The following is a 72,089-nucleotide window of genomic DNA, read 5'->3' as shown; positions in this document are numbered from 1 at the left end:
GTGGACTGAGCTCCCCACAACAGTTAGAACAGCCGATTCGCTATCCATCTTCTGCCACAGACTGAAAACTTGTCTGTTCATATGCATCTAGGTTCAACTACGCCCAAATTATGAATATGCTGAACATATCACCAAGTATATTTCTTAAATGAAAGCACTATAACCTCAAACTTCTACAGTTAGTTGCAATACTGATGATTTGGTATTGTCTCTGTTCCATCTGCTACATGACTAAATGTAAATATATGGATGTCAATGTATGGATGAATGGTACATAAATTAGTACATGTGGATGACTGCCTGATCTGCTCTGGAAGAAACTTTACTTTTCATTTTATTTGTTTGTGTAATTCTACTTGTGGGAATTTGTCTAAATTCATGCTTCGAGTCAACGTAAATATTCAGCTCAAATGCAAACATGTATTTTATGTAGTTCATTGTGGAACTCAATATCAAATACTTTGATCAGAAGTAAATTGTCACAAGTCAATTTCCACATACAGTATGGCATAATATCAATCACTGGAATGTAGGGTAACACTAGCTCACCTGGTGTAAATAGTAGTGACCAGGACATCTAGAAAACTGGTGGAATCAATTTTGTCAATGTCATTGGTACTACATATTTGCAGTATATCCCACCGATTTTCATTTAACTGACTACATATTCCTGGATCACTGGAACCTGGCCTACTCCAGTCAATTTCATAATGTTCTATGAATTAAAGTCATCAAAATATCTTCTTATACTGTATGTTGTGATATTGGTGGTATTAAATGTAGTTGCAGTAATGTGGTCTGTGATATGAAGGAGGGCTTATACCCCAAAGGTTTCTCATTTGATTCTTATATGCCCTTTGGCAAAATACATAACCTGAATTATGCCAGTACATATTCAACTGTATGATGTAATATATATATATTTTTTTGTTAATTATATATTTTAAGCTATGTACCTTACTCTGGATAGTCAAAACATAATGTATTTATTTGGAATTCCAGCATTTACCCTGTTGTGGGAATTATAATATTGAAATGCACAAAATTAATGTCATGTTGTGATCATGTGATGGCTGGAATATAGTGATTCTAACAAAGCAAGCACAATAAATGGCACCAATGTGCTCTCACAGAGTGGCTACGTTGGGCACAGCGGAAAAAGTCCTGGAAAAAGTCCTTGGCTTAGAGAAAGCATAGAGCACATTTTGTATGAATACTTAAGGTTTAAATTAAATTAAGGAACACTGCCTGGACTGAAAGGAGCGTTGTAATGGAGCTGCCAAATATACTTATTAAATGTCAATGCCGAAGTTGTCAAAATGTGTCTCTCTTAATCTGTATCCTGATTAAACCTATTTGAATAAAAATACAGCGGTAAGGGGAGATATAATTATGAAATACAGAAAAAAATCTCAGAGGAAAAGGCTTCTTACCATGCTGCCTTCAAATTGAGTTAGCAGTGTTTACACTGAGGCAGCTGGGTGTCTGTACCGCTCGTGGCGGTCTCCGTACATTCCGCGAACGGGACGGGTGTCCATGAGGGGGCACTGGTTGGCAAAAAGTGGTTGGCGCCCCACGAAAACTCTGCACCCTCCACATTAACCTTCAGACACAGCTACCTGGATGTCATCTTCTGTCCAATCTGTCTTTGGACAACCAGCCATCATTGATGCTCTGCATTTCATTCCCGGCATCTTAACTTCAAATACAATACATTCCTAAAGGACAATGTTGAGTGCTGTAAGAACTGGAGAATATAAATTTACATTTACATTTACATTTATTCATTTAGCAGACGCTTTTATCCAAAGCGACTTACATAGGTTACAGTTCTTTACAATGCTATCCATTTATACAGCTGGATATTTACTAAATATGCAATGATTACGAACAGGAATTGTAGGAGACAAGAATTAAGAGAATTAAGCTTCTGAATGTACAACCAACTAATTATAAATTAATGCTATTATTTATAAGTATAATTATATTTACATTATAGTGTACTTACAGTCTTTCAGTGGACACCCTTTTTCAGAGCGACTTACAAAAGTGCCTAATTCCAATATTAATGCAGTCAATTAGGGACAGCCACTTCATGACTCATGACTCCCTTTTCTATAATTTGCATTATTCAGCCTTAGAATACCAATATGCTTTATTAAATAAAAAAACAAAAATTAGTCAGAATCACATACATCGGGTGCTAATACTGCAATGTTATGTTACTCTAAATTCATTTGTTGATGACCTCCCACACACCCAAGTACTCTGACTCCTACTGGTGTTCACAAGCTTTTCAGCTTCTAGCCATGGAGACATATTAAACAAGTAACCTGCACTTCTGTGGCACAGAGCGATGTCACCTGCTCACAGTAGCATCCAAGTAGAGCCATAGGGAGGCTTAATCCTTGGAAAAACAAGCATTTGGTAGAAACTGGGCAATCAGCAACAGGTCAGTTGTCTCAGCAAACCCCAGCATGTGGATCATGACTCCTGGCGGAGATCCCAGAGTGGCCAAAGTCCTGTTGCCTTCCCCTGCTACAAGGTTTACATGACCCTAGGTGCAATTAGCGAGGACCCCTGAGCTCCTGGAAAATATCTCATTCTGATGCACACTTAGGAAAATAAATAGCATTTAAATAATAATAAATTAGGTAATCCGGGAGTAAGCCCTGCTCCTCAACCCCAGGACCCCGGGCTGAATGTAAAAACAGGCTTTCTTACTTTTATGTTAATCTGGACTTTGACCGGCTAAGTGACGTGTTGAATAGGAAACACATGTCCGACTGGGAGCACACAGTACAAATCACTCTTTCATTCAGCCAAGAATCAACTCCCTGAAAAATTTTAGCCTGAGCCGGTTGATAGAATAACACTTTGAGGGTCTTGCCTGCTATTGGACACTTGATGGGAAGGAGACCTTTTCACCTTGGGCCTGTTTGTTCATTCCAAGCCCGTTGGAAAGTCTCTGGAATAATTCACGTTACGCTGTAGGTGGTTCACCAGTAAAATAAGTGTCGAGAGTATATTTCTGAGCAGGTGTCTACATCAAGACAGCCCTCAGACACACCATGCATGCGTGTAAGTATTTTGCAGCTATCTTGACAAACTGTAACAGCATTTGAACGTGTGTGCATTTCATTTCACTACATGTAATGTGCACAGGGGAGCACTGCAACTTAAAGAGATGTAGAACTCAGTGCTACCACAAAGATGAGCAAGTGACTAAACAGTAAGTGGAACTGTGTGCAGCCATGTGCTGTTATGCTGTCATTTTGCATATTTACTTAGTAATTTCTAGTACTATACTTACTTATACTTTATACTTTATTGTCCCCTTAGGGAAATTTGTCTTTTACTCAATGCTGCGCACATAAAATGCCTTCACAGTTACAATAAAATAAACTACATATATATAGAACAGCACCAGCTGTGCCACGATGTTTGAATGTGCCTCAAGACTAGATGAAAGAATGCAATGGCCTAATTGGACAAGTGTTACACTTTCATACTCAGTCATCAGAATACATTGGTACACTGCATCAAGATACATAATTATCATGTTATGCAGGACCCTGGACTGGGTTTGAGTTGACAGTTCTGAAGAAGATATCTTTCTCAACGGCAGTAAAGTTACAGTCTATCTCAGTGGAAAGTCTTACTTTAATATACTTCTGTAAAATTATATTGTATGAATCTAACTAAATAAAGTCATTATAGTCTGCGTGTACGGCAAATAATCCCAGATGATTTTATATTAATTAAAATCATAGAATAGTACAACTGATTCTGTTTTTTTGCATTTGTATGTTTTTCTTTTTATATAAACGTAACTACAGCAATCCTGCATTGTCAGCAGAAGTGCTATCACCGTACCATCCAGAAGGAATGAAAACTTCAGGCTTTCTCAGTGGAGTTGGTTTAAAAAGTGACTGACTATTCATTTCATTTTGTTATTCTCTGTACAGCAAAGGGATGTCTGTTACAGACAGTTGTGCAGTATCACTTTTAAAATCGAAACAGTGAAAAATATTACAAATTTGTGACAGAGAGACCTCAACATCTTGCAGCTTTAGAAACTACACAGGATAAGACAAAGCTCAGTTGTGATTGGACGATGTGATAGTGAAAAAAAGCTAAGCTAATATTAGCAATGGAAGTAATTAATTCAAAATCATGTTAAGATGTATCAAGCTAGTTTGATTTGTGTCAGCCAGTTTAAGAGATAATCTGATTTGTAGTCCTGAGCATGCAAATTTTATTATTAATGAGGCATAGTGTGACCATACAGCTACTTTTGCTTTTTTGTTTCGTTTTGTTTTTCTGTTACAGCTTTATGGCTAAAGTAGACAACTAGCCCTGGTAATGAGAATGTAGGCTGCAGGTAACTATCATCACTGGATGGTAAGATGGTAAGATGGTAAGATCACATAAGTAAGAGGAGGAGCTTGGATAGGCTCTTTTCTCATCATAGAATGAGGTACCTTAAAATGTCAGTATTGTGATAGATAGATGTATCCATTTATATTTAAATAACCCTATTAAACTCCTAAGAGAATTATGAATATCCTAATAGAAATGAAAATGTTTTGAAGTTGTTAATTAAACCAAGCTTGATTATTTGGTGCTTGAAGTTGCTTTTCATTTGAAAAAAAAAAAAAAAACAATAAAGGATGGGGTGAATTACAGAAAGAGGAGTATGACAGAACCAAGCAGGAATTTATAAAGCTTTTGGGAGGCTAAGTATGTAAGTCTGTATTTATGCTAATTTCCAGCCCACCCATCACACTAGGGTTTTGGAGAGTCTTGTTAGCTGTAATTAACAGCAGCAGGCACCATTATACATCCAAGTAATTTCCCCTCCTAAATACCTCAGCAGCTGCCATGAGCCTTTCATTTCCATCCTCTGGCTCCTAAAAGCTCCTTTAAGTTGGTCAATTTTCCCATGATACCACTGTAAGGCGCGGAGGGACGGGGCCCATGCAGGCCGGAGGGTGTCAATGTAGGGCTCAGCCACAAGGTCAGACCCAGCGAAAGCCTTTCATAAACAAGACCCTGAACTCTATTACGGATGCAAATCCAACCTCTAAGTGCGGATTGTTTCAAGGGTAAAGTGTAGCCAGAAACCTTACGTAGTCCTACACCCTCAACAAAACAACCCCACTTCCCCTTTCAGCTCACAGGTTCCTTTGTGTGTGCCTGAGCAAATTTCTGCAGCCTGTTTAAACTACTGCCATTGTCCTGCTGCCCTTGTTGATTTCTCTCCCTGCCAAAGCCTCACAATGCCCTCATATGAACAACTTTGTTACCGCCATTGTGCTGCATATCAGAGCAATGCTGCTGCAGATTGTGCCGAGCTGGAGGAATTAGACTTGCACTGCACACTGCCAAATAATTGTAGGATTTACATCTCATTTAGCTTGCATCTTTTCTTAGCTCCTCAATACCTCCATGTCACAAAAGCTCTTCATGAAGAGGCAGCATGACAACATAGGAAAGTGTTCAGATGCTCAGTGACAGGTTAATATAGAGGATGCTGTCATGTCATTTTCTAAAAGGGAAGGAATTTTGCAGAGATGTTGCAATCCCTCAGTTGGAATTGGGTCGCAAAGCTCACAAGTTTATCAACAAAGTGGAGGTCCATACAGACCGTCATTCTCCACAAGAAAAGAGAAAGCATTCCAACATCCATTTGCTGTGGGGTTCAGCTGATGACCCACGAGAAACAATCATGACAACATAATGGAGGACTCCAGTTAAATCAGGAATATCAGTTTGCAAATGCAGCAGATCATATTTTGTTATTGTAATAATCTTTTTTTGCATATTGACTATTCATCATTTCCTGGTTAGAGTAGGGTATGCCTTAGTTGGTTTATGACTTTTGTTGCAGTGTGGGTGGTGAAATGCCACCATTTTGGCCATGGTCCTAATCTTCTTACTGAGGGATGCTTTGGATGAGCTTACCCTTCTTATCCTTCATTCCCTCAGAAAGTATAAGTCGAATGAAGATGTTCTAGCCACCCTAACAAAGATAATGGGCACAAGAACACATTCCTTTTGATATATAGTAGAGCAGTAATAGTCTCTGATTGGTCATAGGTACAATCTTAGTGATTGATCAATCAAAGTACTAGTCTCTGTTGCTCATATGAACAATGACAGAGGAAGATGAGTCAGCGCACTAGTCTCTGCATGATGTAGCTACCTAGCTGGATAGATGGCAAGTTGTGTATTTACCTAGCTAACAAGCTAACTAAACAGCTAGATCCAAAGCTAAATAGCAAGTTGGCTGGTCAGCTAACATTATCTATCTCAACTATGAGGTAGCAACAAAAACCCTTGCAATTTTTGTTCACAACCAACACCTTTCCCTGTTGAATATGGGATGAAAAAACCCCACAGTTCCATTAAGAAATACAAATACTGTTTACTGAAATGCTATTTTCTCTCTACTGAATATGCTCCCAGTCTTAGAATAGAAATGTGCTATTGCTATTGTATAGGTGTCAGAAAACAATCCTGGTGTAGTGTGATTAACACCTATGGGGTGAAAGCCTTTCTGGTAGTGTTCATTTAGCACACGGTATAAGTTTACACTGCTCCTGTACCCTTGGGCAAGGTACTTAATCCAGAATTGCCTCAGTAAATATCCAGATCTGTAAATGGGTAACGTGAAATTGTAACCTATATATAAGTCGCTCTGAATAAAAGTATCTGCTAAATGCCAATACTGTAATGTAATCTTCTGATGCAGACAGACATAACCAAAGGTTTCCAGTCAGATTTTTACACAGGCAATTTTCTGAGTATATCTTAACATAGGTTCCTCTCATTTAAGCATTAAAAGTTTTACCAAGTTACACTCACATCCAGGACATGGTCTTTATTCTAAAATGTTTCAGCCATATAAACAACAGGCATCATGATATCATTCATTTAAATTATATCAGTGATTGTCAGAAATAATAGTCTTACAATATAATGATTACCTGAAGTATCATTTCTTTCATTTCGTGTCTTTCTCACACTTACCACCTATTTCACATAGAATGTGTTATATTTCCTCTATTGAACAAATTAAAGTTTTAGGAAGGTACTTTTTTCATCAATAATCATGGAAGCAAACCAATCCTGCGATAATATTTATGTGGAAAGTATTTTGTGTATTTTTGGAAAGATTGGCAGTCGAAGGACTTAATTAAATTACTGGTAGGACTTTTTTTTTCTGAACATATGGGCCGTGCTATTCAGGTGTTACAACGTGGCTAAAAATATTGAATTACTTTTTATGTTTAAAGTACTTAATTAAATTTGTGAAGTGATGTATTTTTCTCACAATGCGGGGCTATCAATTTACAAGTGTTACAACACAGGAGGATACATGGATTACAGTGTTCAGAGTAAAAATGCTCTTTCACTGAGCAGACCTTTTTCATTACTGTGGATATCAATTTGGAATCCATCTTTGTTATGGCTCCATTTGCTTCAGCTCATTTAAATCCTTCAAAGAGGTAGAGGCAATTACTCTTTCAAGTAATTACACAATAACTAATGTGTTAGTACTGTGTAATAAATTTGTGTGAATTCTGTTGTACAGATACTGATTAGGGACATAGGTTGCAGTTTATGTAATTATGTGTGCCATTGATCATGCCCTACATAGCACTCCTATTTACCATCTACTTATGGCTAATTTAGGAAATGAAGCCAAAGCAATTTTCCTCATATCCCAAATGGAAATGAAGTGTCATACATTATTTAACATGTGTAGAGAGTGATATAAAGGTGTAAAGTATGCAACAGAATCAACCCTCTCCATCCTCTGCCCCCATACCCAGGAGCATGTCCATTAAACCCAGAAGCCTTCTTGTTTTGGCTGAGTATGCCTTTGTATGTGAAACACTGTTTGCTATTGTCAAACTCCAGTTCCCACTGGGACTTCGCCAGCTTGGAGCCCCCAGCTCCCCCTTTACAGCATAGTGTAAAATCCTATTTGCATTCTATTTGTGGAGCCCTCAACCTTCTAAGTTGCAAAATAAGCTGCCAACCTGGCACATATCATCCAGGACACACACACACACACACACACACACACGCAAACAGACACACACACACACACACACACACACACACACACTCGCCACCTACTACCTTTAATCAACACTCTGCTAGTTCTCTTATCACAAGTGTTAATACCGGTGAAAATGAGTCTGCTTCTATATGCTGATTGCTGTCTGCTGCTGACTGTTTAAGACCTCTGTGCCTGCATGATTGAAATACTGATCCAAGTATAGCACCACTCACCTCACCCTGACTCCGTAATTAACCATTTCGAATCCTTTGCTGGCATAAATGAGTTCAGCAATGGGAGCCACAAGTATTGCCAAATTCACACATTTAATCTCCCAGACAGCCTTAGCTATACTGAAGAACTCTTGGCTTGGGTGAAACTGCTAGGACCTGGAGGCATCCTTAGGGAATCCAATGCATGCAAACAATTACCATCCTCTTAAAGCTTCACACATTAACCCACAAAGTTGAGAGGAAGCAAGTGATATTCATTTGCTACACTCATCAGTTGAGTAGCTATACACTCCCTTCGCTCTATTGAATCCACTGAATATGAGCACTATCTTCAGTACACTTATTTTTCATTCCCATGGATATTGACTAACTCAGTGCATTTGGTATCATTATCCACCCTTTGAATTCACTGTGCACGGTGAATAGATTTACATGAATGCTACCAGCTGTGCAGCACTTAAGGATTTTAAGTTGTGTATCAAGAGCGACATCTTCAAATCTATTTTAAAACATATTTCTGTGACAAAATCGAGTATTTATTTTGGGAAATGAGGTACAAAGCAAGAATTAAGCCTAAAACTCAGAACTAGGATTTCAATTAAGCAAGAGGAAAGGCAAACACAGTATTGCTTCTATAGTCCTTTTCTCACATTGGCAGTGGATGTATCACAGTGAATAAAGACGCATCCCGTTCCATAGGAGGAGAGGAATTTTATTCCGGAGTCTGGGTTAATACATATTATTATAGCAATTAGGCTATTGGTTGCTTGAAGTGGATTGGGGTGGCAGTATGAAGGAGCTAAATAATCAGAAGGAGAAATGCCCAAAATCCTCTGGTCTGAGGTCAGCCTGCCCTAGTCAGATACCTGTCTCTGTATATGCTGTCTGTAAAAGTGCTTTGCAGTGTTCACTGAGGGGCCTTTATCCATACACGTCATTACTCTACATTTACAACCTCCCTGTCTTGTATTTCACTACTTACAGTGAACTCTAGTATTGACATGTGCCAGCCATTCTATCTGAGTTTATGGCAGGAGGAATCACAGCCTATTATTTATGGGTTCATCCATTTTTTAGTTTTTCTCATTCCACGCTCAGACTTACAGATTTTAGAGCCTTGCTGCTCATGGTCAGTGAGTTTTCTTCACAGCTCTTATAGCCACTGCATCGTAACTGTTGCTCCCTGGTCATATTTATCCTCCTGCTGTTTTTCCATCACACCAGTCACGGTCCTTCCTCACACCATCCTGCTGCTGGGGAGAAGCAGTTAATCTGTGTGTATGATTTAACTGGACAACTCTCAAAAAAAACAATATGTCTCCAGCAGCTGTCTTGAGACATGGGATTTAACATGTTTGGCAGCTTTCTCAAATAAAATATTTCTTTATGACGTTTGTATGTAATTTGTTTGTTTGTTGTTGTTACTTTTATTTTTTTTTGGTAACAATGATTTTCTGAATACCTGTCTCTCACACTTTATTGTGTCCAAATCAACTGTTTCATTTTCTTATTTTAAATGAAATTTTATGTTTGTGAATTATGGTAACTAAATTATAAGGCATCCCTTAATGTACGCTATCTTCTGCCATAATGTCTGATCTCACACAGACAACCCCTTCAATCTATTATCTCCCTTCAGTCTATGAGTTGGGTGTATAATAGCACCAAGATGGAACAAATGTGACCCCTCGGCATCATGGTTAAGAAGTGAGAGTAGCCCTAAAGAGAGGAGGTAAGATAGAGGGTAGGCATGAAAGCCAATGCCACACTCATTTAAGTAAAAAATCATGTGCTGTGGTAAGTGGTCCACACACATTCTACAAATATCAGGATCCTGATACTTCAGACGTCCTGAGTCAAGACAGAGCCTGAAGGTTTGCTTGTTTTGACTGTAGAGGACTATTTTCTCAAGCATGCTGAGGTAAGACTGAAGGATGGAGGGGGAGGGGAAGTGTGTGTTGTCTCCTGCAGCAAGCAGGTCTATCACGTCTGCAGATGACGTCAGAACTCTGGAGATAGAATGGAATTTTAATCACTCAATGCACTGTATGGGAATGTGAATTATCTGGCAGTTTTGCTTTAATCTTTTTTAGTCTATTTACCTCTGCGAGGAGGGACCAATAACCGGCAAGGTTAGAACAATGAAGGACTTAAAGGACTTAAGGACTCTCATGGCAAAGGGTAGATCAGTGTAGTTTGACGGAGGTATATGTTCCCTAAACAGTGCATCCAATCTGTGGGTGGTTTACTGGTATGAGTTTGAACATACATACACCTGCAGTTGAAGTTATTTTATTTTGGGAAAAAAAGCTTAGCATTCACATAATTTGACATTTGAGTTTGGAAGATCATACAAGAACTGCCTCACTCAGAAGTCCCTATAAGTTTTGTCAGGTTTATTTTAACAAAGAACAGAGAATGTACATGCAATATACGATATACTGAACATTTTCAATTACATGTAATGTAGCAGCACACCTAGCATGATATACATTTTCCTTAAACATACAGCAATAAATTAACTTGTCTCTTTCTTTTCCCTTGTTTTAATTCTACATAACTTTGACAGCAGAGATGAGACACAGCTATACATCAGCACTAGCACATCCTTTACATTCAGCAATTCTGTTTTGGCTGGCATGTGTTCAAAATGAATATTCATATACCAGACACTTCGCAGATGTACAGACAAACAGGGTCTATAATACGATGCACTGATATTTGCCACTGAGCTACTGAGCATACATGGTTGCAGTTACACTTGTAAGGCATTACATTAGCTGATCCCTCTCATCACCCAGGAATAACTGAAATAATAGAAACAGAACACATCCTGGTCTGTTCAAAAATAATTAACTCATTCAGCTATTTATCTTAGCATTGAATGGGAAGAAATACTATCACTTATACTGAGGGAATTTGATTAAAAGAGAGAAGGCTGAAAACTGTATTAACATTCAAATTAGATTCAGAGGGAGATATTGTATGAATATGTGATCACTCATGCACATCCATCAACCTTGCAGTCCTCAGCAATCCGTGGTTCTCTCCTTGCAGAGGGAACCTGTGTCATTGAGTGTCTCTTTGACCCCATTTAATTTATGCATTATTCCACAAAATATCAACATTCACAGCTGAACAGAAGTAATTTCCATATGGAGAAATACATGGAGAAAACGGTGAAGGTCCTTTCAGAATAAGCAGGTTAGCAAACATGCAAAAGAGCGCAAAAAAAATTATATGAAATTGCCAAGTTTGCAGGATCACAAACAGCCACTGACTAGTAGCCATTTTTAATAGATGCCTGTTTGCCCTTCAACTCCACCATTTTGAGTCTTTTAACATTCCCACTGAAAAGTGTGTCTTGATCTAACTACAGTCCAATTTAGAAGATACAATTTTCTAATATTGTTGATGACATTTGAGCACCACTGAGATTTTAATCTGTAACATCTGGAAAAAAAAACTCTAATGTCATGTTTGATACCCATTTCCCATAACACTCAGCCTTTTTAACCAATAAAAGGATATAAAGCATAAGATTAGCTAAGTAACCTTGTTCTGTGAGTGAAAACCAGGCTGTGTAATGCGGCGCAGTTCCTGCCACAGTGATTGAGGATGAGAATCTTTTCTGTTAACTCACGCTAACATTTACAGCAATGAAAGAGTCTGGCCACATACTTTCAGCTATTTGGAGTGATAAGGTAGTCCTGTGACTGTCTTTCAGTAACAGCTTTACCTAGGTTAAATATTTTCCATCAAAGAAAGTCAGCTATGGTGCTATATAACAACACTATATATGGCATGTCACAAAGGAGAGGATGTCACCCCTTTTCCAAACCACTTATGTTAATATGAATGAAGCTAGGACCCAAATAACTGCTGTCCATTCACATGGTAGCAGATACTGCAAATAAGAGCAAGCAAAGTATAAAGCAGGTAGGGAAGACAAATCCTGTGTAGATTCACCTAAGCTGACTTAAACTGGTGCTATCCAAGTCAAAGACTAAAAGACTGTACAAGCTGACTACACCCAGACAGACTGACAGATCAGCATAAGCCCTTATAGACTGGAGCCCGAAAAACAGGAATGCAAGCCCAAGATGTAGCCTATATGCACTTACAATACTGGCAATATTCTCATCCACACAATCCATAGGTCCCTGCCACCAGGTCGGCCCTCAATCAAACATTTGCCTTGTCTGGTGTAATTCAGGGTAATATACTGAACACATGACGGTGATATATCTCAAGTGTGTAATTATGAAAACTGTCGTGTGAAACTTGTCATTGTGCGCTGCACCTAAAAAAGTGATTTTTTTAACAGGGCTTTACCTTGATCTTCACAAATAGCAAATGATAAGATTCACTCTCTCACACGCACGTACATTGTTCTTGATGCCTTTTCAATAGAAGACACGGGACAGTGGAATTTTCCTGGTGCCTAACATTCAGATCAGTTTGCATCTCAGCAATGGGAATGACACATTGCATGCAGTGGAGACAGAGAGATAACAGTCCTCCATTGCTTTTCTGGGAGCACAGTCCACTGAGAGGAGACATTAAATATGCACCATCACCATTGTTTGTGCCCCTGGTTACAGCAGCATCCATTCTGCAGTACCACTGAAGCATAGCTAACAATGCAGGGGTTGTATGCTTTGGGCAAACACGTCTCTTTCAGCCCCCCGCGAATGGGAACAAGGTTAGATTGAAAGGTAATGAGTCTATTAATTAGAGGGCTTTCATAGGGGCCGGCCTGGCATAGTGTCCTGTCCTGCGGGCTTGGCTGCGCTTTCACACTTTCCCTCTGTAAGGAAAACAGTATTGTCGCGCACACACACACACACACATACACACATACACAAGAAGGCATGCAGTTTCCTCCACCTTAAAATGGCTTAAGTCAAGTCAAAGACAACTGAAATAAAATACTTTGTTCATTTGTCATTACATTTATCAATACATTTAAGTACATATGTAATCATAGCTGCAACCACTTGAACATGATGACACAAAAATATATGCAGGATATATATGCAGGTGGCAGATAAGGTTAATGGAAACAACAAATGAAAATCGAATTGTATTTCGAAGTAATTAAATCGAAAATACTAATGAATTAACATCACAGAGTTTCACACTGCACAGGGGAACCAGGCAAGGATGCCCACTCACTCCATCGCTTTTTGCCCTGTTCATCGAACCTCTCACTGCTGCAGTACGTCAAAACAACAGCATCAAGGGAATCCAAACCCTCAACACTCATCACAATATTAGCCTTTATGCGGATGATGTACTGCAAGAACCATCAAACTCTCTACAAGAGGCCATCAAGCTCATAAATTCATTCTCTGAACTTTCTGACTATGCTATAAATTGGACAAAATCAACAATTCTACCCATATGTGATGATGACTGGAATGCTGCAGCTCGAAACCCATCTCCCTCCATTCCCACTGGTAATATTAAGTATCTGGACATAAACATTTCCACCAGACTATCAGAGTTGTTTCACCTAAACTTCACTCCATTAATAAAAACAATATAAGACGACTTAAACCACTGGATAAATTTACCTCTCTCATTAATGTCATTAATGTATGGGGGCTTTCTTTCCTGAAAGGTCCAACATCCAGCATTCCAAGAAACGACTGAAGCTGTTTTGAAGGGTGGCCCTCAATTAAACAAAATCAATTATTCATTCATAAGGCTGTTTGCTAGATGTGGAGAGTGGGTGTTATTTTGTATTCAGTATTGTTGATACTTTCAGCTACATGCTATAGTCTGACACAAACACTGTCCTACTTCAGGAGGAATGTTAATCAGTCACACCTTTTGTGATTTGTCCTTAACTTTCTTCAACAAATGACAACAGTGACAATTTGTTTATCAGCAGAAAGAGAGATTTATTTTAACTTATTTTAACTTTTAACTTTTGCCAGGGTAGGGTGGGCTGCATCAGGCAGGGTTTTCTCTCCTTGCTACTGTGCCACCCTCTATCAACTAATTGCGTGACTGCGAGTTGCTCAGATGATGTGAGCAGACACGTGTCTACCAAACAGAACTTGTTTTGGTTTGGTACAGTGTGGAACTTGTGAAAAAACAGCCATTAACTGCATGTGTTTTGGAGGATCGTATTTGCAGTAAAATTGGTGATTCCAAATTGGAAGAAAAAGGGGGAAAATATAGAGTAGACATTTCATGACTGAGTTTATATGCACAGTATACTCAGTTTCAGGTGTCACTTAGCTGGAAATGGAAATCACAGTAATATTCATGACAGGGCCTTCAACCTGGACTGCCTTTACAGATTAACATTGTCATTATGCTAAATTTTGCTTCAGTCAAGGTCAGACAAGTGAATAAAATTCTGTATCGTGCTTGCGAGAATTAGTATTAACCCCCACATTCGATTTACTGTATACTTTAAACGTGATCTCTGTTCTTCTAAATGCAAATATCAAGTATATCTGCCCATCATTGCACTGACAGATCAGTGCCTTAACCTCATTTCCGTGCTGCGTGTTTGATGAGCAAATATATCAGCTCTCTCCACACAGACTAAGGACAAGACAGTCGAGCCATCGCGTGCAAGAATGAGGCCAGGGCCAATCCGCTTCTTGGTAGCACCCATAGTCAGAATCATGACAAACCATGAGATGGAATGCCACTTCCATCACGATACCCTGTTTTTTGATCCAATAGCCTGCTAACTCCTTCATGCTGTGAAGAGACTGTGTAGACTAAAAGTACAGAAGAATCATAGTCTTCCAATTCAATAAGTGATGTGAATATAGGATGCAGTATGACAAAGGTATGTATGTTACACAAAAAATTGCACTTTGCATGGCATTTTGTCATGAAAACAGGTGTATAACCTTTCAATGGTAATGCCTGACAGGCTATTTGTTTTGTTATGTTTATTGTTCCAGAGAATTGACCCTAGGTATTTATCTTGGAAAAGTGCATAAAACATGGTTGCAATTTTATTTTTCTCACCATTCTGCCAAAAAAGTGAAGTGAAGCTGGAATTTAACTTTGGAGAATAGACTAACTGCCACTCTTACAAATGTTAGCATTAGTTTTTCATCATAAAGATTAAATTGGCTGTATTAGCTTTAATTTTCCAATTTTGAAAAAGATGTCATGCAAGATAAGCATAAACCCCTAAAACCTTTGCACGTGATTATGAATTTATGATCTGAAAATCTGAAAATCTGAAAATGTAAAAAGCCAAGAGAGAACAGCTTGAGCCTTTATGGAAAATGACAGAGTAGAAGTTGAATAGTTCTCACAGCAATCACTACAATTCTATGGCCAGAAGACACTGACTAAATCAAACAAAAGCTCTGCACATGTAAATGCCATATTGCACACAGCTGCACTTTGTTTCCTTTCCCATACAAAGAGAAATAATGCTCCCAGATTTTCCCTGTAAGTATACACATCTTTTAATTTTCCAGCATCTTCAGCCAGAAGAAAATTGGTGTTCTGACCAAAATGCTTGCAAAGTGTCACCTCTAGTTCATGTGTATTGACTCTTTACACTGTATTTCACCACAGATGAAAAACAGTACAATTAGGCTTCTCGTATTTTTATTCATCAAGACAGTACATTCTGGTATATGTTATATTGCATGTCCTCTTCTTGAGTAATTCCATATATATTGACACATTTCCATCCTATATGACATGCTAATGCCATCCTGTCTCCAATGCTTGCACATTTACACTTGGACCAGGGCTGCTTGGCAAGTTACTGGAGGAGAAATAACCCTTTGTGAATCAATATCAGACTTCTAAAATAAGTGCCACTCTCTACAAAATGAAACAAAAGAAACACCATCTTTATCAGTCTCCTGTTCATCAGAGTTTAAAGGCCTGAGTCATCTGATTATTTGAGAGAGGAAAATCCCTTTCAGGAAAAATGAAATATTCTGTGCTTAAACACATAAACCATGACTTCATAGACTGGTTTCACAGTCAAAAGAGAAAAGAACAGAAATACACTGGTTTCACAGTCAAAAGAGAAAAGAACAGAAATACACACTGGGAGGCTGGTCATTTCTAGGTGGTAATGGGCAGACTTGAAGAATATCTCACAGCTGAGGTATGGTAAAATGAAAAGGGGATTCTGAAATCTTTCCTCTCACTATGTAAAATCATAAGCCTTTCCAGCACATGCCAGTTTGTGTGATTTATATTTTTCTAACTGGTTAACTGTGTAAATTGTTCTCCTTGTGTTTAGGTATTTTTGATGACAATTACAAGAAATAACAGTGTCTTCATATCTGCACGGTATGGTGTGGCTAATGTTCAAAAAACACATCGTAAGCTACCAAAATGGCAAATGATAGCTTACATGCTACCAAAACATAGTATGTTCCATTATTTCCACTGAAAAGTGAAAAACAACACAAAAGGCAAATAGAAAAAACTTCAGATAACTCAGGGATATGGAATATATTTTTACTTGAAGTTTTGGGAGCAGAGAGGAGGCTAGGCTCCATTCTAAGTTGCCGAAAACCACCTTGACTTCTAGCCCTTCAAGCAAATATGTCTGCCAGGGCTGGTTGTTTTTCCATCCTCTGGTTACTCCCTCTGGGCTTTAGTTTATGTCCAGGCTACATCCAGTATTTATGGAGACAATAAAGAAAAATGCACCTATATTTTATCACTTTGTTGGTATGTATGGTTTGCTTCTGGTTTCAAGGAAATGTTGTTGTAAATGCGAGTTATGTGTATGTGTGTGTGTGTGTGTGTGTGTGTGTGTGTGTGTGTGTGTATGTGCATGTGTGTGTGTGTGTGTGTGTGTGTGTGTGGTGGAGGGAGGCGTACCTGTCTGGTGTGTGTGTGTGTGTTGTGTATGCTTGAATTTTTGGCAACCATTCATTTTGGACAAATGTACGATCTAAATGACATTTTATTGCCTAATTAGTATAATCTGGAAGGACTGGCATTGGATTTAAATAAGTTCTGTGATGGTTATTTTTTAATCACATACAGAAAGCAGGGCAATAAAAATTAATTATGGGGTGTCTTGGCACTGCAGTAACATGATAAAAGACACCCAGTTGATTAGTGCACTGTTGAAATTAGATCTCGCTTCAGACACATTGAAGTCATACCTGTGGTACTCACGCAAGCTTCAGGTTTCATTAGCCCTATAATTTATTTATTTTATTCACCAGTCAAAAAGTGAAAGAGTTATAATTTTATACAAAAAAATGTTGCGCAAATTATGCACATACATTCACTATATTCACACTGCATTCGCTACATTGATGTGAAAAGATGATGGTTTGTAGAAAGGGCGCACAATTACATGTTATTCACACCTTTACTCAAAAACTCTCTGCATAAATCTATCAAAGTGAACTGCAGATGTGTTCTGTGGAACAATTAATGGGTCATTGTTTAAACAGTCCTCTCACTCCTGTGCATCTCATGGTGAATTAATCCAGGATTCATGGCTATATTGTGTAGGGCAGTGGTTCTCAACCCTGCTCCTGGCGGCCCACTGTCCTGCATATCTTCTGTCTATCCTTGCTCTACCTGCCTGAAGTCAACAGTGGCACTTTTGATTAGCTGAGCACACCTGATTTAATCAAGCAGCAAGGATAGATAGAAGATATGCAGGACAGTGTGCCTCCAGGAGCAGGGTTGACAACCACTGGTGTAGGGTACATCAGACCAATGTGCTTTTGCGTACCTTCTCAGATGTGCCCAAAAGCACACTGCCTGCTATGTACACATCCATTGGCCTTTTACCACACCGATAGCATGTTCCATCACCAAGAGAGTGTGCACATGCATTCAACTGTAGGCGGTTTCCCATGGTGTCTGTGGGTTCACCAGATGCCTCAGGAGCCAGATTTTCAACACATAACCCATACCATCTGCACTATAGACAGATTCACAATTACAGTTTGGCAAATAAGTTGTTAAATCATTAATGTTCATTAGATTGACTGCACACTCAAGATGCACACAACATCCTTCTTACAAACAAACAGCAAATCTAGCCCATGGAATCTAAATTAGTATGCAGATTTTTTTTTCCAATGAACTTGATAGTGTGTTTGGTGATTACTCAAGAGAGATGGAGGGTTGAGCTGGATACTTTCACTTTATTTGGGACCAGTGGAACTGCACACATTATTATTGTCTTATGAGCTGTAATGCAAAAATGTGTTATAATGTTGTACCATACCCACATGGTGCTGTGTTTATAACATTGGCGACTGAATATCTGCAGTTAAGGTATGGGTTTACTGGGGAATTGTCCGAAACATACTCTGTACACAATTGTCAGCAAAATTCATTCCACAAAGAGCTGAGGTATTTTGTGGTAAAGGCAAATGCCCTCTAACATAGTAGAATATGCTATTGTGACATACTGCTTATTGACTCAGCTGAGCTGTACGCTCAACACAAAATAAGCCAGATACTGAGCTTTGGGACCCATCGGCATGAGCTATCCAGATGGCAATTGAAAATAAGAAAATAAGACATCATTTTAAAAATGTATAGCTCCCCATAAGTGTTCATTTCACTCACCTCTCCGTGGAGTGAACTCAATTGACTGTAAATAACACATTTGTGAATGGGAAGACAGTACACAGAAGTTAAAACTGACGTGTGTAATGAGGGACAGGCGCGGGGAACAGGTGAGCTCTGCTTGTTTTTTGGCTTAGCGACAGGAGATTTGTAGTGTGCTGTTCGTGTCAGTGGGTGGATGGGTCTGCTGGGAGTGCTGACAGTGGGGATGTCTGATGCCTCACAGTGAAGTCTGCCCCATCATGGAGGCTTTTGGCATGTGCGCTACAGCAGTTAATCTGATTCAGTTGGAGGTTCTCTCTCCTGGGGTCTCAAACATGTAAACATAAAATCCTAGGATATATTGGGCTTTGATAAAAATAGGCACATTTCATAATTGTTAGTTCTAACGCCATTAGTTATAATTGCATTATTAGTGTAATAACTGCTGTTATGTTATTGTGTTATTGCTGTTAATAATGTTATTATGAACTGATGTTAAGGTTATTTAGCCTTCAAATTATTTTGAATGTATAAACCGTACAAGATGATTTATTATTATAGATTTATGAATGTGCTCATCTCTGAATCAAAGCATAAAATATTTTTCTGCAATCAAAATGATAACTTTAAAAGACAATTTATTTTATGAAGTGGTGATCACCTACTGCAGCCTGGATTCAGCTTGTTTAAAACAGCTCAGTTTGTTGTTTCTTTCAATACATATTCTCAAAATAAAGAAATTATACAGTCCCAGTCAAAAGCATAAACAAATACATTTTAGATTCTTCAAAATACCCATAGGCATCAACCTCACTATTTATATTTGTCTAAGAAAAAAATTTCAAGCATTTAAGCATACACCTCTAGATCAAAATGTCTTTGAATGCATGTTTCCCATTATATTAATAAGGTGTGTATCACTTTTGACTGGTACTGCATGTCACATTATGGTAAAGCTCTCTAAAGAAGAACAGAATATTGGACTAGCTAGTTCACCATCTCACCATATGTCTAAAAAGGGAGAGCCACAGGATGACCATCTTCCTACGCTCCATCAGCCCCACCCTTATCCTCATGAACTGTTTCCCCTCTAAACACACTGTTTGTTGTATTATCTTATGTGAACAGATGAGTGCAGCAACATCATTGACTCAATCCCCCAGAAATTCCTTACGGCTAGCACATATACACACATATGCCACATAATCCAGACACTAATTTTCTCATGAAGAAAATTAAATTACAATAAAATGGCTCGTTCTTACTGGTGACCCTCCATAACATGTTTACCCTCATGACTGGCACAAATAATAAACCCCATAATGTGCAACAGGTCCTGATCTTGACAGACATGACTGTCGTGACATAAAAGTTCTGTAAGTGTAAACTGTCACTTAAACTTTATTTAAATATGCAAAAAGTACATATGTGCAGAAATCATGTAACATACTGTAAACTATTTCCATCACGGACATGGAAAAAGGAGACAAAATTTCAAATTAATACATTAATTTTCTTTCACTTTATAACATTTTTTTTAATACAATAAATTAAATAAGTCAAATAAATGCATCAATACCAACATACAAATGGGTCAAGTAATTAATACAACCAAGAGAGTGCAATGCACAATAGCACTACTTGAATGAGATGGGACACACACGAGTAATCCATTCTGCAAAAACAATTCTACATTTGTAAATGATTTCATTCTCACCATTTATTTCCTTATTTTTACATATTGTTCTTACCAATGGTTAGGTTCTTAGTTTAATACTGTGGTGGCCAGACAGGGGTGTGGCTGAAATGCTGCCATCTCCTGGTCACGTGTATGAGTCCTCCTCCTGGGACAGAAATAACTGCAACGAGTTCTACCGTAAAAGGTGCTCTCTGCTAGCACTCTGGGAGAAGAAAGGGGAGGCATTGTGGGGTTTTTGTATGTTTTTTGATGAAGTGAAAGCTTTGAGGTTTGTGACCATCCAGGGGAAAGAGTAAGCAATTTGGGAGCAGAGTAGCTTCTCCAATGTTGAAGTTTTTTGAAGTCTTTTAGAAAGAGTGGTGTACTTTTTCCTGTTTTTGTACTTGTGATGTTTTTCTCCTGCAATATTTCTGTTTATGAGCCTTCCTGTTGCTTTTTGGTTACTGCAACCAGGGATTGTGCTACTCCATGTAACACACCCACCCGCACCCAGGGTCATTTTACAATACAAATTAATATTTTTGGTGTTGCGATTATTATTCTCTTTGTCAGTAACTGATCACCTGCTGTTCAAAGAGTAACAACAGCCCACATTACATCTGACTTTCCTCTCAAACAGCTGACCTGCTAAGCAACCTTCTCCAGAATGCCCTATTAAAAATAGCTCTTTCATTTCCCTTTATGTAAAACAAGAGGGAGAACTCTATTCGGTGCCCCATACCCTGCGGTAACAAAAGTAATGGAGCACAACTGGGTAAACACAGACTCTGTCATTATACCACCTCAGCTTGAAAGCAGGGCCTCAGGCACACTCACACTGTCAATGAGAAAACTAGACACTGCATCTGAGCCAACACATTAAGTGACCAGAATAAATACTGCATACTGGCTACTCATGTTAAATTTTCCTGTTTATTGACAGCAGGCGAGGAATTTTTTCCTAGGATGGAAATGGATTGTTCCTTTTGAAACATAATGATGGTATTCTTCTTCTTCTTCTTCTTCTTATTATTATTATTATTATTATTATTATTATTATTATTATTATGTTCAGTGTCCAGTTGAACACTCGCTGTTAGGTTGCTATTCCTCATGATGTGCATGGTGCCTTGTAAGGCATCAGTAATGCAGATTTAGTTGTTTCAAGGGGCTCAAAAGCAGTCAGAAAACCTTACTTTGTACACAAAGTATGTGAAGAGGTGATAGGTGATATCTTCTTGAAATTAAGGCAAATTAGACCTAAATAAATTTTTATAAACATTCAGTGTCCTGGTGTGGTGTTCCCCTTTCTTCAAATAAATAAACTTGTGCATTTCCATTAATACATAGGGACTAATGTTTGATAATCAATCAACCCATGGTAGTACCACTATGTTCCTGTGCACATTACAAACAAACGCCTGTGAATTGCAGTAGCATTTTCATCCTATCATCATAAAGTCTTACAATGCTGTGTAAACGATAACAGAATTCAACCTCAGCAGTTAAAGCAGGCAAAAGTGAATTGTATTCCAGCTCTCCATCACTCTCAGAACTGCCCTGTATATGACACTCTGGTTCTTTTTGATTAAATAACGTACCCTTATCATGACTGAAAATGCAATTAATTTTTCATCTCACTGCAGCCACACTATGAGTGAAGTGATTAGACCGCAGGACAGTCGGGCTGCTGGCACAGGCCTTACGTCACAAGATGAATCGGTACCTGCTGAGAATGAGGAAGTATCACCCATGGGGGACTGATCGAAAAGGCTGGGACATGCTGGTCCCTTCTGAGTGAGTCTCTCCTGACACGTAGTAAATCTTATGTCAGACAGACTTTCAGTGAGGGGTTGAAAGAGCATTATTGTTCTATGCTCATTTTATTTGAATAGCTTCATCTTCTCATGAGTAATCCTTTATGTTCGTAATGGTATTGACAGTGTACTGCAAGAAAGAAACAAGAAAAGAATAATGAAGACTTGTAGTTCAGAATGTAGTTGCGTTTGTATGTTTCTCAGTTTTTTCAGTCTCCATGCATTCTTCTATATTTTAAAGTTTGAAACATTCAAATTACACTTTGTTATTCAAATGGCTTTAAGTACCTTAAGAATTAGGTACAGGTTGAATTAATTATTCCTTTAACTGGGTTGAAGAAATCATAGTTAAATTACCAGATCTTGAAGCTGGCTGGAAAAATGCTTAATATCACTACAGTACACAGCTCCAGTAGTACATGCCAACTAAACAGGCACATACTGATTTATTCCTGTTTCCTCAGCATACAGTCAACATCTGTTCATCCTTAAGATAGCCATAATGGCAATAACTTATATATCATGCATATATAATACACAGTAAAAATGATTTAACATTACTGTGGTATTGCTTTAGACTTACTCCAAAGCTCAAAGGAAACCGAAAATTTTTGGTCCACCATCTTGATTATACAGGAGTGCGATAAAGCACGTGTGACATGGAAACGGTGTGAACACAGCTAAAGTATTTTTGAGATGCACTCAGCTCATCATCTTGGCACGCGTTCATTAATCTGCCATCTGCAGAAGAATCAAAGGAACTATTTTCATGGCTTTTCTTTCTTTTCAAATGTTTACCCTCAGATGATCAGAAAAAAGTAAAAGTTGTGTTGGTATGTTTGGTGTGTTTGCTGCGTGTGTGGTGGGGGGCAGCTGTGTCTATCGATTTTTGATCACACAACAATCATATTAATCAAAGCTGTAGAACGGCAAAGCCCTAACACACCTAAGCAGCTGAGGATAGCTGGCCCTCTTTCAGTCATACTCTGCATATGTATGCTGTCCTCGAGTTCACCTCGAAGTTTATTATTCCCTCATCTTCGCCCACTACCTTAATCCAAGCGGCTGTCAGATTTAAATTCTCTTTTCAATAAGGAGCGTTCGGCTAGAGCCAGACATGGCGGGGAGAGCTGGCATCAATAGAGACGGCTCAGAAACGGCAGTTTGCTCGGCGGATTATAAATAAACACACTATCTTCATCCCTCTTTAATTAACACCGGTTTATCGGGGTGATCATAAGTTCACCGCTCTGAAGTTCCCCTACTGATAAAACATTACAGCCCAGGCTGCTCCTGTAATGAGGGCTCATCAGCACTGGAGAGGCCCGAGAAGCAGCGTCTCTCTTTAATTGGGCACTTGTTTTTATCTGTGTCAAATCCCCTGGTTTTCTCCAACTTTTTTCAGTGAGCTGAGAATCACCAACAGCAGCTCAGGCAATGCAGGAATGCATTTGTATTGCCAAAAAAATGATCGTGCGAAGTTTAAATGAGATATGTGAGAGGTTTGCTTTGTCCTCGTTACAATATTTAAACCATCTGATCCTTGTGCTTTGTGGAACTGAAGATTCGACAATGTTCTTCCGCATGCATGTAAGTTCCACCAAATTTATTGATGATTGGTATAACACTGGATGATTTCTGTGCAGGCTTTGAGGCCTTTCGTAATGTCTTGTTGATAACATGTCTCTGTAGATATAACTTAAGATATGTCTTTGCACAAAAATCCAATGGCAATTCTATATTGATGGTTAGTCCGTTATATTATGTCTATGACCTCAATACTATTCACTCGAGCTGAGATACAAAAGAAAGTGAACTTTTTGTAGAGCAGTAACCTTTGGAATTTCATTTAGGGAATCACTATTTGAAATAGATTGCTTTCTGTCTGTTTCAGATTCTATTGTACAGGTACAGATCAATCTATAATTCAAGGTAAGGAGAGTACAAATGCTGTTGGTCAAATGCAGATATTGCTCACTTTCTGAGGTGTGCCAGGTGGAGAGTAGATCTGAGGTTACCAGGGTTTCTTTCCTCGACTTGTAATTGTGTAAACTTTTGTTGTTGAGGAGACCTTCAATGGGCAAATATTGAGGTGAAGCGCAATCAATCAGGGTAGTGATTAAATTCCTCAAAGAAACTGGAGATCAATTTGCTCCTCCAAGGATAAGCCATATGTTTCAGGACAAATGGAGGGAAAAAATGGACTGTAGATGCTCACTGAGAATCACTGTGTTCCACATCCTTCTGTCCAAACCACAACACATTGTCAGGGTATTAGTTTTTTCCTGGCCAGCCCTGTCAAACTGACCTTCTGTGGGCTCTGTTGAATCCCTTTTCAGGCTGAATTCACCAGTCTGAGGACAAAGAAATCAAACCCATTGGAGATTCAGCACCGAGTGGAGACTAGGAGCAAATAAACATAAGGTGAAAGACAGTGCGGAAGCCAAACAAAGCACTTCATTCAAAGGATGACATGACACAAATGTGCTTGGATTTAAATGATGGCGCATGTGCAGACTTTGATGTGTGTTTTAAAAGCACTGCTGACGCTCTGGGATCTCATCACAGGCCCCAGCTGGCTCTGACAGGCAACAGAATGGGAGCCAGTGTATACACACAGACTCCAGCAGACACACAGCACCTGCCCCACAGACACAGAGCTGAGCAGCTCAGTGGAAACTGCCTGTTTAAACTGGCTTCTTTGTCAGGTGGGCTGTATCTGTAACTTGAGTGGCGTAAGGATTTACTGACATCATATATTAGGGGCTTTGTAGACAGAAGCAGTGGTTCAGGTAAAGGAGCACTCATTACCTCCTGAAACTACTAAGGCACGCTATGCTGCAATATTACATATTTTATCCTTGATTTCTGGTTAATATTTTGCTTCATAAGCCACAACTGATAAACTGGTAAACCCAATTTTACCATTGGTTTATAAATTTAAATTTATCCTTACATAGTATTATGATATAACACCAAATACACAGTTTACATCAGCATTTCTCAAACCTCTCCTGGAGGACACCTTGTCCTGCATGTTTTAGATCTCTCCCTGCTCCAACAGGGTTTTAACACATTTTAACACAGTTTGTTATTAAGCAGCTTCAGAAGTTCATAACAAGTTGATCAACTGTATCCAAACTAATCACTGACAAAAATACGTTTTGACAAAAAAGACTGCTGAATGATAATAACAAAAACAATATCATAAAAACAATTTCACATATTAAGATATTTTTATTTATGGGAAACATCTGAAGACTATTGTTAACAATAGTCAAGAGTCAAGATAACCTATAATGGCCAATGGCATACTTGGTGTACCAGTATACTCACCTGTCTTTTTTCTTGCATTGTCATCGTACACGTCACCTGACAATTCCAATTCCACTCGCCCTCCACATCACTTGTGACACCCCCATTTTCCCAATCCCCAACATCCCCCCTCCCTCCTAATCTGTTTATATCAAGCAAGGCTGGTGTCAAGAGGGAGAAGGTGAACCCAATCTGGTAAAATTGGCTCGTTGGAGCACATTAAATTTCTCTAACATAATTTCTGAAAAAAAGAATTTTGTATGTCTTTTTTTTTTTGCTTTTTTTTTTAGCTTTTTTAAACTTCTCGTTATCCCCGGAGAGGTTGTTTGAAGGTAAGGGAGGGATTACAGTGTTTCAAAACAGCAGGGATTCATGAGCTTCTTGGAGCAAAATCATGTTTTTAGAAAAGGATGTCTGGCACACTACATTGTGAGCAGCTAAATAAAGGAACAAACAAACACCTGGCTGTGAGAAGGGGAAAAAGCAAAAGCAGGCCAGAATTATGGGAGTGGCCACGACTGACCTTTGCCAGACAATCCTTCCTCACAAAAAGGTGCTGAAAATCAGACCGAAGGCTTTATGGATGCAAGTGATACACCAGAGCATCAGGAGAATTCTGCTCTGTCACAAAACAAGAGCAAGTAAATGCCAGTTTAGAGCAAGTGGATCATTGTTTGGAGTGATGGACTGATATCTCTCAGACCCCAGATTCACTGAACCAGCAGTGGGGCACCTGAATTTTTAGTAATGGTGTACCAACAAGGGGTATGTTATTGGGAGAGCTAAACTGAGGGCCATCTCTGAATAGACAGTTTTCCTTTATGTTTACAATGCATGTTTTAAATCAAAATTGGGTTACCACCAAAGAAAGAGATATTGTCTATCCAGTGATCAGTTCAAAGCATGGAAAAATGAAATGGGTTGTTTTCCAATCATAAAAACAGTAGGAAATGTGTTACAGTTCAATTTTAGTAAGCAGGAACAGAACTATTACAGATATATAAATGATTACTTGTTTTTTCAAAGCAGTATTTTCAGTTTCTAATAGGAACTACCCTAATTCTTCTACCAGGAAAACAAGATGCTTATGACAGATCCTGTCATAAAATATAATACTGACCTTACTGATTTAGAGAAGCAAGAAAGGAAGAGATTTGATTACCCTAAATAATATCTGACAACTTAAGGTTTAATCTCTAATGTCTTCTACAAAGATGACACCTGTTTTCCCCATAGTATTGTTTTAATAAGTGGTAATATTATTACTAGCGCGATTTACACTTTTTACACATGAATAATTGGTAATATTATTAACACCATGATTTACACTTTTTTCTGATTTACACATCACTTTAGATGTGTCTAATCATGTAAGTTTTTCACCTCCTTAATCATGACTGTCACTTTTTAAAATGGCTGAATTAACATTTTCCTATTAAAATTTACTGTTGCACATCAGGAAGAGCAATATCAATAACTATTGTCTGTCTTCATGCAATTTTTTTTCTAACATACAATCCATTTTAGATCAATTAATGAGCTTATCTGTCTTGTTTTCAAGTTCCCCTTGATGTATTCATTTTGAAGCAGCTAATTATTTCCAGACCGCATGCAAAGTATGTTTTGTTTTCTTTTTTGTACTTTATCAGCAGTTGCAACTGGAAACCTTTTTTTCTGCCGTGAAATATCTCGTCCAGCTGAACAAAACTCAGTAATTAGGAGTCTCTAAAATAAACTAACGTAGAAAGAAGCTGTTCATCTCAAATTCCTAATCAAAATGGCAGCTGCGTTTCAAGCCGAGCCAAGTCGCACAGCCCACAGAGTGGGCAAGGAGCCAGCGGCTCAGCAGACGGGACCTAATCCGAGCCTCCTCAGGCCTCTCTTTGGCATCCCTGGCGTGGATAGGTGGTGGTGGCGGGCGCTCAATAATGGCTACATGGAGAAAAACGGCCTCCCCGACTCTCTCTGTTTTCCGAGCGGTGAAGGAGGGAAGGAATAACAAACAGCACTGTCTTTCTGTGAAAGGGCTGGCTGTCAGTCACTCTGTCCAAGGCTCTTGGCAGCAGCCGCTCAGTCAGATAAATTGGACAGATCATTAGAGACTTTTTTTTTCCAGTTGCTGTACCTGACAATGTGTCCGTGGAGGAATCTAGTGAAGATTAAAGCTGTGTTTACCTCTTCTGTTTACTGTTTACTTACCTTTTTAGAGCTTTTAAGATGTTCACTGATTTGTGAGTGAGGAAAAGCTAGGAAGAAATATTAAATATGAAGTGTCTGTGTGGCAAATATCTGCTACTATCTTGTTGAGTCCCAGCCTTACCCTTCTTTTATTTTTCTCCCAGTTTTTTAAGTAAAAAGAGTAAAAAAAAATCTCATTATTCATGAAACCCCTCTTGAATCCTTTTAGTGGTGTGTATACAGGCATTCATGTCTTGGAATATGGAAACATCTTGAGGAACCAATGTTTGCCAAATAGGGTGCACCTGGTGACCTATAATGGTTTTGTATTCCTTGGCCACAATGCTACCATACAGAGTAACGCTTGGACCCAATGACCCCCAGGAGATGGCTGCCCATATGACAAAATACTCGCCACCACATTTAACAATTCAAAACAGGCAGTGTATGTTGAAGGCTTCTTTTTGGCTTCCTCCAAATATAAACCTGTCCAGATGAAGGAAAAAGAATATAAGCCAACTCACACCATACTGCTTAAAACATATTTTATAGCAGAAATATTGGTAATTAGTATTGTATTAATATGAAACACATGGGTAGACTCCTTTTTATTGTGAAGTAGTTAATTCAAAATACAAGTTCTTTTTCATGTTGTATTTCCATTATTTTTTCTTTTCCCTGTATCATATCTTCTATTTTTTATATTTTCTGTGGTGATTAATCTAATTATAGCTACAGGACTATAACAAGTATAGCCTGAACAAACCCAGTCTCTAAAACAGAGAGAAAACATCTCACCTCAGTTATTCCTGTAATTTGTTAGGATTTATCTTTTACAGTAAAATCTTTAATTAACTTGAATTATTCTACTGTAAAGACCCTGTACAATCATACTCTTGTATTCCCTAATTTTAGAGCCCTCTGATCTGACATTGCAATTGGGTATTATAAGGGCAGGGAAATAGGTTAATGGTATGCCTGACATCAGTAGATTGTTTTGCCTACACCAAAACAGGAGGCCAGAGAACATGTAGGAGCACCAGACTGCCCCCCCCCCCCCCCCCCCCCCCCCCCGACCCCCAGTCCATAGGGTATAATGTAAGGTGCATTTTCCCTGGAGCTATGTCACCTATGTGTCTGTCATGGTGCTTGCGTCCCTGGGATTACCCTGTCATGACTTTCATGTTGGATAACTGCATTACAGTAAAATGCACTGTAAACTATTGGTCTGCTGAGAGCAGATGATAACATTGTTTACTCGTAAACCTTTGGAGAGGACTCATGAGCTGAACAGTTTTGTTTAAATCTTTTTAAAAACAGCCACTATTTTGCAAATGAGCAAAAAATTTCTAAAATACTGCAAAGTGCAAAACACATTAGTAGTAATACGCACAGTAGTGGTAGAAGTAGTCATATTGAATATGGCAGCGTCCCACCTGGGAACTGAAAGTCATTTTGAATGTTAGATGGTTTAAGTACCCATGAAACAGTAAGTTTACTGTCGGTATGAATCCACAAAGAATTAGAGTCTCCTACAGCCAGATATTTATAGCCACACTAGCAGACACTGTGAATAATATATTAACATTTCCATAAGAATGTAGCCATTTCTGTGACAAGAAGTAAACTCAACTTATCATACACATACAGCATGCACTCAGCTAAATACCCTCTATGTTCAGTCTGTATGGTCTATCGCTTATTCATATGGTTTATATGTGCTTGTTTGAATGTCATACACTGGAGCTGTCTATAGCTTGTCTGTGGCCTGGTGGGAGCCACTGTACAAGCAGAGTGGAGCATCCACAGACGTGAGAGGCATCTTCAAGTCTAAGAGCTGGCATTCCTTGCCAGGCTTGTACTGAAGGTTTGGCAGTAAAAGCGTAGTTTAGAGTGTTAGATTGTTCTCCTGTCTCAGTTCGATTAAGACCTTTGAAGCGCAGCTCTAAATGTTGTCCTTAACCTTCAAAGTGGGTGAAGGCGGCAAGCGAGAAAAGTGTGGTCTGACCTAAATTCACATGTTGTGAGTAAATTTAACTGACAGCACATGGAGGTAAGAATCAGTTACATGTAGGCAGACTGATATATGTGGAGCGAACAAGATGGGGAAGATAGCAGGTTAAGCTGGGTGTTAGCAGCAATTTTCGTACCAGTGAGGGCAGCTCTGTAGCAAAATATTAACAATATTAAAATGACTGTTAGCTTGTATTTGTAACTAGAGCAAACCATTGAAATGGATTCTAAGGATTTTAGAAAAGAGTACATGAATATCTGAAATATGGACCCTTGGAATAATGTTAAGATGGATGTGATAAGCAAATATTCATTTGAAAGCTCTTAACTGCCATATTTATAAATGCATGGCACATCCAGTTGAAAATGCTCCAGAGGTTGTATATTTCCCCACAACAACATATAGTAAATGTACAGCTGTGCATCACAATAAACACCCATTATAACCTTAATATTTGTAATTTAGATGGACATTACTGTCCCTTTCAAAACAGGCTTATTTCAGTGCAAATGAGCAGTTTATATAGGGGGAGGTTTTGTTTTCTGTTATGATTGCAGTAATCTTCAAATACATTTGAATGAATACATACTGTTGCCATGTCATTATGTGAACATCTAAGAACAATTTGCTTTTGTCATGTATGATATGGGTTTTATTTGTAAATGTGTGTGGAAATTGTATCCCTCCCATTTAAATTAAATTATTTAGGCCATCTTGCTTTTCTCAGGTCTCTCCTATTTTTCACTGATATAAAATGCGCAGGAACAAAGTATTATTTTTAGAAAGAAGCCTCCTCCTGCTTTCATCCCCATAATGTTTATCACTCTTTGTAATGTATACAGTGATATATTTCTTTCTTTTAAAAAGAATGTGTCTTATTTTCATTTTTTTTTCTTGGATTACTGTGAATTTTGGAGGATGCTTGTCTCAAGATACCATTTCTCATCTTGCTCCCCTCTGATAAAAAATGATTTATTTTATAAAATGAATAACAAAGCAGATTCCCTTCCCAACGCTAAGTATCCTTTATACACTGTCCTCACTATTGTTGTATAATTCCATAATCCAGGTTATTTTCTGTATAATAGAAGTTACTCCAGACCTCCTTCCCACTTTTTCATGATTTTCCATTCGGCAGGATGTCTTTCTCAGGTGTTTATTTACTGTATCAATTGACGTCTGGTGAAATGCTTTCATTTATTGATAAGCTGTTAGCTGTTTTCCCAGTTTTTCTGAAATATCATCTTTCTAACTTGTTTTTTAAAAGGGGGATGACAGGATCAAAATGAGACCTATATTATACATTCTATATATATGTAATGCCTTAACATTAATGAGTCATTTCAAATGAATGACACATTTTTGTTTGTTTTTTTGAATTGCCTTTTTGAATGTCTCTTTCCAGCATAAGACTTCTAAATGGCAACTGCTAATAGCAAAGCAATTTATAGTGTCTTTCAAATAGAATTTCAGTATTACAGAGGTACACTGAGTTTGAGTTACCACTTAAAAGACCAACATTCTCACGCTGAAAGTGAAAGTGCTGGTGACAGACGTGAACAGCTTCGTCAAAGTCTGTCAGTCTTTTAACGTGAAAACTGCTGCATGCCTGTGAATCAAATCTAACAAGCTGTCTACAGCCATTGCTAAGTGGGTCACAACTGACTGCAGGCCACTTACCATAGGGATGGATTCAGGTCTGCCACGTGTTCTTAGACCTGTCTGTCTTAGCAACTGGCTAAGTGAAAAGAAATAGGCAAAAAGGTGACATCTTGCACTGTATTTCCAGTTAATCTTCTGAATCGCATGTGTGTTTAAAGTGTAGGATTTTTGTTTTTACTGTCTGAATTTTTTTTAACAGAATTAGATTCAACTTCACATCCAGACATTCTGTCGGAATTGTGTTGAATCTCAATGTTTATGTAAAATGCAGTGATGTCATTCTAAATACAGGTCAACAGATATGGGTTTCTTGGGGTCAATACCAATATCTGTTTGTTTTTATAACCAGCTTTTAGGCTATAAACTTTTAGAAAAACTATGTTACTCAGTGCTGGTCTAAATGGTTGCATCAGCTCACGCTGAACTGAAGCCACAGGGTGTAAGCGTCATAGGAAGGGAGAGAAATATTAATGGCCTCCTGCCAGACAATGGAGATATATCAGTCAACCTGTAATTCTAACATGATATTAATTATGCAATTAATTACCCAAATGACACTACTGCAGAGTTGTATGAGCAGAGGCTCTAGATGTTTTTGAGAAGAGTGGTGTCCTTCCTGCCGGTGTAAAGAACATGGCCACACAAGGAGCTCCACCCCACGGTTCAAGCCAGCGGCGTACAGGAGGTGTGAGGCATGAGCGCGGCTTGTTTCCCAACAGTAGCTGTGCCTTGCGTGATCAGTACAAAGAATTAGAGTATGACAGAAAATCCCACAATACCCCGTCTTTAAATATGCAGGAGCTTCATGCATGCAGCATCAAGGTTAACATATAAATTATAGACTTAAAAGAGTCTGTGTTCAAAAGGTCTGAGAAATCACCCACATGGGGCACTAAACATCCAGGCGTACAAGGAGAACACAGTATCTAAACAGTCCAATTTTTTTTTCTGCAGTAACATCACAGGAAGAGTTTTGATGGGAATAGTCTCTCTTAAAACATATTTGTCACCAGATTTAGACTACAGATGTCATAGAGACTTCAGCAGTTTACCCTTTCAGAAAGACTATGTAAACCACAAAAGTGACAGATTGTAATAGTTTGTAATCTCTGTGTAACAACAGGTGTCAGCACATGTCAAAAAGTGCAAAGTTGAATTGCCACGATAATTAAAGTTCATCAAGTACAATTTAGAAATTTCAAATGCCCTTAAATACATATGAACTAAATAAAACAGAGGCATATCAAAAGATCAAAACACTTGGCTGCCGCCATAGGCCTTTGTAGTGTATAGTGTTCCTGAGTATATCTGGGAGGATTGCTGGAGACTGCCTTAAACTTTGCAGGATGGCATGACTAATATGACTATGCAAGCCATAGCGCATCATTAAGAACAAAAGAAAAAGACAGTATTTCACAGAGTCAAATCAATATGAAGCATGCTCCCCTATCCAAACCATAATTATGCAGAGATACATATCTATAGCTTTAAAATATAAGGGAGAAGTGGGAAGTATGTTAAAAAATCATTGCAGTATTGTATATACATTGGCAAATTACAATGCCTCAAACACTGTAAAAAGTGGTTAAATTCCTCTGGGACAAGAAATGGAACACACGTTCCTTCCACACATCCACACCAGGCAAACTGTTTTGGAACCTTTACATTAAACAGAACAATGAGCAGTGCCCGTCAGAGCTCTATAGGTTTCTCTAAAAATTTTCCCCCCATCTGTAGGTGAAAGTTGCAAAATATTTGTTTGATAGGAGAGAGGGTGAATAATTGATGGATTCTTTAATAATGCAGCAAAGTTGGGAGAGTTCAGACTCGCAAACGCGCTGTTCAAATACAATGTGTCTGCCTGGCTTCCCAAAGAAATGCGGCACTTTCTGTTTCCCTCCTTTAAACAGCCCTTCTCTATCCAGGGGAAAAAGCTGTGGGGTAGGGGAGCTCTTTTGGTTTCTGCTTATTTTGTATCATGAAGAATGACGACAGGAAAGAAAATTGCTGTTAAATGAAACGTAACCCACGTCCCATTATTGTTTCTAGTTTTCGGAGATCACAAGAAAGAGAGGCAGGTTGCGTGCCAAAAATGACTCAGAATCACAGCCCACAGATTGAGATGCAACCAGAATCTGAACCAATTGCCTGGGGTTCTGAGAAAATTCTGTTTCGTAACCATTGGGTAGTTTTAACAGCAAAGCTAATGTGTTTAAATTAAGCCGGGAGTCCTTTTGATATATCTTTGATGCATAGCGCTATCTTCAGAAAGCAGCCCAGATTGTCATATGTATAGAAACAGCAAAGGAGTCAGACTGCTGAAGCAGGAGTAGCATAGCCTACCAGTGCCTGGAGAGTTTATCAGTTTAGGTGACTCATAGCGTCTTAAAGCAACAGCGGGCGGGCTTGGCACGCACTCCGAAAAACAGTGAGTGCTGAGTTTCTCTGATGTTTTCTGTCACTGAAAATATGCTGGGATAAGAAAACATGCCACTTCCAACTTGAAAAGTAAATACTGCAGTCTGGGGTGAGGTCAGGGACAGTACTGTAAAAACACAGTTTCTGTTTTTTTTTTAATCACAAACCAGAGGCATGAACAACTATGCTTTCCCAGCACACAGGCCTCTTGCTCAGTTTTTCAAATGGATTTCTGTTGATTACGCACTTTACCTGCATCTGCAGTTTAACTATTCCTATCGTTCCTACTGTAAGTGATTAAAAGCAGATTTTTTTTTTTTTTACCAAAGCACAGTTTGTAAGGTACCTTGTAATGGCTGTGAAGTGACTAAACAGAATTGATTTTTGCCTTATTCTCCTATATGTTTTTCCACATGGTAAGCATTTTACCTCTCTAGGGCCTACAGCATAAACTCAGCTACATGTTCTACACAAGGCTAACCACTGGCTGCTCCACGCAGAAAGTGAAATCAAATTAACACTACTATGATGTCTCAGAGTTAATTTTCTCGATATTAATAAATGCAACAAAATATGCATGCTCTAGAAACAATTATGCATGGGTGTTTAAAGACGTTTATTTTTGTGGACATTAGAGGAACTCATTAAACAAAGAGATGGCCAACCATAACCTAACAAATTGTTCATCTCTGGAAATAAGGGCCTGAGCTGTTTCAAGTCTGTTTGTATCCCACACCAATCAAAAGCAGAAGGAACACACTGAAACAGTATACAACAACAAGGCAGTGCCATCAGCTGCCTTTGTCTGCATCGCCTGAACAAGAACAATGTGTGTTTGGAACAGTCTAGAATCTATTCAACAGCTATGGATGACAAAGCCTCTGTTGTTATAAATATACTGCATCTCCTTGTTTCGGTTAAAGAAGTTTATTCCTCAAGGATCAGATCATAGCATAACATTGCAGAGCAGAGGTATATGGTCTTGTTAGTACACTTAGTGCATTGAAGGTACTGTTAGTCAAAAATATACATAGAGGTACACGTGGCATTTTTCCCTAACAAGGTAGGATCGCACCGCCACAAAGAAACTTATGACTAGAGGAATGCAGGTTATGATCCACATCGAGTCAATGATCTGTGCAAGTGCATATAACTGTTTGTTTTCAGGAAACAACAGCAGACTCGGTGGTGACTAATATATCGTTATGCCTCTGTTTCCTTCCATAAGGTGAAGATACAGTGTTTCTGCGGGAAAACAGTGATGTGAATCACTCCAGAGGACAGTGGTGGGTGCAGTGAGTGAGACAGTCCTTTAGAGACTTTATCACAGCCAATGTCAGGGGTGACTTCCAAAAACATTATTATTCAAAATGTGGGACAACAGATCACTTTGAAATTCACTGTGGCATTTTTACATGAAATAATATAATTCAATTTGGAATATCAGTTATAGTGTTACATTTTCCTGGTAATCACAATTATCCAAGCTGATATGCAGCCTGCAATAACTTACTTTAACCTCTCCATGGAGTTGTGAAATGATGAGAAACATTTCATAGCTACGTGTAGTATCTCTATCCTGGCACATACTTTTCCCCAAAATTATTGCTGGGCATTGTTGCACATGTGATGCAAGCTTCCCGCTGCAGCCGAGCACTGGGCTGAGCAGCAGAGAGGGTTAAAGTTGTCTGCCTGCTCTCCATGCTCTTGCCTTCCTCTCACCAGGACAGAGTCTAGCGGTGAAAGATTCCATTTCCTCCAGCTACAAGGGGGGGGGGGAGAGGGCATGCAGCCCCTCCAAGCATGGCTAATCCAAAAGGACAGTTCCTGCTTATTATAGAACCACTGCGGATAGTAAAATCTGAATCAGACTGCCTGCTGAAAGCCACTGGAGAGTTTCCTCCTATTTAATTTTTAAAGTTATGGAAGCACTTGACACTGAGGTGGATCAACTATCACTGGTTTGCGTGCAAATACTTACTTAGCGAGCCACTGTTCCCAGATCTGCGCACAAAAAAAATCCAGGTGAACAGGAGTGCAACAGCAGCTAATTACAGTTCCCCATACCACCCCAACCCCCCCCCCGTCCAACTGTCACAGTCATCCCTGAGTGATCACGGTTGATTTCTTTCGATTAGTTCTCACAGGGGCACACTTTATGACAAATTTATGTTTTGGCTGCGGGAAACCGGCACCAATCACGAAGCTGCCAAAACATCCAAACAGAGCACGCCGGCGGAGCCCGCGGGCTGCCGGGATCTGAGCTGGGCGGCGGTGCTGTGAGACAGCCCATGCAATGCTGCCTGCCTGTCTGCCTGTCTGCCTGGCTGCAGCCTGCGTGCCATGAAGCCATCCTCTAGCCCCTCACCCTTCTCTCTGCTGTCTGTCTTACACGCTACACCTGCAGAACCGGAGGAGGGGACACAATTATCACCTCTGTAGTTACAGTCATCATTTGACTACTAAGCTTTCAGCCCTGCCTCGCCCCACCCTCACTACCTTCCCTCTTTGCTTTCCAATAACGCTCTCTAGCTCCTCTCTCGGCAGTGTGCTCAGCCAAGAGCGATGTTCCGGCATCTAAAAAAGATAAAGCAATTAGGAAGACACGGTGATAATTTTGCGGCCAGCATCGAGTCATTAAGCCCTCGCATGTGGAAGAACGGGCCAATGGAGAGAACATTTGCGTGCTAAAGGTCAGCGCTTAATGGTCGCCGATCGGCCATTGAGCGCCGCCCAGGTTTGTGGGTGTCAGTGACTCGTGAAACAGCCGTCTGCGGGGGCGGAGTCACAGGTCCAGAGGAGCGTCTCTGCTGCCACCGTCTGAGCAGAGGCCAGAATAGCATGTTCTTTCACCTGCAGCACTGCAAAGGTGCACTTCCTTCAGATGAAAGACAGGCACTGACTTGTTAATTTTGTATAAATGCTCTATATTTTAATGCTATTATTATTTTTTTTAATTGTATCTGCAGTATTTAGTTTGAGGTATGAGCTTTTTCACTCACAAACTATTGTGTTAAAGAAAACATTGCCGGGATGATAGAGTATGAAGGGGCTGGAACTGAAACAGTCTGGGATTATAGGGGGAGAGGGGCAAGTGCATGGGTGTTCTCACTTCATTCTAAATGTCAGTAGTGAATGTTTTTTTCTGAATTTAAAATCTTTATACACTCTAGCACTCTAGCTTAAATACCTGAAACCTTTTTTTTTTGGAGCATGTATCCATTGGCCCTGTTATTAGCCCTCCTATGAAATTGTGAAGCACACACTGCACCACACCATAGACTGACAACATATTTCATGGGGGTACCTCAAAACATACCATACAGCTGGTGCTGTCCACAGGGTTTCGCATAGTGATGTCTAGTTTTATGTCGTAGACCATGTTCATAGCGTGCAGCTACAAGGTATGAGGTTATGATTTATGTGGTGAAACAAGCAAATCCGGCAAGAATAAAAGTAAGCCCTCAGTTTGATTGATGTTTTGTAAAGAACCACTCATTTTAATTTACAGTAGCTCATACAATGAACTTGTGATGCTTTGAGTAATACGTCTTTTTCAGAAATGGCACGCTGTATGCATATCAAATTTAAACATTTTTAAATTTGCAACTTCCTTATTGAAAAATGAATTCCATGCTGGTTATCATGATTCTTTTGTGACATTGTACTTTTATGAGTAAATTTCTGAAAAGTGAAAAATAATAACACTGAAAAGTGCTATTATTATTATTATTATAATTATTATTATTATTATTATTATTATTATTATTATTACGCTACCAAAACTAGGTAGGAATAATTTCAGCTGGTAAATAACCAGCCTGTAAATAGTTTCCCAGACTACAATAAGAGTTGATTGTGGGTGCAAGCAATGAGTTGCATCTTAATATGTTTTGCTTTCCACTCCTACCTCCCCCCTCAAACCTACCACAGAGCGGGGGTCACCTACCACCACCTAGCATATATTGTTAGGCCTATAATTTAAGGTGATATAAAGAGGCTCGATTGTGGAGCCTGACAGCTTAATTGATGCCTTGGCATGCATGAGTAGTGGACAGTTTTGCTCGGGGGAGTTTATTCTTATTTGTCAGGAGAGATAGATGGTGCAGTCCTTCATAATTACAATGACATGGGTGTGTTGTTCAAATCATGCCCCAGGTAGGAAAGACAATAGCCGATGATGCAGCCGCAGGTTCCGATGAGTAAATGATCAAAGAGGAGGACAAGAACAGAACAAGCTTCCCATCAACGTATTTGTTAGGTATGTAATTGCCCTCCAAAGCAGATTATGTTAAACGGAACTGAAACAGAATTACAAACTTTCAACAGAGTTTTTAAATAGAGCTGAATAAACAGTGATACAATCATCACTTAGTTTTGTGGTTGTTGTTTTGTTTTTTGCTTTTAAAAATATGTGTAACAGAAAAATTAGCAATTGTACAGCTGCAGTACAAGGGTATGTTTTATTTGCTATCAGGGTAACTTCAAAGATCTTTGAGGATGTCCTTGAGAAATAGCACTGAGAAATACAGTGTCTTGTCCCTGAGTGCAGTGGAATACTCAGCATAAATGCAGCATATTGAATTACTTAGTTTCCTTTCAGAAACCACATTAGCAGGTCTTGGGCCAAACAAAACAGCAGTTACATTTAGATATCAGTGAAGAAGCTCATTATCCAGACTGCAAAGGTATCAATAAAGTGAGATAAATAAAGTCCGCCACCTGCAGATGGAGTCTGAAAGCACTGGCGGCCCTCAAAATAGAGCATGATTTTTTTCAACATACATCAATGACATTAGCAGAAAACAAAAACTGAATTACACAGTCAAAGCTGCCCTCTTAATGCACACCACAAGCGATGAATGGTCCGTGATTAGAGGAAAACTACTGAGAGAGTCAGTAATCAAGTAGCATTTTTCTCTGGTCCTGCACACATCAAAGTGCAGTCTCAATCCTCCAGAACATACTTCAATGAACCAAGGCAGCCGAGTCCCCCGCCCTCCCTGTTTCAAACCTCAAAGAGCAGGCGCTCAAGACAATTTCACAATGAGCAACCAGGCAGTTGTCAGAATGAGTCAGATGTGACAGGACAGGTGAATGTAAACCATGAGGCACAGATGATCATGTAATGGTGATTCTGTTATGGGTGCAATGAAGGCACCTGTCTGTTCATCCCTCCCCCCGCACCCCCAGTTTTGAGAAGAGATAGACCGTGCTTCAACCAGAAGTAGACAGTGATGACAACATGCTTCATGCTTCATTCCTAATCAGGCTCTCTCAATCTGGCCATCTAATCATCCCTCAGTGTAATTGGGTAAATAACCACCTCCTTTACTACCCTAGATGATGTGTAGTGAGTGTTCTTTTTCAAAATGGCTGCCATGCATCACCCAGGTGGGTGCTACACATTAGTGGTGGTTGAAGTGAGTCTTCTTCACTGTAAAGCTCTGTGAGAACCTTGACAGGCTAAAAGGCACTATATAAATGTAATCCACTAATATTATTATTATGATTACTGTTATCATTATTAACAGGAGGTCAGATCATAGTGCTTTTTAAGCACTCCTCAGCTTCTGCAGGGTGATATATACAAACTGATTGTCACCACTGAACAATTTAAAGGGAAATCAGGTAAATGTGGCATGAATAATTGAATATCCTTAGAAGTGGGGATTTTCTGAAACCACTTTAGACGGTGACCTTTTTATTTGTGTCAGTCAGTGTTAATTTTCAGCGGGGTGGAACAAGAAAAAGGGAGAAAAAAGAAAGAGAGGCCCGGAGGGCAAACTTGAAAGAGATTAGTCTAATTTCGAGCAAACGCCACAGAGAGGAAGGAGGGTTTATCTCATGCTTAAAAGAGGGACGTAGAAGTGCGGAGATGTGGGGCAGAATTAAGATGCTATTAATTGCGCAGGCTTATGAAGAAAACCCCACAAAATGACCTCCTCTAATATGGAGAATACAATGCGAAGAAAACATCTTACTCTTGACATTTATCTGAGCAGCACAGAGAAGATTATCTATCACCTTGAATCCGCAGGCAGGGGGAAGATGCCACGGTCTGATTCGCCTCATGAAAAGGTGGGCTGCAGGAGCTGAGCAGATCAGCAGTGATGGGGGTGGGGATGAGCACCAGCCCTTCTCATGTCTCCTGCACCCAAGCAAACATGGCCTGGACACAGTGTACATATTCCCTAAAGAGGCCGCCGAACCAACTCGGAACTGCATCTTCCTCCCCTGACTTTGGTCAAAGACCTCAAGAGGACTAATCTCTGAAACGACCTGTTGCCTTTCATGACCTTGATATACAACATGCTGCCAGAACACTAATATCTATTTATTTCTAAGTATTTAATAAGTAGTTATGTGTAATACATAACTAGTGATGCCAAAGCTAAATTGTTTAACGTTATCAAATACCAGAATAATGAACTCAATCCAGTGTTTACAATTTGTGAAATATTTGAGTGAGCCACAATTTTTCTGTCAGAAATGGCAGAAATATTTATCCCTCTGGAATGAGTTTTTGTTATTACTATTTGATAGTAGTAAGCAATTGTGGAAGTTCAGCTTCAGCCGGTGCATATCTTCCAGTCAAACAGCCCAATGAACTTCCGTCCCAGGCGTTCCCTCGGAAGCCAGTAAAGGTACTGCAGTGAAGTCAAACAATCCTGCTACCTTGGTTTCCAAGGATATCTCTGGTGTAAATGGTACAATAATACATTATCCTACCAAAAGTCATGGGGTATGCCATCTGATTGCAGGATAATGGGTGTGACTACACATGGTTTTAAAAAATTAAACATCACAACATTGCAGTAGCCAGCATAGAGGCCTGATTGCAACCCAATGGAATGTCTTCAGGATGAACCAGGGTGCAGAATTAGGGCAATAATGGAGCTCACTAATGCATTAAAGGAGGACTGGAGCATAGCACCACCAACTTTCTACCAGAAATTTACAGACAGTCATGTACTATGCATTGAAGCAATCATTAAGGCCAAAGGCCTTAGAGTTGCAGCCATCTGTGTGTTCAATAGCCTTTTCATAGCTCAGTATCTGCAGAGGAATTAAGCCATCAACAGTCACTGGGATATTTTTAAGACACTTCCAGTATTAGCACCCCCCCCACCCCCCACCCACCCCTTTGAAAATGCAGATCTGAAGCAGCCACACTCAGTCAGAAGGGCTGAAACCTTTTAAAAGATGTCAGCAAGACAGCATGAGTGGATGGGACCGCAGACACAGACAGCCCAGTACACATAGGCTGCTCCTCTCTGAATTTTATCCTGGGGAAGACAGACAGCCAGGAAGTGATCACAAGCGTTTATTATGTCAGAACTGGTTAGGTCAAGTCTAGTAAAACCGTATCAAACAACCATGGCTGGAAAAGTTTGGAACAAGGTGAAAAAAAGTTTAGTTTCCACACATTCATGCAGATGCGTGTGACCTTTTAATGAAAGACCATCATTACACATTATAGAGGAGTCTTTCTCTCTTCATAGCTCAAGTTAATAGTCTTCAGCATTCAAATCCTGGCAAGGATGAAGGTGATCAGATTTGCCTGCAGGATTCGTGAGACAGACGGGCCAATAGCACGTGAAATCACGGAAACCTTAAACCCCACTGGAATGGCTTGATTGATGGACATCTTTTTTTGACAGTTTTCTGTAATTACGCAAGATCACTGAGTTAACTAAACACCCCAGGCTATTTGAATTGGAATTATGACAAAGGAAGGAAAAAGGGAAAGTAGGCAAGAATGACCTTCATTTGGAAAGAAAAATGTCAAATAACCCAGAGGCTTATTATATCCTGACATGAGTGACAGTAAAGGTTACAGGTACACAGCCTTCATAGTACAATGTTCACACTTACGTATGTACTCTGTTACCTTGTAGGCTGAGGTATATGATAAAATATATGATGAAAAAAGAGTATATTCTGTAACATAATAAAACAATATTAATGAATATCGAGACTGCAGTGGTTTGTAGCTGTTAGGAGGTTAAACATTGAAAAATCAAAGTTTTCAAATGTCCAAATAATATGGCAACCTGCATACTTTTTTCTATTTATGCACTATGAACTAAAAGACCACATCTAAATACTCCTTAATTTTCTTGTAATCACAACACTAGTGTCTGCTTATTTCAGATGCCAAGATTACCATGGCAAGATAACTGCAGGAATTACCTCCTTTACAACACAAATGAACCTTCATGGATTGCAGATAACATCACCTACTATTCTAAATGTGATTTGTCAAAGACATTTGAGAGCTGTTGCCTCAAATGGCAAAATATTTGTATATTTTTTATACCCTTGCCCAATAAGAAAGGAATAAGTATGCTGATGAGACTATACTGCGGTCTACACAAAATGGTGATAGTGATGGGGCACTATATTGGCACACAGTGACACACTGACACAGACGCTATAAGCACTGCCCGTTGCGCTGCTTACAGCAGCGATAATTTAGCTGTTGGAATCATCAGGGGGAATAAAAAGCAGAAGCCCAGAGGCCTTGGAAGATGAGGATGAATGTAGACAGTCCCAGGTGTCAGCAGAGAGACTACGGCAAGCACAGCGGACTGTTCGGGCAGAGTTCTGGAACCAGGAATTTTCTGTCTGCTCAGTGAAATTTTCTGACATTGGCTAGCGCTAGCTGGTCTGTACTTACAGGCAAATAAACTTGAAATTCAGGTGGGAGAAAACCATTCATACAGACAAGAGGCACTTTATCAGTCAATGTTACCTTTTACCACGGTATCGATCTATTTATATCCTATTGCAGAGTTGCTCAGCATGTCCCACCCTAAGTCACAATTAGTGAGGTATTGTGCTTGAAACCAGATGTCTGTAAAAGGAATTTCCTGTCTAAAATTCTTCCGGTAGAGAGGTAGATGCAGTATGTTTCTGTGTTCTTATTGTCTGTCTAACAAGCATATTTAACACATATAAGCGGGAACACATTTCACCAGCTGGGTTTCACTGACGCAATTCAGATAGAGTGTCTAATGAACTAGGTCCCTGATGAGGTCTGATCCTGACCCCCCAGATCAGGGGTCCAGTACCACAGTCGCCAATGTACGCCACAGCTCAGCGTGTGTGTGAAATCTATCAGACACAAAGAGCAAAGCAGCGGACCAGCTACGAACAGCTGCTGGCGGTGTCCAAAAGCCCAAGCGGTGATGTCACGGAGAGAGCGAAAGGAGTTGTTCTGGGGGAATTGAAATTAATGAGCATAATCAGCGGCGAGCAGAAAAACGAGGCACGGACAATTCGTGTAAACAGCCTCTGAGTGGCCTGCAATCTGCGTTGAGATGCAGCTGAGCCGCGGTCCAGGGCAGATGTCCCGGAGGACAGCGGCAGCGTGCCACATCTGCAGAACAGCAGCACGGGCCAAACACACCCTGACAGCCTCCTGGCTTGCTTAGATGGGGAGATGATTTCCCTATTGAGAGCTTTGCAAAAGATATTAAAACCCATTGCTAGATTAGGGTGCTTTTGTTAAATGGAATTGTACAGTACAACCCAAACATGCATTACGCCTGTATATAATATGATTTTAATTCTTGAAGACATTCAATTAATCTGAGTTCTGGTACTGGACAAGCAAACTCGGAAAATCCTAGAAATAATTATGTACTGTTCTGTTGTTCTGTGCCATTCAGTCTTATGGTAATTAAGTGCTTACTTTCTTTTTCTGTGAATTTGAACAGACAGAAAAGAAAGCAGAGAGCTGAACTCTTGAGAAAAATTATTTTGTATACACTGTATATACCCATGCCAACGCAGTCCTCAGCACTGCTCTTATGACGGAGAATATTAATACTGATTTCTGTAAATTGGCCATTATCTCTTTCAATAATGAGCACAGTAAATATGAGCAGTTATGGGAGAGATATTTGCAGGAGGTTGGGCCTACATCTTTTAGTACATCTAGTACAGCTATTTAGTACATCAATCCCATTAATGGTGTCGAGTGTACGCTGAATGAACTGTCTGTTCTTTGGGACAAATTAGCATTTTAGCATCTTTCAGGAAGGACAGTGAATATCATACATTCACTCATTATGGGGCCTCCCACTAATGCTGTGTGAGAGGAAACAAACTAAACCTCTAGATGAGGTGTAAGGGATGGTTGTGAAGTTAGCAGTAAGATTAGGAACCACAGTCATGTGGTATATAACCATACAAAATTGGGCTGCTCCAGAATAAAGGAGCTCTATGTTGAAAAACCTCTGACATCAGAGTTTTTTTGCCCATTTTGGAACCACCACAAAGCCAGCCTTTTGTGTACAAAGCAGAGCTGTAGAGGATTAATAGATCTTACAAGTATTTGATTGATCAGAACTACATTAACAATGAACTAATTAACCATCTGATGTCTTAATGGAATATGGCTTCCTTTATTTTAGTCTATGGCCTCCTCAACTTTACATACATACTTTAACACATTATTCTGTTGCCTGATGTGAGAGCTGTCATCCTTTCATAGTATTCCATTGTTCATGTCTCTCCTTTGACACTCTGTGAGTGTCTGCTTTTCACACCCTTCATGTCATCCAATCCCTCTATTTCTTACCATTGTTTGGCATTCTACCTATGTCCATGGGAACATTCATTTCATTAGTAGATGGTCTTATACAGGAGTGATTTCAATGCAGTAGTTTACATCACTACACTTTTTTTTCAAAACTGATGGATTTACTCAAAAACTGAGGTCAATTACCTTATTAAACTTGTAGCTACAGGTATTCCAGTTTTCCCCAAGAGATTACTGTGTATTTGTCAGCTTCTAAATCTTTTTCTTTTCCATCTGTCCAGTGGTGAAATGAATTGCCCTCAAAATTAGAATGGCGTGGCACATTATTTCTTCTTTCTGAAAGACACACTACATTACCTGTACATTTCCCATCCCTCCTCTATTCACACCCCATTATCCGGTATCTATCATCACCGTTTTAAACTCTTTTAAACCTTTGCAAAGCAATAATTTTACAAGGGTAATTCTTCCTTTAATGGCCTTTTCATTCAATAGCAGACCATTTAATTTTTGCTTTAATCTGTAACAAATTTACCTCATTGATAAGAGACTACAACCATTGGGAGCTGCCTAATTACATGACCAAGAACTGCATGCTCTAAACTAAAACTCTAAAACTGCTTTTCCCCACATCCCTCTGACAGTGTTGGAAAAGATGGATTATACAAATGCTCCCCCTTGTGGTGATATGGCAAACTGTCCAGCCTAGCAAATGAAATAAAAAAACACATAGGAGAGATTAAAAAAAAGCTCATTATAATGAAATAATGTGACTGATGTAAAAATGCATCTAGTAAAGTCACATCTCACATAATGCTTGCCATCAGACACATTTACACACCCTGTTACACACAATCATCAATTTATTTCAATCCTACTATTTCTATTCTGTTCTAGCATATGAAAGTAAATCACAAAAGGACAAAATTGAAAGGAGCATGGGAATGTTACACATACAGCTTATTAAAAGAAAGTGCAGTAATCTAAATGTTGCTGACAGGTTGAATGTTACGCTGCAGCACAACACCAAGTGTCCCATTACTTTCTGTGGCTTAAAGGCAGTTGTATTTCTAGAGAACAACCAGGCTGTGCAACTGCCTCACTCATATGCTCTGTAAAGACTATTTTCCTACTTGGACAATGTTTAAAAAACTTTTGTACAGTGGCAATAAGCTTGTCCTCTTTGGATAAATTATTTGCCCATTGTGAAGGAGAAACCTTCATCTGTCCCCCAAATCTATTTGTTTGATGTGTAATTTTATGTTAGCTACATTTATTTGAAAATCCTGTTTTACATTTTTCTGTCCTGCTAGTTAATTGATCTGTGTTCAGTCAATTTAATTGCAAACAGCTTCTTGCCATTGTCTTGCCACTGCCTTGAGCCAGCTAATTGGTTTATTGGCCCCACCTGCCAAAATAAATTGATTAAACACAGGTGTGTTGCTAGAGAGCTGAGAGTGCAGTGTGTGTGGGGGGCTTTGTTCACACAACTTCTGATTTGGGGTGGGGTTTTTTTTTCTGGAAATGATTAGTTTTTATACAACTTTATGTGTCTATCACTTTTACTATCACTGCTTCTCAGCCAAGTTATCAGACAGTGACAGGGAGCTTCACGCTGGCAGAACAAACTGGCTTCACTCTGCCGGGGGTCGGTCAGCCAGGGTTTCTTTACCGTACTGCTCTCAGGCAACCTGTAGTTCATCAAGCACCAGTGAGTTGCTTGGGTAGCATCAGCAAAGTAGCATCTATTCTCCGATCGCTCTGCTTCACTGTGGTGCACTGTGGGACTTGTAGTGTAAAAACAGCCATTGGCTGTGTGCAGGTGGATTTGTCTCACTTCAATGCTCTTACATAAGTGAAAAGCATTGTCTATAGTTCTGTTTGGGGAAAAAAAAAATAGTTCTGAACAAGATGATATATGGTACGTGTGGATAGCTGCTACAGATTCCTAGCAATCTGTTTAAAATTGAAGGGCGTCCAGCACATCAAAAAAGGGCACATAGGGTTAATGTTGCCCAAACTTACCTTTACCCTTTCTTCCCTTCACTGGCTCCTAAATAGTGTAATATACTGTCTGAAACCACCAATGGTGCAGGAATTCTCAACACCTTCCAGCACCAACCAAACTACTGTATGTTTGCATATTTTTGTGTAGCCATGTAAGCACTGTACTTACCTGTAGAAGTTATATGTTTCTGTTTTAAGAAAAGCATATCTTCAATGATCAGTTGTACGTAATGTAGCACAATTAATCACAAGATCCTCAAGACTAATTCAAAAATTGCATATGGCACAGTTTCTGCTATTTAGCACAACATAGTGCAGGAGACCTCAAAATTTCAAATGCAATTATTTGCATATAACCACTCCAAAATTATTCATGCAAACCATTCAAAAAACATTAAATTTCATTTTTCAGCCTGATCCAGCTGACTTTGACTTTTACGCTGTTAGTGATTAGAGCTTTTGCAGCTCCCTACTGTTCTGCTGAACTTTTCCAGTCTGTTTGGGTGGAAGGATGTATTTTTGCTACACTCGTTTCCAATACTTAAAATATTCCAAATGAAAGGTCGTTTCCGATATGTATTTTGTTCCATCATCTGGCATTTCACGTGTTTGTAAAGGTTTCTTTTTTCCTGTATTTTTTTCTGGCAAGTTGATGGTCTGAGCCATGGACCACAACATATCACCGACCCCATCGAATGCCCACATGCTTCAACCACTTCCTCTGAGAGATGCTATAGGACACAGATGCCTTCATAAAATTTGTCCACACTCAAATTTAAATTTACTAATAAATACAATTAATTCTGTATAATGTGGCTAGTATTTATGTACAAACTTTCATCATCATGGTCTCTGTGGATTTATATCTTTTTTATGCAACCACGCTTTGACCATGCTGTTGCTTTCCTACAATCATCTGTAGATGATCATTAGTAGATGTAGTTCAAATTAAAAGCACAAGATGGCAGTATTTGTCAGGTTATTTCAACATGGATTATTCGTGAAACCTGGTCATTCCATAGTGTTCCATTTCATGGTTAAAAAATGCAAAATGTATCACACAATCCAGCCAATTATGCTTTGATGGACCACAGTACGCATCAGAGTGAAACTTCACAATGATTTCATCCATCTGTGATGCAGTGAATCAGACTTTGAAACAATTATAATGATAATGACTTGAAAAACAACAGCCAATACCACATTCATTTAATTTATGACTGTGGCCCTTGTATGTAGGCAGGCAGTAGAGCAGATGCTGAGGACTGGCACTAACAGCACAAGCGTGTCTTACATTCATGTTTGTCTAGCATCTCTCCAATAATCATGATTGATCATCGTTAAATGTGATTACATTTTTCCCTGTACTTACAAGTAAATCTATTCATTTACATGTCATGGGCATTAATCTAGTGTGAAGGAGCCTTATCTAATGCAGTGAGCAAGAAAAGAATGGCAGAGCAACAATTCATCAACATCTCATTTCTGTTGAGATAGTAATACACCATTTTCAATTAATTTAGCAAGAAATGGAATACTGGAGATTGACCTAAACTTTCCAGGTCTTCCAGAGAGAGTTTGCTTCAGTTTTATTCTTCTTCTTCTAAAACTGCCTTAAGCACATGCCTCAGTGGTCATAGGGCCTACTTCCTTTAAACACCTCTATAATAATTATAACAAATATGAAAGATAAGAGGGATTTGTGTCGAGTCTCCCTGGAGCCTTCTCACTTCTACTGTATATGAATTTAAGTAATTTAAGTGTTCTTATATAACATATTTTTCAGCTATACAGTATATAACTTGCTGTTCAATACAGGAGAGGGAACATAATTTCAATTTGAACAATATATGTGTCAGTACTCCCGCCTCCTAGCCCTGCGCTTTTGGTTTTTTTTTTTTTTTTTTTCTCCTTGTGTTTCTGCCCGGCCCTTCTCTCCGCCCTGTCTCCGCCTGATTACCTGCGCACCTGCATCTCATCCCCTCGTCGGTCTGTCCTTATATATACCCTGCTCGCTGTGCAGTCATTGCTAGTTCGTCTCAGTGTTTTTTGCCTGTTTCGTCCCCGCGTTTTTCTTTACTCGCTATTCTTGTGATTTCGACCTGCCCGTTTCTGACTCCGTTGTTTGCCTGCCGCTTTGCTTAGTTTGCCTGATCGTGCCTTCCCGTTTTCTGACCCTGCCCGTTCTGACTTTCCCGTTTTGGATTTGCCCTCGGACTGCCTCTCTGGTTTTTGACCCTGCCTGTATTCTGGTTTTTTGATTCTGCCGTGTGTTTTTTCTCTGCCCTCGCGTCTTTTTGGGGTCTGCAACTGTGTCCTACCCTGTGCTGCCTGACAATATGTAATTCTTGCTGATTTTATTATAATAAAACTGAATGAATGAATGATAATAAATCATACCCAGTTTCCACACATATGATGACCAGTATGTATCTGATGGAGTTTGGGGGAAAATAATTTGCTGATAAAACATCTGCACTGTACACAATATATTAGTATGTGTTGCCCAACTTGTTGTCCTCCCTCGTGTTAAACCAAATAATGTGACCTGCTGCATTTTCAGAATATTTTACACCATGACAATACCTGTGTGACATAACATGGCACATTTTATGTGAGAATTATGCATTTTCATATCTGTTGTATTTTCATATTCTGTATGTGTTGTCCTTGTATATGGTGACAAAGTATGAAATGCATGCATTGATGGAAATACAGACAATAAAAGTTCATCCTCATACAAGTACAGCACTACATATATTTCTGTACATTACAACAATTCTATGTTGTTAAAACAAGCACAGAGTACTCAACTAAAGCAACAGCTGATACAGAATAATGATCTTGCAAAGCAACAAGCATTAGAATGACAACAGGAATAGCAAAAGTAATAGGTTGTTGGAGTAAAACACTACCATGTATATACACCCAGTCATTAGTAAGAAAATATGTGTGCATGACACCACATCATGCTTTTTTTTTTCAATGTTCAGTAATGTACCTGCAAAATGTACCTTCTTTTTTATTGCTGTCATTGCTGTATGAGGCTACCAGTACTTGGCCAAATATCATTTTTCTTTTGTCTTTACTATGTCTCTTGTAGATTTGCTTGACAACTGCCAACAACAAGCCAAAGCTTTGCTTTAGCTTTACAGTAGAAACACCTCAAGTTTCAATACCTCTGGTAATAGTGTAAAACAAGTTAATAAGCATGATGTTGTTGACAGTAGAAAGTGGTATAAATTCTTTCAGCACAATTCTATGATATTCTTAAGACTGGTGAAGCATACATACAGTTACCTCTATGAAGAAATCTGTAGAACAAAGAATCAAATATAAACATAAATATGTAATGTTCTTGGTATAGATTTTAAATCTTATCATAGATATATCATATATTATTTATCAGGTACTGGCCATCTTTGATTGAGAAGTGGCTCCAAGACACAGTAGGAGACTAGGGACCAAGTCTGGAACTCACCTAAAAGTCAATAATGATGTTGACCAGTCTGCAAGTTCAGCTCTGACGTTTAAGGCAAAAACTGTAATCATAGAATCTGTCCCATGGAAAAACTTCACATTTATACACTTCAGAATCGTAATACCTGTTTTGTGCCTCTCAGCAATCATAGGCCTTGCACAGCAAGAATACAAGCCATTTGAAAGGTGGCATTTATTTCAACAGATGTAATTTGACCTTAGAATAGTAATTTGGCCTGCTGACATAAATTGTGGCACTTTTCACAGATATAGGTTTCAGGAAGTGGTGCTTCTGAACCAGTTCCATAAAAAGTTTTTTTTTTTCCTTTTCTCAATTGTTCTCATTCTTCAGATGAACCTGTTAAAAGTAGCTTAGGCCCACTGTAGCTAAAACTGCCATTTCAGATTTGAATTAAAAGTCTTCATTTTGACCGTGTCATTTTAATATCTCCACTGATTAGATGTAATGTCTGCACTTGACAAGTTTTTGAAAGGCCTTTTTAAAGTCCTCATTGAAGACCGTATAGATGAGGGGGTTAATGAGGGAGTTGAGGTACCCCAGCCAGGTCAGGAAGTCGGCCATTTCCACAGAAATCCTGCAGGAGGCGCAGGTGTTCACGATCACCTCCTTCAGGAAGAAGGGCAGCCAGCAGATGACGAAGGCTCCCAGGATCAGGCCCAGCATGGTGGCCGCCCTCTTCTCCCTGGGGACGGAGATCCACTGCCCCCTGAAGGACTTCTCCCTACGGGACTCGGACGTCAGGCTCTTGATGGTGCTGCGGGCACGGTCCCCTTCAGTGGATGGCTCCGAGAAGGACTTATCCAACGGGCCAACGGTGTCAGGGCTCTGGAGGTCCCTTTCTGAGCACGTGGGCAGCATGCTTCCGTTCATTTCGTGCTTCGTGAGGCGGCTCGCACCCCTCTTGTGGTAGAGAGTCTTTGCCGCGCGGTAGATCTTGTAGTACAGAATGAGGATGAGAGTGAGAGGGATGTAGAAGGCACCGAAGGTGCAGTAGATGGTGAACGCGATGTGGTCGTGCTTGATCATGCACTCGTCGTCCCCGTCCCCCCCCTGCTGCCTCCAGACCAGCGGGGGGAGGGAGATGAAGACCGAGATCACCCAAACGGCGGCGATCATGACGGCGGCCCGCCCCGAGGTCCGCTTGCGGGAGTACTCCACAGCGTCCGTGATGGCCTGGTAGCGGTCCAGGGCGATGGCCGCCAGGTGCAGGATGGAGCAGGTGCAGCAGGTGATGTCCACACCCAGCCAGATGTTGCACACCACCTGACCCATGATCCAGGTCTCCTTGACGATGTACACGATGCTGAAGGGCATCACCAGGATGGCCACCAGGAGGTCCGTGACAGCCAGGGAGCAGATGAGATAGTTGGCGGGGTGGTGTAACTTGCGGGTAACCATGATGGCGGTAATGACCAGGGAGTTGATGCCAGTAGTTATCACAGCCAGCAGGGACAATGTGAGAGAAAGGAGGATCTTACTGGTGGTGCTTTTGCCCACTGCATCTGAAGGCACGTCTACAGCAGTGAAGTTGGATGAATCCATGCTTCTGCAGAAAACCCACAGTTGGAAATGTCATGCAAAGCAAGCAAAGAAGCAAACAGAAAAATTGGTCAAAGTAAGGCAGAATACAATCGAACAATTGAATGACATAAAGTACTTGTATATACTTTATGCCATTCAAATAATTGAATAGCTACTGTAAATAGTTTGTTCTGAGTAGGGAACATTCTGTCAGATGGCCACAGTTATTATGAGTGAAAGCCTGGAGGGAAATAAGTTCAGTGGTGGGGTTATTTTGGGACTGTAATATGAGGAGGGGGTGGAAATACGACGGCTTTGGGAAAAGAGCAGGAGAGTCAGAAAGGTAGTGACTTTTCTTTTTCATCATTTATTCTTGATAGAGAAAAAATGATGAGTGATAGGTTGTGACAAAAGGCTATTTTCTATAATTACAAAAATTGTGTTATATAAATAGGGTGTTAACCTGGCTGCCATACGGGCTGTCGTGATTTATTTTATGCCTGAGACTCTGTGTTTATGTGGTATGTGTTTTTTTCTTCTTTTTATGTCCAATGCATTTCAATGCATTTCTCCTCGTTTTTCTACCAATTTGGAATGGCCAGTTGCATCACAGTGATACCGCTTACACTAAAAACCTTTGCTAACAATTCAGGAGCATGCATGCAAGCAAGTGTTCTCCTCTGAAACATATCATGCCAAGTGCTGATTCTTTTTCATGCCACAGTTTCCACACCAAGCTTGCAGAGACATGAGTCGGAGAAACACACCACATGAACCGTTTCATATTTCATACAACTAAACGCTTTGAGCACATCACCCCAGTTCTGGCCTCTCTCCATTGGCTACCTATTAAATACCGGATCATTTTTAAAATACTCTTACTCACATTTAAGGCTTTAAATGGGCTTGCCCCCCCCTATCTTAAGGACCTTCTTCATCCATATCTTCCGCAGAGAGCCCTTCGCTCCCAAAATGCCGGGCTTCTCACCATTCCAAGAGTGGGCAAAACTACTGTAGGCGGTAGAGACTTTTCCTATCAAGCCCCTCTCCTGTGGAACAGCTTACCCTCTGAGATTCGGGGAACAGACTCTCTCTCCACCTTTAAGTCTAGGCTCAAAACATATCTATATAGTAAATCCTTCAGCTGAGGGACATGGCCTGGTACTGGCGTGGATCATAGAGTCTCTGGTGGACTAAGTGGTCATTGCTTTCATGGACCCTGTGCCGTGATCTGGTGTTGACTGTCTTAGGGTCGCCCTCATGACTATGCCGGTCCCTTGCCTCCCGTCCCCTAGGTATGCTGCCATAATTTTAGCCTGCCGGGGTCTTTCCTTGTTGCACACCTTTTTCTCTGCCCTTCCTCTCCTGCCTCTCTGTTCTACATCCCTGCCATTCTTATCATCCACTAACCACTGTTTTCTGTTTGCTTCCTATTCCCTGCTCCGGGCTCCTGTCCGGAGCTGTAGCCCAAGCGCCTCATCCCGTTTTCCAGTCCTGCTACCTCGCTGCCCTGCCCATCAAAGCCAACTGCATTCCAAGACCCGGACATCCGAGGAGACATTCTTATAATTACTCTACTGTTAACTACTATTGTTCTATCTGCCCAGTGCCGGCCAGAAGCAGATGGGCCCCCCCCCATGAGCCCGGTTCTGCTCAAGGTTTCTTCCTGATAGGGAGTTTTTCCTTGCCACTGTTGCCTTAGGCTTGCTCTCAGGGGGTCTCAGGCCTGGGAACAATGTAAAGCTGCTTTGTGACAACTTGTGTTGTAAAAAGCGCTATACAAATAAAAATGAATTTAATTGAATTGAATTGAATTGAATATTGGCACATTGTGGGCATCTGACTGACCAGCAGGGGGTGCTGGTGTGCAATGAGATGGACTAACCTAACCTACTCACTCCTATTCCTAATGGAGCTGCTGCTGTGGGCTCCTGATAATTGTCATCTGGTGACCACGATAAGACCAGGGCCATAGAGTGCAGTTTGTGCTCAGAATATAAGCCTTAACAACTGAGACTCAGGAACCTATGTGCTACATCTTAATGAGCATGGATATTTCAGTGCTGGAGCATACACTCTCATGTCAGAGACATTAATCACTGCTTTGATAATCTGTCCTGGCCCTTTCAATGCTTAAATCTCACTTTTTATTACAGTGCAGAGCATCAGTATGGTCATCAAGCACTGCTTCAGATTCAGTCCTATTTCTGACCTCAATTCGACAGAGGACATTGTCCAATGTGAATCCAATTCACCACTGCCGTGGCACTCCTACCTTTGAGCACAGTTGTCACTGATCAGACAGGTTCAACAGGAGTTCTGTACTGTGATAGGTTTCTCAATCCGTCAAAGTCTCTGCTTTTAGTGAGGCCCGTCATGCTGGAAGGTGTTCTGTACGGACCATCAGGAGGTGATAGACCAGCACCTGAAGAAAGGGGTTTCAGAAGAGAGACACTTGTGTATTATTGTACATGTTATGGGTGATGCCACAGGCAAAATTCCACTTCCACTTTATTATTGTTATTATTATTATTATTAGTTGCCCCAGTCACCCCAATAGTTTTATGTCACTCTGTGAGCAGCACAGATTGTAAAAGAAAAAAGTCAGACAAAACATTTTTTATAATTTTACACCTCTCTGCTTGAGTCATTTGCTTTAAAATCATATCACAGATCTTTTTTTGTACACAAGTTTCTGTCACCAAGGCAGATGGCTGAAATTTTCCCATCTAGTTTTTGTACCCTAATTTCTGTTGAGAACAAATGTCAATTATATGAATGGAGATGGTATAAATGATTAGGTTTTTTTATGATTGCTGAAATATTTTAGAAAGATGATAAAAATATAACATGTTCATCCAGATAAATTCCAAAAGATTGTCTTACAGTATATTCTGAAAAACACTATTTTAAAGGATGAAATAGATTCATCTTTCAAAAAAGTGAAGGTATTAATATTTACAAGTCAGCACAGCTTCAGTATATGATTGAAGTTGTTTGAGTTTGTAATTGGTGTTCAGTTCCTTAACTATAGTGCTGCTCCTACAGCTTGATCACAGTATATTAAACGTAAAACATTCGGTCTTCAGTGACTCATTGCTTCACCATCATTACATTTATGTAACCAGATTACTCATCCAAGTGATAACTCATCTAAGTGATAGGCCCAGTTGAAAAACATATTATTATTATCATTATAATTATTACCCTGGAAATAATTACAACTCTGCTCTAAATCAGTATTTCTACCTCCAAAGGCACTCAGTGTGAATGGTTCCTGTGACTTGTACAATAAAGTTAATCCAGTGAGAGAAATGGTAGAGTGTTATTCGAGTCTTCCTGTACCATAGTGTACCTTAAATTAATACTACAGGGTCCAGGTGTGCACTGGACGAGAAAGAGAAGCCCACTGCTGTAAATAATACTTTATTACTCTGCGCCCATATTCTCGTTCCCCATTGTATTGTCATGCATGTGGAAACTGTTGTCATGGAAACTCTGCTTGGCATTCTCTGTTTAGCTTTGCAAGGAGATAAACCTGTCACCTAAAGAGTGCTATGCTAAATAAATGGGGGAAACAATTGAAGGGAAAATACGCTTTAAAGGGCCTTCAAAGGCTTTTGAGACATCTGTTTTCTCCTTTTATATAGTTTATTTTACTACTAATTTTACTACTGACATACATGTAAAACAAAATGGCTACAGTACATGATCCTGGTTTTCTTGAGATCTCGAGATGTATATACATGAGGTGTGTATACATGTGCAGGATATGCTACATACACGTTCAAGACTGATGAGAATGAATTGCTTTCTGAAGATTTGTCATGACACACAGCCAACACAAACCCAAAAGTTACAAAATTACTATGCAACACCATGTGGGTGTTTCTTTGCAGTCAGCCTTTCATGGTTATGAAGGTCAAGAATGAGTGTTTGACAGTGATGAAAATACACACACACACAAGATTGTGCATACACATAGATCTACAAGTGCAGTTTTAGCAAACGCTTATGATAGAATCAATTTCTGTTCTCAAAATAAGGGCCCATGAAGGAACTGATGCCAGAAATTAGTGTCAGCTATAAACACATGTACACAATATCCAATACTACATTTGAATTTGTATCAGTGCATTTTGTACTTGTCCCTTGCAAATAAACTAAAAAGTAAATAAAATGCAATCATTCACCAACCCTTATACCCCTACAATCATCCTGCTTTACATTCACAAGAACTAAATGAAAAGCATTTCCATGTCTCCTTGCCAACAGATGAGGAAGATTGGGTTGAAACATTTGAAGCATTGAAATATTATTTTGTTCAAAGGAGCAGTGAATTATCATTTTCATTTACAGAATATTTGGAAGGGTGAATACAACCAGATAAAGAGCCCCATAGAAACAACAAACTCTATCGGTCCACATGACTGATGAGACTACAAATGGAAAAATATAACCTTTTGGTGAAAACATTATGGATCTAGAGTGGCTAGAAAAGCAAAATGACAATGAAAGACAGCATGCAACACCACTTCACAATTTTGCATTTTTCCCTGTTTCACATCTCTTGTTTTTGGTAGTAACGACATTCAGGCCCAGATTTCATCCCACCACCCTGTTTTATGCGCTGTTCATAACTTCTCTTACTTTCTCTTCTTTTGTGGTTTTACACTTTTCCCGTTTCACTTTTTTTGCAGTAATCAGAAAACAATCATTATTACATTTCCACTTACATATTTAACATATGCTCTGTTCAAAGTGATCTGCCAGTTAGTGAGCGAATTCCAAATTACAGACCATTATATTCAGCAAAATGAAAATCGACTGCTTTCATTCGTTGCTCGAAGCTAAGAACAAAGTTCATTTTGCTTCGAGCGAATTTGGGATTTAATCTCATGTCTGTATCTTAAACCATTTGTCTAGAGTCAATACAAATCATTATGTAGCACGGGGATTGAAATTTTCATGAATTATACATGTTATAATGAGCTTAATTATGAATCTACCACTTTAACTTCCCCTTCTCAGCCTGCACATGTGTGTCTGTCTGTGAGCTAACGCGCCACTGCTTCCGAGAGGCAAGTTCAAAAACTGCTGATAAGAGACACAATTGAAGTAGACAATTAACGTCAATCTACAAACTTCTGCATAATAAGAAATGACAGAAAAGATTAGCAGGTTTGGTACAGATGACAATGTAACAGGAAACACTATTTCACAGATTCATCATCCCACATGCAGAGACTCAAGTAAATATTACTCTTACCTTTACATATCCACTGAACATATTTTTCCAATAATGTCCTCACCATAAGACATCAAAAATATAACAATAACTTGAGCGATGGTCTGCAGAGTGCAAGCTCTCACCCCTAATATCTAGTGATATTCCATGCCATTCAGGAAATTATTTCACCAGCTTCATCCAAATCCATAATCTATTGAGTTATCCTTTTCAGAGACAAACAAACCAATAAATTAATGAATCAGAGAAAAGTACAGACATAAACACTTCAACATACTAATTATTTCTCTGGAGATGAAGAAGTAACTAGTAAGATGCGTCAGTGCTAAGCATCATATTCAGTCAATCTAACTTCTATGGCACTTCGATTATACTTTCAGTTAAATAAGAACTGTATTTTATCCAGTTCTCAGTATGTTTACATGGATTTCCCTGGCCTCAGTTTTACTGGACTTCATCAAACTTGTGATGAACTGAGAGTTCAAAAAAGGAAAAACAAAATCTTGGGTTACATGTACTATGTATGTGCAACAACCAGGCGATTAGATTGAATGCACCACCCAGACACAGACACACCCAGATTTACAGATGTCATTAAATGGTCACAGGTGCTGGGTGGCAGTTTTTATGAATGACTGCAGCCACATGCAGACATCATCTGAAAAGATTTATAGGCCAGTAATCTCTGTGCCATAAAATAAGTGTTCTCCATTGAGTTATGTCTATATTAGTCTAGTATGACTGACACCTATTATGAAGTGATGTTCAGCCAATCAGTCAACCCATGGTGGTGAATAAGTAAGACGAATAAAAAAACGATAATACAATGTGAGTATCAGATTTGAGTAACACTGTTTTGAGGGTAGTGTTATATTTCCATAATCAAGAAAGTGAATTGCTGAAGTGTTTGAATGAGAATACGTCATTTGAAACTTGAATCACAGCCACATTCAATGGGTGTTTGCATGCTCTCCTGAATGCTTCTAACTATGTGTTCCTTTTGGCCTGCTCTATGAGAAAGCAAAAGCTACAGATGTGTGAATAATGCAACTGTGCACACGTTGTGATGACTGCCTGAAAAAACCATTCATGAGCACATTCATAAGCATTTTGTCCTTGGTTTATTGTACAGCATTTTGAAAGTCCTGCTTACTGTCAAAAATCAGGAAGAGTATTCTGATATCATGCTCCCTGGTCATGGATATTTGACCCGAATAATCCCATAATTCATGTTAATTTCCAAACAAAACAGGCAAGCATTTCTGATCAAAAGAGGCAACTCTTGGGATATTTTTTGTCTTTCTTTGCTATGTATTTTCTTGTGAATATTTGATTTGTGTTTCTCAAAGACTGTGAGTGCAATTTATCACAAGCTCTCTAACCAAAGTGTGGTGAAGGGCATGTTTGTAGGAAGTGGCATTCACATGATCGGTAGTGACCCCCCCCCCAAAAAAAAACCTTTTCAGCATGTATAAGCTCATCTTCATCATATTTGTGCTCAAGTTTATTTTGAGCAGTGGCACGTCTACACTTCTGTGCAATACCCTATAATCAACGTTTAGCATTAAGTTCACAGTACACTTCATTCAACACCCAACAACATGTTGAAATGCATTTCAACGTCAATATCTCCCAATAATTGTCTATTTTAGGGTTGCTGAATAGGAGTCAGTGGGAGGATGAATTATGTGGACAATAAAGCTGTGCTATATACTAGAGGAATAAGCAATGGTCTCCAAGGCAACAAAAGGTAGAGGTATGCGTGTGAAGATATGCTGTAAGGTTTAGAGAATACAATAACTTGTCTTACTCCCACAAATCAGCCAATGCCAATGACATAATGATGACAGACAAAAAAACAGCCTTTGACAGAAACAACTGGCACAGTTCAAAGCCTAGCCTGTAGTTACAAACCCTCTCTTTTGAAGGAGTGCAATTTTTCTAAAAACAAAAAGACTTTTGATAGAGACAATTCATATGACGTTTCCTTACATTGTACTAATACAATTGACTCAAAACGCAAGTGTGTCTGTGTGTCATGTCTTTTCTTACCTGATTATTATTGTACTATGCCTCACATATTTATTAATTTTATTTATTTATTTATTTAGTCATTCATTCATTTAATTAGTTATTTTTTCGTGATCTCTGAGTTTACAATGACACAAAAGCATGGACCGATTGTACACAACTCGGTAAATACCTCCTTTAAACGTAAAGTTATATGTAAAATGTAACATTTGATGTAAAATCAAAGGTTATTTAAGGCTTTGATAGAAATTAAAACATCAAAGTTAGCCATGCTTCCAAAGGGAAAGTAGCCCATACGCTAGAAAGTAGTTAGCTACAACCACCCCTGATGATTGGTTAGGAAATTATTTATTTTGAAAAATTCATTTTACTTTTATTTTTGTAGTAAAATAATTCTGTTTTAATATTTCCTTCACCACTGTAATGAATTATCTTTTTTTCAAAAGCTTTCTTTTTCTGATTAACTATTCCCCGGTATTTTCCTGTGGTATAACACCTGATCTCTACTTGTGGTGTGATGCCTGGTACTCTGTTGAAGACTTCAAAATTCTAAGCAAACGCAGTCCACTTATAGAGCATCACCACAGCCACCTGCAACTGACACCACTCCACATACCTTTGGATTTTAGAAGGTTAGAGAAGGATCAGACAAGCTCTATAAAGGAAATGTGTTGAAATGTTGAATAGACTAGGCTTTCTGATAAACACAACCATCGCATACAGAATTGACCAACTGTAAGAACACGGTTTTGTGAAGGAAATAATGTGTGTATCTGTAAAGGAGAGATGGCTACAGCAGGTGAAACCACAGTGCTCTCCCAGTTCCAGGTCATAATTATGTATACTTTTGTGGACAGCATGCTGTAGATTGCTTTGTTTGGGAACCTGAGTAGACATTGTGCTGGATTTGACCTTTTGGATTTGGACTGAGGAAACAAGTAAGGCCTTAACTCATTGTTTACTTTGCCATGGAAAGTCACTTAGTGCCCCAGGTACAAAAAAGCTTTCAATTAATCAGTGGAGTCAGGCTCTAAAATGAAGGTGATATTTCTTTATTTTGTTACTATGGAAACACTGCAATTGGTGCTAACAAAGTAACACTGACCATATGGCATACCTGCCATCCACATAACCACACAAGCAGGTCTGTGGTCTCCCCCTGGTCGCATCACTATGTTTAGTGGGATTTCAAGCTGTGGTATTTTTAATGGTAGTTGCATGCTTACTCATCTCATCATACTTCCCATTTTCCACAAGTATGTAGCCAAGTGAACATTGTAACACACTGCAACTTTGGATATTTGCTCAGCTTACAGCTTCTCTATAGTTTTCAGATGAAACTCTTGATTCATGGCATCCATTGGTCACAATGGTTGGTGACCAATGGATGCCATGATGTCCATTGGTTTTTGAGCTGAATGCTGCTGCAAATGGCCATGTAACAGCTTTTGACATAAGTTTTTATATGGAAGGAGTGCAATTTTTCTAAAAACAAAAAGATTTTTGACAGAGACAATTCATATGGCATTTCCTTTCATTATGTTAATACAATTGATATAAAAGAGGGATATAAATAGGACATTTTCAAAGGGAAACAAACTTAGTTTTCCCCAGTAGATAGGTATTTTGTCTTGTTATACATCACTTTTTTAAGTTCTTCTAGGCCACAACTAAATGTCAGATAAAATTAAGAGTTCTCTTTCTTTATATATACCTACATTTAAACAGATCGGATTTCCATTTATCTCACATAGCCTATACAACTGGGGTAAGAACCTGTCTATAAAAAGTGATGGGACAAAAAGCTTCATGATATCCTGCTTTATTTTAAAGATACAGTAGTCAAAGCTACAGAGCTCTCTAAAGTGTTCTTCTGGATGTTAGCCAAGCCTTCCAGATCATTTCACTGATGCTTTGACAGTAATGACTCCTGCCTTCAGTCTTGGAACATTAAATGCATCAACTTTTCTATGATTTGTTTTTCGCTCTGTCAAAACTCAAAATACAGCAAATGTGAATGCAGATTAATGACACTTTCTTTTGCAGGAATGACACTTTCTGTGTCTTTTCTCAAAGAAAATTTTATGCATGATCCATTTTCAGGGGAGTATTTACACTGTAATTACCTCCATCTGTCCTTAATTATTTTTCCACAAGTACTCGTGTTTCAAGTTGTTACAAGTTTTCCATTCGTGCCATGTTAAAAGTGAGTAGGCGTGTTCTTCTACCTCTTGCTACCAGGACAAGAATGCTGACATACCCCCCTGTCTATATGAGTCAATCATAGCCAATCAGAGCACATCAGGCTAAGGGCTGTTAAGACTGATCCAGAAAGGCAGAGCCTCTCAACCTCAATTAAGTGTTCTGATCCCAGCAACAAAATAGCCAAGAGATTACACCCACTCAGCAGGAAAATTCTGAAATAGCACAGCCTATATGGAAATCAAAATATGAATTCACAGCAGCGGTCAATAAAGTGGGGTTCTTGGGCAAACTGTGGTTCAGTTCAGTATTTGTTTTGCCAACCCATTAAAGATATCAATACATATCACAATATAAATCAACTGTACTAGATTCTTGTTCAAGTACTGTGGGAGACAAATGCCAGCAAGGGGATGGACCTTGTTGCACCCACAACTGGCCCTTTCAACAAATCTGCAAGTATGTGCACTTCACAGCCTGGGAGAGAAGCTAATGGCCCACAAGCCCTTTGGTGTAAACAGGTCAAACATCCAGACGAAACCAAAAAAAACACATGGTGAACTTGTTCACAGAAATGTGAGTAATTGCAAAGTGAAGTGCTATCATTTTTGTAATGATGTCCTTTGACAAAATGACATTACCTGGTAGAACAACTGTCTCGCTATGGAGAATGCACGTTAACTAGCAAGCTATATCACTCCACCTATGTAAAATCTGCATTGAGAGCTAGTGGTAAGTTTTAACCAGGTGTTGCCTTAAAGGCTTTTGAGACAGTTAATACTGGCTAGCTCTTAATGACACAATTTATTTTTTTCCTTTTAATGTTTGCAGGGTCTGACATAAATACAGTACTATTTCATTACAATCATCCTGCTAATAAACCTCTGTTAACCTGCTGGCACTTGTATGACCTGTATTGCTAGTACATGCTTTAACTTGTACCCAAAATTTGTTTGGAAGTGCTTTTTGCTGTTAGACCTCATAAGGAGGGGAATGGTACCCATTTACTTTTTTTTATTAAATGTCTTTTGAGGTATTTAAACACACTCTTCTAAATGACATTTTAGATTGGTCTGTGAACAAAACAAATTCTTTTAAATGCATTACATGATGGTCTGTGTTTGACGTTTAGCACTATCAGGCTGTACTGAAACAAATGGGGATTAAAAAAATGGAAATTAAATATCCAAAAATTCATAAACTGTATATTAGGCATAAAACATATAGGTATATACACAATGTATTTATCATGCTCATCACATCATATTTGTTTTGTATCTTGACCTAAGTCTACACGCAAATTATTTTGTTGTAGTAAACCGTACACATATAGAATTAAATTATCAACCCAGAATGAGCATTTTAAAACTAATATATTGGCTTGTTTGTCAATACTGATGATTGTGAATAATTACACGATATATCACCCCACTGTCATTTGTTTAAATGGAAAAGATTTTTTCTTTCCTTCATGCAACCACAGACAGCGATAAATATTTCTGTGATGTAAATTAAAATATGTTCACCGTGTCAAACATAAGCCAAATACAACACCAAAATCCACATCCTTCCAGCCTTTAAGTCCCTCAGTTTCAATCAGCATAGAATAAAATTCATTCTCACCAATTACTAGTACTCCCACAAAACCTTTTTAGCTTACTATTGATTCAGCTTCCACACACCAATTAAAATGGATTCAAGCTCATTGCGTGGCTTGTCACAACACTGCAGTCACATGCAAAAGGTGCCAGATTTTTTAACTGAATGACATTAAGCTAAGCCTGCATGATGATTTACATAATACAGTACATGCAGCCCTATTTTGTAAGAAATGAAAGACTATTCAAATCAAAACACTGTAGTAGGAGGTCTGTTTTTTGTTCAACATGTATATTTAAAATAAATCGCACTCTTCTAAAAGCAAAACATCATAGACTGAAAATCATGTATCACATCACACTGGCCATATGCCTGTGTCGCTATGAAAATACAGAATGTTTCAGAGATGCAATTTCAAGTTTAAAAATGCCATCTGGTTACCTGGCAGGAACTAGGTCTCGGTGTGTAATCTTCAAGACACACCATTTCCTGGCTGCTTCTTCCCTGCTCTTTTTAATGCATATGACTGCTGCTTCTGTCAGAATCACTGCATTGGACCACTACATTTACTTCTGATGAAAGCATTTCAGTATTCAATATCTCTTGAGCAGTTCAGAGAAATGTCTGAAATATCTATTTTAAACGCACAGGATAGGTGTGACAAGAAAATAATTGCTGATACGGCCGCCTAATGCTACACAAAAAGATATTCTAGGTGTTTTTTTTTTTTTTAATTACTTACAGTTTTTAAATTCAGATCGAAAGACCTGATAGCTTTATCAGCTATAGCAGATACATTATTTATATTGTATAATTACAATATACAGTTATCATGTAATTACAATATACAATATAATTACAGTCTTGTATAATTGACAATGTCCTTTACAATAGGAGACACTTCATGCCAACAAACACATTATCTCTCTCTTTCTTCTTTCTGAGGAATAAGAACAGTCTACGTAAGGACGTAAAAAGGTTGGGGGGCTGGTGCAGGGGGGGTACTCCAAACAGAGTTGCCATCATTGCATAACCAAGGCAGATTTTAAGATGTAGTAAGCTGCAGTGCATACAATCCATGCAATCACTACAGATGGCAATATGTTCCAATAAAGTCAGTCTAAAACATCGTAGCAATGCAGGCAGGGACATGAGCCAACATCAGGAAAGGAACAGGGAAGAGCATATCAGGCATATCTAGGGAAATTATTATGATTCCAGACTGTTGTCTATGCATTACACAATTGGAATGGTAATGTACACTGAAGTCTCATGTCACTTTATAGTGTCTTCTTTGCAATGCTTTAAGGGACTTTGGTGGTGAAGCTCATTTCCAATACTGATCTTTTAATGTGTGGACGTTAGTCAGTAATCACAAAACAACATGTCAATAATGCTTAATCTCAACAAATCAGATATTATTGTTAATATAATTTACAGTGTTAACTGCAGTAGTATCAACATGGTAATTAAAAAAAAAATTCCAAGTTACAGCATGAACAGATGCCAAGAGCAGTGTAGGGTAATGCTTGCTTTTTAATGGTAATTTGTAGTATACTATGACCAGAGCGCAAGGAATGATGTTAAAATGCATCTTACTTACTTCCACTGTTTGGCAGCAAATGGAAGCGCTCCCAAACCTTTGTTGTTCAGCTGCACAGAACACACCTGGATGTAATAACTTATCAAGCATACATTGAGGTGGGTACTTGTTACAGGGGCATGCAGAGCTCTCTTAGACAAAAGCTCCCTCAGTTCTTCAATAACTGAGGACTGAGCAAGACGAAGAATGCAGTAGTACCAATCCCACCATTTCCTGTTTTCTATAGTACCCCCTGGTGGACAAGACTGTTTAATTCATTCAAAATGCAGGGGACACATGTATAGCAGTCCAGACTGACAGCTTCCAGTAAGGCACAATCCTTAACACTCCTAGTGATACTACATCAATATGTAGTGTCTTAATTTACACCACAGGCTTAATGCTACCAAGACCTTCCGTAGTTCCTCTGGGGGATCAGTCATACTATATGTCAGGTTTGAAATGCTTTAAAATCTGTCCTGTCTGCATCACAGCAAACCTGCTCTTGAAACTCAACATGAGACAAGTAAGAAAGGTGCCCTGCAGTAATTCCACAGGATTTTGTTTTGTTAAAATTCATTTTGTTTTTTGTTTTTTTGTTGTTGTTTTGTGTGTGTGTGTGTGTGTGTGTGTGTGTGTGTGTGTGTTCCCAAAAAGACACTGATATTAGATTTCATTAGCTCAAACTATCTAGGGTTTTGAGACACAGAGTGTAGCAAGCCTTAAACAATCACTGTACCACTCCATGTGTGCAGATGGTCATGTGTACAGCCAAAGTTTCCAAACAATTGACTCATTCATCACAATTTGAGGTTTCTTTTTCCTAGATTTGTATTTTTGCTAGTTTTGAACCTGTACTATTTGCTAGATTTGTAATAAACACAAAATTTAAATGCAAAATTTCAACCAGATGTTTCTTAAACATTCCAAAGCATCATTCAAACATTATAACCTCCGATGAAGTTGGCTTTATGATGCATATGGATGTCTTTGAAACACAGAATATTGTCTTGACTCATGGTCCTGAAAGAAAATGAGAAGTGAGTGAGCACAGATGAAAGAGTGGCTGTTACAAGCCAGTACACCTTTTGTTTATTTCTTACACCATGCTTCCCTTCTAAATACAGAATTTTCTGCAGCCCATTGTAATACACCTCTTCTTAAAATGTTTTTTTGTTTTTACCTATCTGTCAGTATGTCTTTTTTCGCAAGTGGTTCCTTGAAAGCTTTTTAAAATATGTTTAATCTTCAGTGGTTCAGTGCTGATGAACTTCAGATGACGTGTATGAATAGGGACAATGTCGTTTTTGATTAAATGTGTTACTCAAGGTTAAGCATAAAGTGCCATAGAGCTCTGAACAAGTTATAAGATGCATGTGTGCAGTTTTAAAATGTTCTAGTGTGCTAAAATAAATTTTACCATGCAAGGAAGGACAGGACTGTCATGCAAGGAAATGGAAATATATGGAAATATACATGTGCACACACACACACACCACATACACCTACATTATGAAAATGTTCTAAAGATTGAATGACAGGACTGAATAGCAATAATATCAATAATTATTAAAACAAAATCGCTGGGTGACTGTCATCTTTATGTCCCAAGTTTTGTTAATCACAGAGCTGAAAAATCCTCCTGACACACAAAAATGAAATATTTACCAAGATTTATGCAGCATCCACTCATTTTCAGTGTATCAAAGTGTCTGCTAGTATTCCACAGATAGTCATAAACAGCCTGATATATGCTAAGTTCAGAGCATACTGCTTTCTGAAAGGGTGAGCTTACTGTAGGCTACTTGAGATTCCTTCCTTTTAGTACTCTAGGGACAGAGGAGTATCTTTTATTTTTCTTGTGTTTTGCATTAAATCTAGCCACGTCCACAGCAAAACGACCAGGTCATCATGACTCTAATGGATTTTAACTGGAGGGTTTGTGTCTAAGCTCCTCTCGGTATGTTTAGCATTACTAGGGAATGCTCTATCCCTCACAGGAAGGCTGTTTCAACAGCTGCCTTCTAGATGCACAGCTACGCATAGACTACGCCTGCTCTGAAAACCAGCTGAACACGAACTTCTCTCGACAAAATGGCACACAAATGGACAGAACATTGTATATCACTCTCATTGTATTCTCGCCATATGCAGGTTTGAGGTTTCAGGAAAAGTGCCGAATGTTTGGAGATGACATCACAAACTGAAGCAACTAACGAGCTTAATTAGCAAACTGACGAACGTGTTAAGTGTAGTAAAACATTTGTGGCATTTCTAAATAATGTACATATTTTAGAAGCACTTTGAATTCTTAAAAATTGTCAAGCAATGTAAAGAACAGACTTATAAGCTTATGCCAAGTCATTGTGAAAAAAGCATCCGTGCCTCTGTACTCTCCAGAGCTTAAATCATTTGATTATTTAAACCTGACAGTTTGAGCTGCATCCTTTCATTATTTAAAGAAGACAATGCATGTCTGAAACCGTTAATCAGTATTATTAGTTCTATTCTGTAAACGATAAAAGCATCCCCTTGACTGTATCCATCAAATCATATACGATGTCATTTGATGAAAACGTACTTGGTGAGGATATGTCCGCAGATTTTCTATCAAACAAGTATGAATTTACAGAACCATTCAAAGATAAACGTACATTTCACTGCAGATGTAAGTTAATCCAAATGACATCAGAACAGCTGTTGAATAAAATGCAGCAGGAACAGCTTTACTCTGGGGGAAAACATGCCCTTCAGAAAAGATATTCAGAACGACTAAATTCCTTCGAATTCCAGCACCCAATAGTTTCTGTACATGCATGAAAGTTAAGACAAGATTTACATCGCCAAATGATGCGATGCCCCACCAGTTAAATCGTTTATTTTGTTTGTTTTCCCCTCGAGGTAATACTGATCCTCGTAAAGTTAACTTGCTAAAGTAACTTACCTGTCATCCAACAATCATTCAATCAGTCGTCCATCTTTTGGTCAGTGCTGCAATAGCCAACGCTCGACACTTCAGATTCTGTGCAAATCTTCGTCATTCTGATATGCAGCTCGCGCATCTGTCAGTAGATAGTGGAAATTATAACATGCCACTGGTTCGAGCGGTCTATGTACTGTAAAGCACTGTAAGGCTGGGAATGACTTGATGCGCAGTCCCTAACGCGCATTCCTTCTGTACCAGCAATCCTTCAGTGTGCAACAGCTGAAGTGCCTGCTGCCCAGCTACAGAACTTGAATAACAAGTGCTGCCAGGGCGGTCAAAAATTAATCACTTTGTGAAAGTCGGAGGATTATCAGGATGTGTCATAAATATGTTTTACATTAAAACGTCACAAAGTCGCTGTATAAGTATGGACATCCCTCTAACCTTTTGCTGCAATTAATGTGGGGTAACAGATTCCAATAATCGTTGTCATTCATTAATTCTCGCACACATACCCCCTGGGCCTGTAATGAATTAACTAGTGAGAGCGAGCAGTGAACAACAAGTTATTTAATGCAGGATGTTACCGCTGCAGTGAGAGTTCTCGCTGTCATAATGGGGATTACCGTAAATTAAATACTCCAATGATTAGAAGGTCAAGGTTTAATGTTCTGACTTTACTGGGTAAATTATCTTAATTATGCTTGCATGCGCAGAGAAACCAAAGCAGGAAAATTAGCACGCGCATTTTGAATAAAAAGATTAACCGGTATTTACTGTTTAATAAGTGCCCTTTTGCATCGTGTTTTGTTTATTCTAGTAGCTCAGTCTGAACTAAATCGTCTTCTTTGGGGTAAAGCTATTGTGCTGAACATTAATTATTATGTAATTGAGCAATGATGTGAGTTTTGCTTGAAAATGGAGTGTGCATGAAATCTCTGCTTCAGATAATACCCACCTCCTTATTTTGTCCCAAGGATATAAAATGTGAAAATAAATGCAGGTATGATTGAGGCTAAAGTTCATCTATATACATGGCAGACAAAACCATACTATTTTTTTATTGTTTACTATTTATGGGTTTCGATGCCTTTTCGCTCGAGCTGATGACAGCCAAAGATTTTTTTTTCCTCTGCTAGTACTGCAGCTGTATCTTGTCCAATTGACAGACTGCAAAATATAAGCTACTTAGTCTGGAAGGACTTGCTTGTATCACTTTGCCTATATCATTACTACATAATAACGGTTCAGCTGTAGGGTGCTGCTTTGCTGTTAAAGGATGACCTTTCTGAGCCATGGTCCAATCACGCAGGCTAAATGGACCTTATTTACCTGGCAGCCATTGTAGATTAAAAACTGGGGACACATTTTGACTGACTGAAAGCTATCCCAGTGGTTTCCTGGCACTGCTGGGTCCCTTCCAGGGATGCCAGCATTGTCTTATATAAATTGGCCAAATTATCACTGATTTCATACTGCATTGTGGGATTGAAAAGTGTGTTGTTGCTGTTGCTGTTTTTTTTTTTTTGTTTGTTTGGTCTGGCTTTTATTTTGGTCATATAACATTATGGTTTTGGCTTCATAGGCTTGCAATGCTTGTACTAACACATAGGCCTGTCTCAAACGCAAGGGTAAATAGAGATGAATATTAAATTTACAGTAAATCTGCTACAGCACCTTCTGTGAAACCTGTCAGCTATTTTTATTTATCTACAAGGTAATTAACTGTACAATACAGGAGCGCTAGTTACAGAAAGCTAGCTGCTAATGGTTATACCTTGCTAGTTATGTAATGATCTACTAGTTACAGATTTAGCTAGCTATCAAGCAGCCACTAAAGCAACCGTCCTTTTTTGGATAAAACATTCAATTTCAATTAAATGTTCTTTGTGAAACTAATTACAGAAGTTGACTCCTAAGTCAAAAATTTAAGATTCAAAAATACCTTTCTATTGTACGTTTTCTTAGCAAAGTACAATATCTATGACGTATGGTGCTGAATGAGATCCCAGCTCCTGAAAACGCATGTAACATGAGCACATAAAGTAACTGCAAATGGTTTTATTGTGTTTTGGGACAAAACAAAGAAGAATAACAGTCCCTCTGTTGTGTATATTGCATTGTACTTACATGTTGGTCAAGGCACGCTCGAATCATGTGGCACTGACACTTGTGTATATGTGGTGAGAAGTTTGTGAAACTTTTCATGCCAAATGCACATTAGATGTACCTTAAGATCATTGAAATAAGAGCATCTGCTAAATTACACTAATGTAATAGTCAACAGTTGAAGCTACAGTGAATGTATTCTGATTAGGTAATCTGAGATTTAATCATTTAGATTCAGGCACATAGGTTTTATTATTTCTCATTCATTTGTATAATAATACTAATTATAATAATCTTAATTAACTGATATATGTCACTGTAGAGTTAAAGCAAATGGATGCTGTCTTTCTGGGATCAGTTCCTTAATGCCACAGTAATTAGGAGGGTGGGGTTTTGCAGTATTCCTCAGGGTGTTGCTGTTGGGTTAGGATCAGGAGTAATCAGCAATTCCACAACTAAATATGTCTGTATTGTTAGTAAAAACAAGGTAAATAGTGAATCAGGTTGGTTATATTTGAATTCTAATTTAAGATGTTGTTTGCTGATATTGCTTTTAGTATATGACCATCTTGTACTGTTAATATCACTGTAAATGGGAAATTTACCTATACTGTGAACTAATTTGATCATTTCAAAAATACATTTCAAAATTCCAAGTGAACAGATTGCCATTAATGCATGTTAAGAAGCAATGAACTGTACAAACTATAATAGCTAAATTATTCAGCGTAGAATCCGCCACTGTTACAGTAGGTGACTGTTTCGAAGACAGACCATTTTTTTCACACAGAGTTAAGCTTATATGAAATTTATGAAAAACAGAAAGAGCTGGATTTCAAAAAGATTCACTGTGATGTTTTCACTTGGCAAATAGAATGTATTAAAAAAGCAATTTGCAGGAATGGTAGACTTAATGAAGAGTAGTTCACGTGGAGATTATTAAGAATCATGACAAAAATGAAAATCTTTGATGTTATTTCAAGAAATAATAAGAAAAAATGTTTTAAAAGATTAGAGAGATTCATTATTTAAGCTAAAATTGCCATACTGTCCTTGAGTCACTGAAATGTATTGTCTGCGGTCTTTATGTGGCTCAAGTGATGTTCAACCTAGGGTCAGTTACTGAATAAATAAAGCTGTGTTGAAATTTTCCAGCATTCACTGAGTGATAAAGTCCTTGAATGTTTTTTGGACACATAACACTGTGTCCACACAGACACACAAATCTAACAGCTGCAGTCCAGTCTGAATTTGTGCCTCATTTTTTACAGATGTAAACTGATAAAATATTAATTTCAGAATTGTACTACTAAAATGAGCAGACAAGCAATAAAAACTTGAATTGCTGATTCATTGACTGGTTGATTCCAAAATGCATCATTCACACACTTAACACTATATTGCCATATTGCAGCAACCCAGTTAATACATGTGTATATGTGTTTTTCCTCTGTAAGGTCAGTGGTCTCTGATACTCTGGGCCTAGGGAAGACTTGCAGTCTTGCTGTGATGCCAAGATCTTTGTTGGGACATATTCTACTGAGTCCCTTAAATGCTCCCACTGGCTGGGAAGACATTTTTCCAGCTGATTAGTTGCTTCCATCAGGAAAACAATACTGCACAATAATGCTGATTTACCTCATCTGTTATGCAATGTGATGTAATGATGCAATATTGCAATTTATTCCCCAAAATCTTCCACACAGCCTAGCTTTCAACTTCATGCCGTGACCCCTCAGTTCCATATTAATTCCTTCTTGAGCTTCTGAATGGACTTGAGAAAAAGGACTCACACTGTAAAAACTAGTCATGATTAGTTGTTAAAAATGAAAATATAGGAATTTAACTTGGGCATGTAGCATTTTAAGGGTGAGGTACACTTTTAACAGGCATCCTGATGACTTGCAGCCTCTGCTTTCATGACATAAGCTTTCGGCTCCTTTCAACTTGTGATGGTTTTAGAAATTATCCCTCCTTCTTACCATGCACCTGGTTGTTGATATATGTACTTATTTATTTTTAATAGCAGATCAGTCATCTGTGTTCCATTCCAGGACACATCGGCTGTAATGGAAAATTGAATGCCTCACTGTGCTCTTAGGAAGCCATTTGGGGATTTCAGCAGAGAGCCCAAACTAGCTGGCAGCCTCTTAAAAGTATTTTGGTGTATGTTGGGATTCACTCTTTTTTACCCTAAGTATGGAGGCTGCAAGTGTAGCTACTGCTCTAAAAAGAATTACCTATATATACATGTAATCTTAATAAAATTATGAAAATGGCACCTCCGGTGAAAGGCAGTTCTACAGCCACTAACAGAGTCCCACTCATCCAGTCTGTGGAAATAACCAAATGGCCAAAACCAACTCTGTGGGAGTTTGAAAGGGTTTTTCCATGAACTAAGAAAAAGGAAAAAGATAAAAGCTGGGACACACTGTGTTAATATTTGTGTCCACTTTGTGTGATGTTATTTTGTGTGCTCTTATGTGCTTCCTCTTGTGTGTCAGGTGATTATCTCAACTCAGTTGTTCACAGTTGGCGTTAAATATGGGAAAGTCATTGCCATAACCGGTTCAGTCAGAACATTTTATGGCCTCATTATTATTGAGTCACTGCAAGAGAGAAATGAGGCAAAGCCCTTGATACATGCCAGATCCTTTGCTAGGCAGTGGCTTTGTGGTTGGCCAGATTTGCTGCCATCAGCTATAAAGTGACATTTCAGCTTTCTCTGTCCCATCTGCACATTAAGACACCCACAGATATTTCTCCTCCCAGCCTTTGTTGTCTGTCATATTGTTTTGTCCATGTACGATTTCAAAGATTATTGAGATTACTGGGACGCACACAGAGAAAAAAACAAATCCTACGAAAACAGAGTT

The 72,089-nt window shown here is 39.0% G+C and overlaps 1 protein-coding gene across 2 annotated transcripts; it reads right to left on the bottom strand.

Moving 5' to 3' along the window:
• Positions 1-50,430: 50,430 nt before the first annotated feature.
• On the bottom strand, positions 50,431-67,151 carry LOC118789378 (5-hydroxytryptamine receptor 1F-like). 2 transcript variants are annotated; one of them, XM_036545769.1, is made up of 2 exons: positions 67,123-67,151; positions 50,431-51,541 (listed from the first exon to the last, which is right to left on the bottom strand). In XM_036545769.1, the coding sequence occupies exon 2, from the start codon at positions 51,535-51,537 to the stop codon at positions 50,431-50,433; it is 1,107 nt and encodes a 368-aa protein (XP_036401662.1). In that variant the 5' UTR covers positions 51,538-51,541; positions 67,123-67,151. The 2 variants fall into 2 exon arrangements, with proteins under 2 accessions (XP_036401662.1, XP_036401661.1); XM_036545768.1 differs by lacking the exon at positions 67,123-67,151 and adding an exon at positions 53,792-53,856.
• Positions 67,152-72,089: the final 4,938 nt, after the last annotated feature.

Source organism: Megalops cyprinoides, chromosome 14, assembly GCF_013368585.1.
Source record: "Megalops cyprinoides isolate fMegCyp1 chromosome 14, fMegCyp1.pri, whole genome shotgun sequence".
Classification (NCBI taxonomy): domain Eukaryota; kingdom Metazoa; phylum Chordata; class Actinopteri; order Elopiformes; family Megalopidae; genus Megalops; species Megalops cyprinoides.
This window is presented reverse-complemented; position numbering and strand designations above follow the sequence as displayed.

Excerpts from the sequence above, each read along its gene's own strand:
- LOC118789378 (XM_036545769.1), bottom strand. The coding sequence starts at position 51,537 with ATGGATTCATCCAACTTCACTGCTGTAGACGTGCCTTCAGATGCAGTG.